Below are 54,369 nucleotides of genomic sequence, written 5' to 3'. Positions count from 1 at the left end.
CCAGTGGTTCGTCACCCTGTTGTATGGCTGTCCAACATCTTGACAGATGAAAGGAGATGCGACAAAGTTGGTCTGTCAGTGGTGCTTAGCAATGGTATGGGAAAAGAGCCCGATGCACAAGCGGCAAACCTTCCCACAGTGGCTACTGGTCCACTCGCCAGATGGAGGTTGGAGCACACTCTGCTTCCTGGCTCACCTGGGGGCCTCAGCCTGGGCTGTCTGATGGCTCTCCGCAGTGACTGCAGCAGTCTTAACCTGGCTTCTCCAGACTAAGCAATTATGGGCAGGATTTTCCCAGTTGTCAATGGGAATGCTGAATTGCTTGAGGCCTTGCTTGACCTTGTTGCTGTATCGGAGCTTTGGCCTTCCTCTGCATTGTGAGTGGTTCTTAAATTGGCTGTAGAATATAGCTTGTTAAGGAGCATTAAAACTACAACTACCTTGTCTTCACCAAGATTTTACCACATTAGCCAACATGTGCTAAGAACACGCTTTTTTTCCTACTCTAGACAAGGCCAGAGCATAACTTGAAGGGGGCATCGATTGCTCTACTCTGTGCAGGTAGAGGAGGAGGACTTGTGGCACCTTAGAGACTAACCAATTTATCTGAGCATGAGCTTTCGTGAGCTACAGCTCACTTCATCCGATGCAGTCAGTGGAAAATACAGTGGGGAGATTTATATAAACAGAGAACATGAAACAGTGGGTGTTACCATACACACTGTAACCAGAGTGATCACTTAAGGTGGGCCATTTCCAGCAGTTGACAAGAACGTCTGAGGAACAATGGGGGGGGGAATAAACATGGGGAAATAGTTTTACTTTGTGTAATGACCCATCCACTCCCAGTCTTTATTCAAGCCTAAGTTAATTGTATCCAGTTTGCAAATTAATTCCAATTCAGCAGTCTCTCGTTGGAGTCTGTTTTTGAAGGTAGGAATTCTACTGAACTTCAGAAGTTGTCCGTTGAATGGATACAGTTTTTAACAGTGCAATCAGAACTCTTGGAAACAAAAGTAGCATAAAGCATTATGAGTGGGTTGGGAGTTGCTTTTTATTTGCCTAAAGGCATCTGTCTGAGAACAATGTGCATCATGACAGTGGTGTGGCTCAAAGGATCAATTAACATCAATGTGAATCGAGTTGCATTATAACTATTAATAGGAGAGCATACAGGGTTATTGCTAGTGTTGGTTCATGAATATATAAACGTCTTCCATACCCTGAATGCTACTGATCCAAGGGGCAGCCCTGGGATCAAAAATTTCCCATTGTAAAAATCTGTAGAAATTAGCTAAATGTGCACAGCCCTAACCCCAAGCTTTATGTTAAAATTAATGTCCTCTATTTTTACAAGGGACTGGAAAGCTCAGGTAAAGAGGTACATTTGCCTTTCACCTTAAAGTCGCTGGCTCAAGCAAAGCCCAGCCCAGCCCAGGTAAACAGTTCCCAAATACAGTTCCCACCTGATGCTTATCTGGCCAATGTGAAATGAGTCTCTGCCTAGGTCTGAGGGGATCACAGATGGAACAGGAAGCAGCCATTCCTTCAGCTAAACATGCTGCTTCTTGTTATTAGGCTCACAGGTATATTTTTCAGAGTAACAGCTGTGTTAGTCTGTATTCGCAAAAAGAAAAGGAGGACTTGTGGCACCTTAGAGACTAACCAATTTATTTGAGCATGAGCTTTTGTGAGCTACAGCTCACTTCATCGGATGTATACATCGGATGCATCCAATGAAGTGAGCTGTAGCTCACAAAAGCTTATGCTCAAATAAATTGGTTAGTCTCTAAGGTGCCACAAGTACTCCTTTTCTTTTTAGGTATATTTTTCCACATGTGGGGCTCCTGGAAGAGGTGGGTTATAGGAGGGATTTGAGCAAGGCCTAGGTGTGGGCACAGTGGGAGAAAAGAGATCTTCCATTTGTTCAGCAGCAGGGTAGGCACTCCGCTGAAGTTTTGCCTGGATAAAGGCTGCAGGATTTAGCTCACCTAGCTGGGTAATTTGGGGATGAAAAGTTGGGGCTCTCCATGCAAGTGAGTTCATATTGCATTTTCAGACTAAGCTGCAGCCAACGCAGCAGTTGCTGCCACTGCACGAGCAGGGGGCAGTTGCTATGTTTGCAAGAGGAATGAAGCGAGGATGCAAATGGAAAAAAATCCTGTAACCGAGCCACCACGCTTTAAATTAAGCTCCGTCCAGGCCAAGAGGAGTATTGGGTTTCTCTTGTCATCCTCACCTCTGCCATGGTAGCTTGTAAAGCTTGCTACTCCCACAGGACAGGATGGCCTGCTGGTACTAAATACTGAATAGATCCCCACACTGCTCCCATTTCGAGCCAGAGGCTTGGAACCTGAATTGCAGGCACCGGTGGAGGGAAAAGTTCTTGTTTAAAAGTTTTCCTACTTGCCTTTTTTTTTTTTTTTTTTTTTGGTAACAGAGAGAACTGTTCTTCCTGAGGAATGAATCGCTTTAAACAGAACAGCATTCACTGCAGGGCAAGGCAGGATGCAAAGGGGAGGGAGAGAGACAGCTTTGCAGCTACTATGCCTGTGAGGAAAGCTGGTCCAGCGGTTACAGCACTAGCCTGGAATTCAGTAGCTCTGGATTCAATTCCCTGTTCTGCCACAGACTTCCTCTGTGACCTTGGGCAAGTCATTTATAGGCCTAAGGCACAGAGACGCTATCTGTAATGGGGACAATAGACAGCCTTACTCCAGGGGAGTTGCAAGGGTAAACACATTAAAGAGTGAGGGGCTCAGATCCTAGGGGGATGTAGGCCAGACAAGTGCCATAAGAACGGCCATACTGGTCCATCCAGGTCCATCCAGCCCAGTCCATCCAGCCCAGTCTTCTGACAGTGGCCTAGAGGGCATGAACCGGTAATCATCAAGCAATCTATCCCCTGTTACCTATTCCAGCTTCTGTCAAACAGGCTAGGGACACCATCCCTGCCCTTCCTGGCTAATAGCCATTGATGGATCTATCCTCCATGAACTTATCTAGTTCTTTCTGAACCCTGTTATAGCGTTGGCCTTCACAACATCCTCTGGCCAGGAGTTCCACAAGTTGACTGCACTGTGTGAAAAAACACCTCCTTTTGTTTATTTTAAACCTGCTGCCTATTAATTTCATTTGGTGACCCCTAGTTCTTGTGTTATGAGAAGGAATAAATAACACTTCCTTATTTACTTTCTCCACACCAGTCATGATTTTATACACCTCTGTCATATCCCCCCCCCCCCGCCCAGTCATTTCTTTTCCAAAGTGAAAAGTCCCAGTCTTATTAATCATTCCACATATGGCAGCTGTTCCATACCCCTAATCATTCTTCTTGTCCTTTTCTGAAGCTTTTCCAATTCCAGTATATCTTTTTTGAGATGGGGCGACCACATCTGCACGCAGTATTCAAGATGTGGGCGTATCGTGAACTCATATTGAGGCAACATGATATTTTCTGTCTTATTATCTATCTCTTTCTTAATGAGTCCCAACATTCTGTTCACTTTTTTGACTGCTACTGCTCATTGAGTGGCTGTTTTCAGAGAACTGTCCGCAGTGACTCCAAGATCTCTTTCCTGAGTGGTAACAGCTCATTTAGACCCCATCATTTTATACGTATAGTTGGAATTACGTTTTCCAATGTGCATTACTTTGCATTTATCAGCATTGAATTCCATGTGCCATTTTGTTGCCCAGCCACCCAGTTTTGTGAGATCCCTTTGTAGCTCTTCACAGTCTGCCTGGGACTTAACTAGCTTGAGTAGTTTTGTAGCATCTGCAAATTTTGCCACCTCACTGTTTACCCCTTTTTCCAGATAATTTATGAATATGTTGAATAGGACTGGGCCCAGTACAGACACCACTATTTACCTCTCTCCATTCTGAAAACTGACCATTTATTCCTACCCTTTGTTTCCTATCTTTTAACCAGTTACCAGTCCATGAGAGCACCTTCCCTCTTACCCCATGACTGCTTACTTTGCTTGCCCACCAGGCCAGTCCTGTTTCCTTTGAAATCAAACTCCAGCTCAAACCATGGCCTCCAAAGGAAGGAATGTGGTTTCTGCAAACAAGCCTTGATATACACGATAAACAGGATGCCAGCCCAGGGGCCACAACACCCATTTATACTTTGCTGTGTGGCCGAGATGAATGGGATCACTTGGGAGGGACCCTGCCTACTTCACTCCCTGACTGGTTCTCTTCATTACCCCTCGGGGGGTAGGTTCGTCCATCTGTCCGTGAAGTGCTAATTCTGGACGCTGCTCCCACCCACAGCCACGCTTCATTCAGGACAGCCGGCAGGCACCTGATAAGAACAGGGCTCAGGTGGGGCCAGCGTAAGCTGTCTGCATAAGGCAGTGGTTTGTTTCAAGCCAACACAGTGCTGAATTTGCTCCTGAACCTGCCTCCCACCTCTCACACCGCTTAGCTGCCATACAAGAATCATCAGTCAAGAGGGACAGGGGTGCCAGAAACAAACGCACTACTGGGCTTATCCAAGTATAACCGTTCTGCCACGGGGCATTGGCAGCAACCAGGGCCAGGTTCAATATCTAGGGGTTCCTTTCCAACAATACAACACAGAACCGGCTCGAGTCCCCAGCCAGTAAGCTGGGAAATTTACACACCACCCCTGGGCACCTCTGAGAGGCAATACTTCCCCATTCGCCCGCACAGAGTCTGAGTGTAGAAAAGGAACTTTTAATGAAAGGAGGGAAGTCACCCCACATTAATTAGGGAAAATGCCACAAGTAGGATTTCTAATCATAAACCAGTGAGCCGGACACCCACCCCCGAGTGCGTGGGGACAGAGTCGTCTGTCTCATGTTCTTGAGTTCTACAATCCAAAGTCCTCTGAGCGCTTGTTCGTGGCCATTCCAATCAGGTGTGCGCGAAGTGCGTGCACGGCAGCCGGAAGCTTGTACCACGAGCAGTATCCACAGGGTCAGTCTGGGCGCCCCCTGGAGTCGCGCCTTCATCGTGCCCAAAAAATCTTCCGGCTGCCGTGCACACGGTGCACACACAGCGGATTGGAATGGCCGTGAACAGCACATCTCGAAGAACAACAGTTACGAGACAGTGAATAGCCATTTTTCCCTTTTCTGTGCCCCTCGCTGCTCCCTCACCACACCCCGCTCACAGTGGTTGCCCTTGGTCAGGGAGGCCCCAGGCTTCAGAGGTGCATCTGTGTGAGGTCACCTCCCACCCTGGCGGGTGGCGGGGGAAAAAAGGCCCCTGGCTTGCTCTGCCATCTGAGCACTTGCTCTGGCTGGCCACCCCGCCAGCCACCATTCCACTTCAGTGGCCTCCCCGCTAGCCGCCGTTCCACTCCACCGGCCACTCGCTGCTTGACTGGCCACCCTGCCAGCCACTGCACTGCACACCTGTTGCTGCGGCCCGCTTCTCTACTGCGACCTCTGCAGGTTGGTCTCTTGTCGTTTCCCCCCAGTTCTTTGTGATTTTCAGCTCTCAGTCATAGGCGCCAACCTCTCGGTGGGTGCTCACGCCCTCCAGCCCTGCCCTGCCCCCATTCCAACCCCTTCCCCAAAGTCCCCGCCCCAACTCTGCCCCCTCCCAGCCCCTACTGGACTCCTTCCCCAAATCCCGGCCCCAGCCCCACCTCTTCCCTGCCTCCTCCCCTGAGGGCACCGCATTCCCGCTCCTCCCTGCTCCCTCCCACAGCTTGTTACGTCGCAAAACAGCTGTTTCGTGGCGGCAAACGCTGGGAGGAGAAGCGGGGACGGCACGCTCAGAGGAGGAGGCGGAGGTGAGGTGAGCTGGGGCGGGGTGGGGAGCTTGGGTGCCGGTGGGTGCAGAGCATGCACCAATTTTTCCCCATGGGTGCTCCAGCCCCAGAGCACCCACGGCGTCGGCGCCTATGCTCTCAGCCAGTGTCAGCTCCTAGTGGGGGAACTTCATTGCTGAAGCAAGCTGGGCAGAAATGCTGTCCCACAAGTGATTTCAGCTGTAGTGAGCACTTAGCCAAAGACGCCTGATGGAGCCCTGCTTAGCTCTGTCTTTGAACAGTGGGGAGGGGCAGGTTAAACCATGCCTGGGGCTTTGGGATAGAGCCCACACCTCCTGGCAGGGGCACCTGGTCTGCATCCAAGCCCCCTGGCTTAGCAAGTTCATTTCAGTTGCGGTTGAGCCCCACAATCAGGACAGGCTATGCACAGTTCTGCTGCCCTTTACTCCTACAATACAGATAGCAACATTTCACTACCCCTGCATTCAGTCCTAAACTGATTTGTAACCCAACAAAGTGGATCACTTTGGGCAACGCTGCTCTGCCTGCTGGATACCTAGGCAGAGTAGCCGTGTTCATGTGAAAACAGGCGGCTCCTGAGTCTTTGCCCCTCCGTGGCTTGCCGGCGGGGGAGAGCTCAGTCAGACCCTGCTTACACAAGACAGACAGACACTGACAGGAGCCATCAAGCCCCCATGCTGCCTGTTCCAACCCCTGCTGCCCAGGCCCCCTGGCCCAGCCACCGTTGGCCCTGGAGCTGTAGCTGCCATCTGCTCTGTCCCCTCAGTTGTAGCATCTCAGGACTTTGGGGAAAGAAGGTAACAGCAGGGAGGGCAGGACAGGACCCATTCCCTCTGAATCAGCTTCCCCAGTTGATGAAATCCAAGGGCCTGAACTTGGCCATCCACAGGAGTGGCACTAATCTGAATTTAAAAGGGTTGGTTCAATATTTACTGTGAGCCGTTGTCCTGTCCGCCCAAGATCATATAACGCCACTAGCCCTGCTACAGGGGTCTGGGTGTGACGTATGGGCCAGGTTCGGCCCCTCTCTTGCAGACCTGCAGCACCACCCCAGTGGGCAAAAGATCCCAAGGCTGGGCCCGCTGCTCCAGTGAGCTTAATCCCGGCGTGGGAGAGCTCTCAGCCGACACAATGCTGGTAAAGCCAGATCCCGGCGATCCACAACGTACCCACCACAGCATAGGTGGTGGAGTGCAGCTCTGCTCTGCACCCATGCGGCTCAGCATACAGTCCCTTAGGGTCTGGCCACACAACAGTGTCAGCCCAGTTAGCAGAACTCAAGTTAGCAGCCCCTGGCTGTGTTAACCTAGGGCCTGACTGTCTACAACACATCCCAGGTTATGAATTGTTGACCCCATGAATCCCAATCTGGGGCTTCAGCAGCCGCACTGCAGTACGTGGGCCCCAGTCTGGCCAACCATATCTCAGACTTCCTAGTGCCCACCCAAAATAGGGCTGCTCCAGCCCTTTTTGGTGCATGTGGGGAACACGTGACTGTCCCAAGGACAAAGAAGGTCAGCCTTTGGGATACTTTTGGTGGATTTCCAGGGCACAAAGCCAGTTGGGCTGTGTCTACATGGCAAAGCAATAGAGGCTTGAACCCCGGGCCCCAGCTTGATTCAGGCTCAGCCATGCTATCACTATGGGGTCCTGGGACCCTGGGTCCGAGCCTTGGGTGAGTGCGGGATTTGTGTAGACGGCAGGGCAGGAAGGGTTAGGCTTGTGTCTGAATTCGAACCCTAGGCTTACATTGCAGTGTATGAACATGCACTTAGTTACTACAGCCAGCCTCTAGGGTGCTCTATTTGTACAGGGGCTGTGGTGGAGACTACAGCCGGGAAATAAGTGAGATGTAAGCTGCTCCCTGGGAATCTGGCCCATGCCTTCCTAGGGACTGTGCCTGGTGTCCTCTAACCCCCAAGGTGAAACACTGTGCAGCCAAGGAGAGGGCACCAAGGTATTTGCCTTTCAGTGCAGAATGCCAACGCCCCTGCTTTTGCTGCAAAAGCTGCAGTCCTGATGGTAACAGAGTCTTCCCTGGTGTGTTTTCCATCCCTTTGAGTCCATTAACATCCAGGGCTCCCTTCCGCGCCGCCCCATCCGGGTCAGTTAGCTGTCACTGGGGTCCCACAACTTCACGACTTCCCATAACAGGCTGCCTCCAGGAGCGGGGACTCAGCGTACATGTGCAATAAAAGAATAAAAAAGTGGGCCAGCCTAAGCCGTAAATCCCCATCAGTTTTAAAGCACCAGCCCTGGGGTAATAAAGCAGGCGCCCGCACTGAGGAAGGAGTGTTAGTCACATTACAAATAAATCACGTTCTATTAGAAATAAAGTTTGGGGGGTTGAAATGGCCTGATCCATAAATTAAAGCTAAATGATTTTTACTGCCGCGGTTCCCGGGGCTAAATGAAAATCTACCAAGTCGCTCGCAAAGGGCCTCTCAGATTATCCACTGTAACGAAGCTCTACGGCCACATAATGTGGCCACGCAGCACTGAGAAAGACCGCTGCGCTGCCTGCCCCTGACCAACAGAGTTCAAGTTTTAAGTGTCGACCAAGCCTCTGTTAGCGGTGCAGAATCCAGAATGCCAGTCCACAGCTTCGATTCCATCCAGTGGGGGGCAGTAGCGAGCATAGGCACTCGCCCGCTTGGTCCGCTGCATGTAGCGCGGTTGAAAGTCACCCTCGCCAGTATAGAGGATGGAAGCCAGCTAGCTGTGCGGCCGTGTGAGGCGCTTCTAACCCACCAGGAACGAACCTACTAGGACGTTTTCCTTTCTTTTTTAACTTTGTGGCTTAGTTTGGTCATGAAACAATTAGGGGATGAACAGAGGGGGAACTGGGCTTTGAGCCAATCCTATTACCTTGCCGTGCCCCAGTTTCCCCAGCTATACAATGGGGGATAATGAGCCTTTGGAAAGCGATGGGAGAGCCTTATACTAGGGCTAGGGGGTATCTTGCAAGGCTGAGTGCAGTACAGGAGAGTACTGTTACGAGAGTTAAAACCTATGCAGTTCAGTAAACTTGGAACCTGTTCCAGCAATTAACCAGGGTTTCTTGTGGGCTCATTGGCACAATGTTTCTGTTACGAAGCGGGTGAAGGGAGGGCCAAGGTGATGGAGCTGATGCAGCTGATTTGCTGTTTCTGGCTCCAGCTCGTTATACTGTCACTGAGAACGTCACCGTAGCCGTTGTCTCCTCCCTGGGACGGGGCTCGGGTGTGATAAGTGGGCCTACACAGGGACCCTAATGGTGAGCGCACGTGTGAAAAGCGAGTGCAAGTTCAGATGATGACACTATAACCTATAATAGCAAATGCTGGTGGGCACAAACAGCCCGGGAGACAAAGCCTGAATTAGCGCAACCAAAACGGGCTCCTGCTAGAACTCCAGGGCTGTGCTACACTCATGCCTTGTAAACAAGAAAAGTGGGGAACCAGAAACCAGTGAACCATCATTGGAGTGTTGGAAACTAGGCCTAATTAGTGGACAGAATAATGCAGGGGGTGAGCTAGTCCACCCAGCACGCCTTTGCGGGGCCTTAAAGCCAGAGCCTTTGAGAGAACAGTTGGCTTCTGGAGCAACTTCGCCATCATGGCTGCCATCGCCCGCCCGGTCTCCCAGGACCCCGCCCAGACCATCTTCATCCTAATCCCGAGAGATGTCTTGAGTGGGCCAAAGAGCGGGACCCAGGTGGCACCACCTTTACCAGCACCAGGTGAATCCCAGCCACCACCTGGGATGTGAAACTTTGTCTCTTCCTCCCCCTTCCCTCCAGCAGTGTGTCCTTCTCCTTCCCCACCTCATTTCTTCTCTCTCGCCTTTTTCCTTCCGTCTAACACGAGCTTGGCTTAGCCTGCCAAGACTGTATATTCTGCAACACTCCTATAAGCCTGTGACCATGGAAAAGCCATGCCCTAAACAGCTGGTACGAGTTGGTCAGGGCTCAGAGTGCCTGAGCAGCCCATGTGCTAAGGCTGTTTTTCCAGCAGCGAGGTTGCAAGTGAGAGAGAGCACCAGAGTCACAAGCTGCAGGTTCTCTGCGCTGTTCATTTCCCCTTTTGTGTCTCGGTGTGTTTGAAAGGCAATGGGCTTGGACTTTAACAACAGCCGCAGTGACCGCTCTTATCTACCTTCTTCTCAGTTCCCCCTAAAGCCAGCTATTGCCAGTTTTATTACCACCGTAGGGCCTGTTAAACAAGGGGTTTTGTCTCTCCAGCTAAAGGGAACGGGAACACGAGATGCTGGTAAAATAAAAGCCTTCTTTTACATTGCAAATCCTTTTTCCTTCCTACTTGTATCGTCCGGAAAGGGTTAAAAGGCTGGGTCACGGTGGGTTTGCCGTAGTGCTAAGCAGGCTGGGGATCTCTGTGTCCCAAACCCCAAACCTTGTTTAACACTGGTTAATGGTGGACAGTGACGGGTTATATTAGCACCGCTAGCCCAGACGTTCCAGCTAAATTAATACAACACGCCCCAGCTGCACACTGGAGCCCAGTGGATGAGACCTGTGCTGGTCTATAGCTTGGCTCACGGAGCTATTTGTGGTTTTCCTCTACAAGCACCCACCCCGGATTTAAAGAATTTTGCTCCATTCGCACCGTTAAGTGACACCCCTGCCATGGTGTTAACCTTAGACCCCTGGCAGCACCCGGGCCATTAACCCTGTATGCGACACGTGCCGCCCTTCTGACAGTACAGGGAGGGCAAATGTTGGTCTGTGTCATAGGGAGATGCCAGGCCTGTCACCCCTTCTGCTGGGGAAATCTGCCAGTCCCCTGCCTTCCTCGGCATTCAGTGCCATGAGACTCTCCTGGTGTTAGTTTGCTGCTGTCCAAGGTTTCTTGACATATTGCCATTGCTGGACATAACTCGAGATGCTGTCGATAAAATGAGCTCTCCATAGACACCTACAGCATGACAAACTGTATTCCCTAGCTTATCGGTGTAGCTATCTTAATTACTTTTCCTCTAAGTACACAGTAAATTATGCCAAGGTCTGATGCTCTGACTTCCTCCAGGCAGGAATTTAATACAGCATCCATTATACAGGGTGATTTCTTCCTGTGCTCCCTGATGGCAACTCTGGCCCAGCTCCTCAAAGGCATTTAAGCGTCTAACTCCCCATTCAGTGCTTAACTTCTCAGAGATTATTTCCCAGAGCCCCCCATCTCCCACTGGGGGCTCCAGGCTTCAGCTGTGGGGGGCAGGAGGTCTCGGGGCTTTAGCCCCGCGGGGCTGGGAGGCCACCAGCATTCAGGGCTTCAGTCCCACAGAGCACACTGGGGCTCAGGGCACGCCAGGGCTCGGGTTTTCAGCCCCACGGGAGACGCTGGGGCTCTTGCGGGTTTGAAAATATTTCCTGGCGCTCTGCTCCGGACGACTCCAGCTGAATGATTTCAGTGGGAATTGGGCACCTGAATACCTTTGAGGCTCTGGGCCTCTCTGTATAAAGCACACTTACTTTAGTGCTGCGTGTGCATTCAACACACACACACACACCTGCTGTGAGAGTGCAGGGTCTCTTTCAATATTGCATCAAAGTAACGAGTCCCGGCACGGTGGGGCGTGTGTCTACCAGTACGTTGCATTGCTAGAATCCTCCCCATTGAGGCCTGACAAATGGGAATTAATTAAGCTCCGCAGAGTGCTTGTTAGTTAGGGAAACATTATTAGCCCTAATACACAAACAGGGAAACTGAGGCAGAAAGTGCTCTTGGCCCCAATTTTCAGCAGGGCTGGGCTGTTTTCCTTCTCCTTCGCCTCCCCGCTTAGCTTGAGGCTCCCCAAGTCATAACCTAGTGAAGTGTGTGCACAGTGGGCTTGCTACCATTTGTCATACACCCAAGGTGTGCAAGCAGGGAATCCTCAGGCTGAATTTTCTGGGGAGATTAGCACATCCTTGACTCCAACAATGGTCTCCCCCTCTAATTCCACAGGGCTGGTTGTCCTGTCCCAGATCCCTTACCCAGTACGGGGCAGATTTTGATCTCAGTTACCCGTGCAATTATGGCGTGACAGTGGAATTACTCCCAATTTATACCACTGTCTCGAAGAGGAGAATCTGGCCCTGTTTCCCGAAGGCAGGGTATTGCTGGCTGTTTGCGTGCACTCCATGCACCATGTACTGCAGCCAGACGGCAGGAGATGTTTGGGAGGGAAGGGAAAGCCATGAAATCAGCACCATTTTTGTTCCAGTTTCTTTCGCGATACCACTCCAGCCTGAAACCACATCCCTGCCCCCATGGCAGTGCTGGGGATCAGAGAGCCCAGACAGACACAGAAGCTTTTGATCCTCCCAAATCAGTCCCAAACTTGCTGGCTGTGCAACTGGCAAGATAAGAAACTAAAGGATATATAACATCCAAATAGCCTCAGAGGGGCGGATCGGACTGGCTCACACCGAGAATGGAACGGCAAGGGCAGATGTAATCATTCTGGAGATGCCACAGAAATGTAAGAAGTCTCCAGTCGCTTCCTACTCATCTTAGACACGGGGTAACTGGAAGGGAAAATTCACTTGACTCTGGTAGTAACTAACATCCCTTGCACATATAGCTCTGAACTTGCATCAAAGTGCTTTACAAAGAGGAGGCTGGGGGCGGGGGGGGGGGCACAGATCAAGCAGCTTTCCTCTCCCCTCTCTATGGACCTTCCAAGGTCTGCAGGAGGGGCGAACCCCTTGTTAGCCCTTTAGAGGGGAAAAATCGCTCCTCTAGTTACAAGCGCTCCCGAGCAATTGAGTTAGACTTTGAGTTCTCTGCCTGCAAGGAAAAGGGACAGAGACACAGGCTGTCAAGGACAGCTGCTGTAAATAGACACTAGGGATCAGCCAGTGTGAGGGGGTGGCAAGGATTAATGCCAGCTGAGAACATGGCCCTTCCTCTCTTTAAAAGAACCACGGAAGCGAAGGGATCCTGCGATGACCTGGACCAAGGTCACTGGAGCTGCCATTCCCACGTTGCTTTGCTAAGGCAAATGCTAAAATCTCTTCTAATCAAAGTCCAATCAACTAAAGGTTGGTCTCGGGCAGTGGATCAGAGCTAGGGGAGTCCAGTGACGTAGGGAGCTTCTGGCACTCTCCCCACATTGATAGGCACCGCCCGTGGGAAGAAGGGCTGGGAAGCACCGAGTCTCTCCACAGTCTTTACAGAGGTGGAAACCGAGGCACGGCGCAGTGAAGCCACTTGCCCAGCTGTGGCTGTGACAGCCAGCGTGAGCGCCACAGAAAGGGGGCAGGGGCATACAGCAGTGACAACACAGCATGAGAGAGGGGTGCAGCCCCTTAGGGCTCTCTCCTGCAAAGTGCTGTCCCTCCCACCCCCCAGTTCCCATGGAGCTGTAACTGAGAGTGCTCACCGGATTGGGCCCTTAGCATCTAAGCGACTTGGGGGGCAGGACAACGGGCCCAGCTCTGCAAGGTGCTGAATACGTCCTTTGCTCCCACTGACGCCCTCGCTCAGTAGCTCACAGGACACCAGTCTCAGTGGGGATTGTAAATCTGATCCCAAACCCACTGAAGCCAGTGTGGGGTGGGGGTGTCTTTCCATTGACTGCAATGGCCTTTGGCTCCTGGCCATGTATGTCTGTTCATGCTCCCCCCACACAAGGTTCAGTGGCAACAAATCACGTCCCTGCAGAGCTGGCAGGGCCTTGGGTTTGAGGTTTAAGCCAGAAGCCCCTCGCTTGGCTAACAGCATCTGTAGCATCACCAGCCAGTTGTTATTATTTGCAATTTTAATTCGCTGAGTCCTGATCTGGTGCAGCCTCTTTCCCTGTTTTCCACGTGCCGTACGTGCTGTTAAGAGCGAGCCTCGGTGCCATACTCTACACCCGTGAGGGCAGTAAGCAAAGCTAAAACCAGGCGGGTGCGACAGGTTAGCAGCGGGCGTGCGCTGAATTCGGCAGGCCGTTCGGCCAGTTTCAAGCCACACGGCCCTGGTTGCGTCTGGTTTGGCTCCTGTCCGGTACTGATATAAAACCAGACTGGATTGTGTCTGGTATCCCGTACAGAGGTTGTCATGCAGCAGGTGCTGACCTCACCTGCCACATGTCAAGCCATGGTGGGGGGGCAGGGCAGCACGCTCTGCAAAATGACATCCTCCGTGTGGCATGACCTCGCCTGCTCCCAGCACGCTCTGCGCCCTCTGCAAAACAGCATCCGCTGTGTGGCACACCCTCGCACGCCTCCGGCACGCTCAGCAAAAGAGCATCCTTTGTGCGGTCACGTGCGAGGTCACGCCAGCAGGGATGGAGTCACGCAGACAGGGGCAGGGACGACTCGGGGGACATTGTCCTTCTGGGGGGCTGCATCCGTGGCCTCCCTCCTGTGAGTGCTGATCAGAATCATCGCGTGGTTATCGTGGGCTCTCCTGGCTGATCGTCGTATCCACTTGCCAACTTAGAAGTAGAGTCTGCGTAGCCCGTCAGCTTCCTGGGGCAGGGCCTGTCTCTGTGTTTGTGCAGGACCTACACAACACCGATTCCAACAAGAATGAGAAGCTGGGAATGGGCGCCAGGGGATGGATCACTTGAGGATGACCTGCTCTGTTCATTCCCGCTGGGGCACCCGGCACTGGCCACTGTCAGAGGACAGGACCCTGGACTCGATGGACCTTTGGGCTGACCCGGGACGGCCGGTCTTATGCTCGTATGTCACGAGAAAATCAGCTGTTCCCTTCTGCTGTGGCTGCGAGAGCTGCTGGAGCTCTGTATAAGGCTGTGGCCATCTCGCTACTTGCTGTCTCCAGTGCTGTGTTCCCTGGTGGGGCAGGGGGCTGGCCACGTTTCCCTGTCACGTTTCCCTGTTCGGGGACATGTGGGTGTGGGGGCGATGTCCCTGTTACTGTACAGGATGCACGAGAGAACTGATCTATTCAACAATGCCTGGAGCCTTTCCGGCTGAGCTCCCTGCTGTACTGGGGTTCGCGCACCGTGAGGTCCTGATTAGCAAACGCCCATGCTTCCCTAAACCTCATCTGGGCCCCAATCCTGCATCACTGAGGTCAGCGGATGTTTCCCCGTTGACTTCAGTGGGGAAAGGAGCCGGCTCTTAGTGTAATTAATGTTGTACCTCTTATTCCATACAAACAACTGTGGGCTTACAGCTGAACCCAGATTACTGCTGTGGTGTCTGGGGATTGACTTCTAAAGCCAGATTTGCCTCTTCGGTTATTTCTTGGGGGCACAGTACATGCTCAGTGAGCCACATTCTCCTCCTGCTTATTCCAGGGTCCGGCAGGGCTCAGTTACTGACTCGCTGCAACATCTTGGATGAGTTGCTTTGCGGTGTCGTGCCTCAGTTTCCCCATCAGTATAATGGTGATTATAATCTCTACCCACCTTTGATGCCTATAGCTGAAGCACTGTATAAGCTTTAGCATTACTTCTTGCTTGTCGTTGGCCTGGAAATGTGCTCTGGACAGCAACCTTCCTAGGGAGATTTTTGGCAACTGAAGTGCCAAAGGAAAGCTAGAAGTGCTGGCAACAACGACCAAAGGACGGGGGAGAGGCTAAGGTGCGGGAAGGGGGACAGGAGCTTATCACCTCCAAACCTGTTTACCCATCCCCATGTATATCTGTTAAGCCCTTCCCTGACCCTAGTCTGGTCGCTTTCAATTTATATGGAGCTTGGGAGCATTTCCCTTCTCCTGCTTCCTCCTGGCTTAGCCACTGGGCTGTTCAGTCCCTTAGTGCTCACTTTGCAAAGCTACTCCCACAGGGCTCCTGGCTTGCCAGGGTCCTGTCACTTCTCATATCCCGCCTGGCTGCTCGGCAGAAGAGATCGAAGCTGCGGCAGCAGAGAAGATGGCTAGGTTGTGCTGAGGCCTTAGTGCCACTTTCATGGTCAGGTGGCGTTTTCTGGGCCAGATTCAGGGGAAGTTGACACAGCATCCGTGCAGTTATTGGTCTGACTCCCACGTTGCATTTGGCCCTGGCCATTTCAGTGCTGGAGGGGCCATTCTGGGACAGTTTCCCCCTGCCTGGTGCAGCGTCTGACCCACAGGCTCCCAGCGCGTGGGGGTTTCAGATGCGAGAATCCAGAGCTGCGCGAAGCTTCCCCCTCCACGGATGCCTCTTGGAAATTTGGCCCCCTGGGCTCCTACGCCTGTGAGTGTCGGGGCCACACTACCCCAGGTTTGCAATGGAGGCCAGAACCAGGCTAGATTCACCTGGTTGCATTACGCACACATTGGCACAAAGTCCAATTTCAAACTGCGGGAAGTCCCAGCAGCCCTTGGTAAGCAGATACGGCCCCGACCCTGCACGCTACTCTGCACAGACATTTCCCTGCACCCACGCCGGGCCCCGCTGAAGGTAACTGGGCTCCACCCGGGCGCAGGCTTCCACCCTTACAAACTGCATGACGGGGTGGAGGCCTCAATCTGTGGCCCGTGGTACGACGTGAGCTAAGGGCCTTTTGCTGAGCTGCTGGGTGAATGTGGTGGGCTGGTTAGCCCGGGCGTGAGCCCGTCTCGGAAGGTCAGGCTGCAGTAACACTCTCTGCCCTAGAAACACCACGCCAGGGGCAGCAATTGGATACCACTGACCCAGAAGCCTGGAGGTAAAACTCTAACCAGCTCCCAGTGCGAGAAGGGACCTGATATCCAGCTGGCACATGCCCAGACTGTCGCCCTAGGCTGCCAGCCCTGCCTCCACTTCTCCCTCCTCCATCCTCCCCCACTTGCCCTGAATTAACTTTTGCTGCTGCTGTTTGACAGGCAGCTTCTGAACCAACCCCCCTCTGTAGTGCTGATCTAAAATAAAACTATCTCCAGCCTTCCGCACTCAACTCCCAGCTCAACTCACTCCAGAGATCCACCCCAGGGGGGGACTGGCAGCCAAAAAAAGCAAAGAGCCACCGGACGGACAGACAGATGCCGTAGTGGAAGGACAACTTGCTATTTCTTCCTTCCCACCCAACTGACAGTATTGGGATCTGGATTTCCAAAGGAATCGTCCATCCCCCTGCTTTGCCTCTCTTCTGAGATCCAAGGCGGTGCTGCATTGTGCCAACTGCTTGTCAAGGTCAGTTGCAGGGAAATGCATGTCAAAAAAGGAGGCAAGTGAATCAGGTCATTGTTAAACGACTTATTTGCATGGGGCGAGCTCACCCCTTCTTGCATTGTGATTGCAACCCGTCCCTGGCACCGTGGTGGAGCTGACTGTCTTTCTGTGTCTGTGGCCGGAGGAGACTGTTAACTGCAGCTGCAGTGGATGGGACGTGAGGACGGGTTGCTTTCACTGGACATGGCGCAAGCGCTGTGTGTAAGAGCGACCGCTTGCAACAAGATTCAGCCACAGTGTAGAAGTGCCGGTAACGCAACCGTAAGCCGTGGCCATAGCGTGCGAAGTGCACATCTGCTAGCACGTCCGCGCGCCTCCCAGGTGTAGAGCGGAGCAGGGAGACAGGGAAGTGGGCACGCTTAGCTACCTGTGCATGGCTTTGTGCACTCACATACCTGCAAAGCGGGAGCTGAGCCCCACTGCAGCCAGGGACAGGCACCCGGTGCTGTCACAGAGGACTGCAGCTGCAGAGAGGGCAATCGCTGAGCTAAATTTGGAAAGGGCTCTGTGTTCTGCAGACGGAGGCTTTTTTCCACCTCGGCCTCAGACCAGCTTCGGGGGCATTGCATTCCCGTTTACGTAACTTTGCTCCATTAACCTTCTCCCGCCCGGCCCTGCTGGGATCAATACCTGGAATGCCCTTGAAAAACACCCTGTAAGTGGCACAGTCGTGCTGAGTGGGGGGCCTGATTAAAGAGATGTCCACAAGGAGGAACAAAACACCAAGCACACCCTCCAAGTGGGTTAAAACTTAGATAGTGCCAAGCAAGGCACTTAGACCATAAGAAGTGGTCTTGCACTGCAGGCTGGAAGACACACAATGGGGCCTAGTGGCTAGCGTGCCAGATTGGGACTCAAGGGATCCAGGTCCTACTCCCGGCTCTGCTGCTGGGTGCTCTTGGGCAAGTCACTTCCCCTCACTGTGCCCTAGTTTCCCTATATGCAAAGTGGGATAGTGGTGCTGACCTTCTTTGCAGGGCATGTTGAGACGTGTGGCTGACAAGTGCAATGTAAGTGCTGACCCAGTCTCATAAGAGAAAAGGCGCAGGACCCCATTGTAATGATCCAGGCCCCTGCAGCAACACTCAGTGATTGCGGGGGGCCGTCCAGCTGCCAAAACGCCATCTCCAGCTAGCAGTGGGTTCCGCATGGTTCCCAATAACCAAGCAGCACTATTCAGTTCATTGTGATCACTGCAGCCGGGGCCAAAGTCCGCCCTGGTTTATACCCATGCAACCTCATTGCATTCTCCCCGGCAGCACCCTGAAGGCAGCAGGGGACCCCGGGGGACAGAATTGGGCCCGGATCCTGTCCTGCTCGTTCATAAGGGACAAAACTGCAAGGGCCTTGCTGCAGGGCAACTAGCACTGGAAAACAGCTGCCGTGTTAGGGCGCTGAATCCTCCTGCAGGCCCAGGACTGTGCCCTCCGCTGTATTCCCCAGTACTTTCGTCTGGTTATGAACGTGCCCATCCCTTGGGAGACTGTTCCACCTCGCTGCCAGGAAGCCCAGCCTGGTATTCCAGCTGAATGCCCCCTTCCCCCAGCCAGACCCCTGATTCCCAGCCTCTCTTCATGGCAATTGTTTGGAGACTGTCAGCATGGGTCACCCCCCCGCACCCAGCTCAGTGGCGCTCTGCAGAAACCCACTGAGTGCCACGAGGCACCCCCAAAGCCAGTGGCTCCTGTCCCAGGAGCAGAGCCTAGGAGTGAGTGTAGGCGGCCTCCCATTGCTCTGGGAAGGAGGTGCTGGGGACGGATCCCAGTCTTCCAGCAGCGTCAGGCTGGCTCCCTGGCACCCCAGCCCAAACTGCACCAATTTTGCATCGTCTCCCGTCAGCATCACTTCTCTGCAGGTTCTTTGACTCCTCTTTCCTGTCCGGCCTATGACGGAGATGACCCTCTGCACCCCGCTATCCCCCGTTCATTGCCCAGGATTGCCAACTTGGTAATATTTAAAAACCGGACACTCAGCAGGAGTGCTGGAACCTCCCTGGCCCCGCCTCTCCCCCCTGAGGCCCCGCCCCTGCCCTGCCTATTCTCCTGAGGCCCCGCCCCCTTCCACTCCTCTGCCCCCTACCCCCCGTAGTTCACTGCTTTTCCTCTCCCACCCCCAACCCTCCTGCCCGGGTCCGGAGGGACTTGCCTGTGGCGTCAGGCCTGGGAGCTGGAGCCGCGCAGTGAAGGTAGGAGGCAGCCCCGGCTGAGTAGGGGCTGGAGCAGGTGATGACCTGGCGCCTCCCCTGCTCACAGTAACCGGACTTCGGGTGTCCTGTCAGTAGATCTGACCGGACATTGTCAGGTCCCCTTTTGAACCGGACACGCCGGTCGGAAACCGGGCACCAGGCCACCCTATCGTTGCCACTGGGTGCCTCCGGCTGCACACACGGAGCATCTCACAGGCTTTCATTCCTCCTCACAGCCCCGTGGGGAGGCAGGAAAATGCCATTGGCCCCATTTAACCGGTGGGCAGAGGGGCATGGAGAGGGCAGGGGCTCTCCCCACGGGGGGACGCAGGCGTCCCAGCGCTCACTGCCACAGCAGCCAGCTTCCAGGCGCCCCCTGGAATTCACAGCCCCACGCTGGGCATCCGGGCTCCCCAGGCATTGTTGGGGGGCACAGACTGGGCAGCACAGATGCCAGCGAGCTGAGCAGGGTGCTGCTGAAGCAAGCCAGCGGGAAATGCCCAGGGAATGGGTGAAGCCTAAGCACTGCTCCTCCAGGGTAGCTAAGGCTTCTAGCTCTGGGTTGGAGGGAGACACCTTGCTCCGCTTGGGCTTCTCAGCTGTAAACCCTCCTGAGCCTAAGCCAGATTGGTCCTGTCTCCCGTGGTAGAGAGCCCTGCGATAGCCCATAGCCTGGTGGGTAGGGCACTCAGTTGGGAAGCAGTCGCCCTGTTTTCCAATCCTGCTCTGCCTGATTCGGAGCCGGGACTGGAACCCAAAGCTCCCAGCTGACTGCCCAAACCACTGGGCCCTCGGGGATTCCGGGGGGGAAAGCCTTTCTCCATCTCTCCTGCTGGGGCTTCTCATTCACTATGCCTAGAGCGGGTGAGAAAGAGAAGGCAGTCCTCTTGCCTGAGGGCTAGGGCACGCCTCTGGCATGTAGGAGAGTCAGGCTCCTGTCTCTGCTCTAGACTGGGGCTCCAAACTTGAGTCGCCCAGCTCCGAGGGAGTGCGCGAACTACTGGGTACAATGCGATGTACGCACACAGCCTGCCCGCTCCCGAAATTCATTGACTGGTTCGGTGTTAGTAAGTCCCATGGCAAGACACTCCCGCGTGTCCTGGGTGTAGCGGATAACAGTGCATAGCTGATATCCACACCGCATGTTGGATGCTAGATACGGGACGTAGCTGGCATACACACTCATGGACGAGAAGCTATTGCATCCTTGGCAGTGTAGTGTGTAGTGTGTGTCACCGGCAGCATCAGTGGCAATGAACGGTGTGTAACAGGTAATGTCCTTGGTATCCTTGTCAATATACAGGCAACGTAGGGTTACCAATGACAATGTGTCATCTGCAGCAGGTCCCTGGTAGTGTCCTCTGCATTGTTAAGCAATTTAGTCTAGGGAAGGGTATTAGATTTTTTATGTGTATCTTGTCATGTTCAACAGGGTCAGATTTTTTCAGGGCTGGACTTAGAGCTTCCAGAGCCATCAAGACCTTGCAGCCCTCAAGTGGGACTCCTGTATGTTGTGTTCCCCACTCCCTATTCTGGGATCAGAGACTGGAACATTCGTATCTAAACAGCCCCCCTCCCCATGGCCGATCTACCCAGCACCTTGCTTGAAGGGCTGCGAGGGCAGGATCTCGTGGGGGAGGGGGTATGATTGCAATGTGGTTTCCAACGGCTTGGAGAGATTTAGTGACCAGCTGGTAACTGCTCTGAGTGGATTTGCTTGTCTGATAACCTGATCGCCTTCCATGCATCATTTGTCCAGACACCGCTGAGGGAGTAGCTACGGGCAGCATTGCTTGTTCAGTCAAAGCTGTCCGAGAGGCAGGACGGCGTTCGGTGATCTTGGGCAAGTTACTTCCTCTCTCTGTGCCTCAGTTGCCCATCTGTCACAGGGTACTTCCTTCCTCTTCCTTTGGCTGGCTGGTCTCCCGCTATTGTAAGCTCTGTGGGCCAGGGACTGTCTCTTGCTCACAGGGCCTACGACAATGGGACTCTGAGCTTGGTTCTGGCCGAACTGCAACTTCAAAGCGCTGTCTCTTCTTAGCGCGCCCCCCGGCTAGCCCAAGCCTGTTAGCCCGGGCTGGGAACCATGGGCTGTGTAGACGTGCCCATTAGCAGTAGTAGCTGGTGAATTTCTCCCCTGGAGGGGACTTACCCAGTTAGCAGAGTCACTCATTCAGTGACTCAACCACCTCCATTACAGCAGCCGAGTCTCACAGACTTTAAGGCCAGAATGGACCATCATGATCATCTAGTCTGACCTCCTGCACAACGCAGGCCTCAGAATCTCACCCACCCACTCCTGTAACAAACCCCTGGCCTCTGGCTGAGTTACTGAAATCCTCAAAGCATGATACAGAGACTTCAAGTTACAGAGAATCCACCATTTACTCTAGTTCAAACCAGCAAGTGACCCGTGCCCCCTGCTGCAGGGGAAAGAGAAAAGCCCCCGAGTCTCTGTCAAATTGACCCAGGAAAAATTCCTTCCCGACCCCAAATATGATAAGCAGTTGATCCCTGAGCATGTGGGCCAGACCCTGATGAGCCATAGGCAGGTGAGCCAAAAGGCTCACGGCTCAGCCAGGGAGATGTGCTTAGATGGAAGCCACTCTGGGCTATCTTGCAGGGAGATGCGGAAAATACAGATTGGCAGGGGAGCAGTTAATCCTGTGTACTCAGTAACATTAGCAGAGTGAACTTTAAAGGGGATCAGGAAGGGGACTGCATGCGTGAGCAGCGATAAAAAACAACTCTGGCGTCCCCTGATTTAATATCTGACTTGTGAAGTTTTTGCCTTTGGCGGGTTATTTTTTTTTTTTTTAATTTTACTGAATTTTTAAAAGCTGGAACCTCTCTTTGGTCCAATAAAGGCAGATCAGAAACTGCACCAAAAGCGCAGTGGCTCACTGCCTGGCCATCCCCAGATGAGGAAGCTGGCCTAAGCCGATTAGCCCCATTTTGGGAAAAAGGGATAATAGCCAAGTGCTCTGCAACACTAAGGCGCCGAATACAATGTGCCACTGACCGTCCGAGCTCCCAGCAGAAGGCGAAGGGGCGGCATCGGCAGTGATTGACTGGAAGGGGATTTTGCAGTGGTGAGGAGCAATAGAGACGTGATATCATATTGGACAATGAGGTGACTCCCATCCCCTGGGATATTTAAAACCAGACTGGCCCGAGCGCTGTAAAGAGCAACGCTGCTCTGTCAGAAAGAGCGAACACATGACCAAATAGCCCCTCTGATTTCTCTGGTCACGTGGTCTGCTGGAGACAGCGTGAAATTAGATGGACCATTCTTGTGTTGAGTCTAGCAGCTCCTATGTTCGAAAAATAAAGGCAGGCTGGAATCACAGGGCTGAGGAAATTCCCCTTCTTGTTCAGAAAGGATAGTAGAAGGATAAGCCAGCCCAGGGGTGGTAGGTAAAGGAGCCCGTCACCTGGTAGAACACTGCAGACAAAAGACGACAAAATGGATCCAATCCTCCAGTTTCAAGTCATTCACATGTAATGAGATCCCACACACCGTGTGGGTGTGAGTAGCTCTAGACACCAAACTTTTCCTTTCCTTTTTTTCTCTGCCAGATCTGGAGACCCTTGGCTGTTGGGGTGGTAACCCACCAACATGGGTATTAAAGCAGTGTTACCGAGTTACGAGCTGGGGTTCTACGCTCTGATCTTGACATGTGCTGTGGTGTACAGTGGGAATGGGATCTTTGACGCATCTAGAGGTAATTTCCCTAATCAAAGCTCGCCAGGTGTGGGTATGTAAGTGGTAGGTGTATTCCAACCCGGTATTCTTACAACCCAGAATTCAGAAGAAGCCAATTTCCACGCATTTGGAATATGCTTTCTTATGATCATAAGTATAAAGCTCTTGGACTTGATTCTCTGCTGAGAATGACCTTGGGAGTCACGTACATCTGAGCAAAGTAGGTGTGAAATGCTGCCCAATCCGAGTGGAACTGTTCCACACTCACTGGGCACAGGTGTGAATGGCAACGTCAGGAGCAAAGCAGTGGCAAAGCCCCTATGTCAATGTCCTAGACAGGCCGATACATTATCTTCAAGGGCTCTGATAATCAGTAATGCAACCCATCTTTTTATGTAACACCAGACAACGGCACCGCTGACAGCTAGATCCCCCTCCCCCTATGAAAGCTCCCAATTCTTCCTATCTACAGTGTATCATCTCATGATGGTTCCTCAAACAGGGCAGGGGCAGGATGTTGGAGAAATCCCTGGTTGAAGGCTCTTTGGTCTTTGCTCCTTTCCTCTGGTACCTTTAGCAGTGCAAACAAACCTCTTAGGGACGATCCGTCTGGCTTGAGTCTGAAGCACATTGGCGGGCTTCAGCTAAACCCTAAATCCACACAGTTAACTGGGCATAGCTGTGACTGAGACTAATACTGCACCAATGGACCAAAGAGCAATCCAATCAACCGACGGAGAACCTGCCCCCTAAGCCCATTGAAATCAATGAAGCTCTTCCTATTGACTTCAGTGGGCTTTGGATCAGGCCTGCAGGTTTCTGAAGAGTGGATCCACGCCCAAATCCCAAGGGAGTCAGAGGTGCTCAGCACCTCCCAGGATTGGACCCTTATGGGCTGGCTGTAGGGGTAACAGAGAACCTGTCTGGGAGCCCCCAGAAGTACCCCGCCCTAAGTGCACAGGGGGTGACTCGGAAGAGCTGGAGTGATGGAGGAGATGGCTCCTTGGGTTGAGTGGGATTTTTCAGAGGGGAAGAAGAGCTGTAGCTACACCACTCCCGTTCATTTCCACAGAAGCCATGCGGTAAATCCCCACCCCCGGTCACTTCTGAAAACCTCAAGGGCCTTATCTCCTCTCTGTTGCTCTTTCTCCTCCCATCTACCAGAAGGAGGCAAGTAAGCCAGGGAAAACCCCTCCCCTGCTTACCCCGATGCTCGTCCCCTGTGCTGACCAATCACGGGGAAGATTCAGGCCCTGATTCAGCAACGCCCTGGAGTGGTTTCTCCCCGGGTAACACCTGTTCTTTTGCAGATAATATGAACAGAAAAGCCTTTCGGCAGGGCATAAAGCCGGGCTGGCATTACTTCGGCAGGAAAATGGTAAGCAACCCAACAGCGGGCACGCTAAGGCGTTGGTTGCTTAAAGTACCACCACCAAGGCTGCCAGCTACAAAAAAGAGCCCTGACTTTTCCGCCGCTCAGGTCTCTTTGCACAGTCCGCGTGAACCTTTCTGCTGCATGTCGAAACGACCGTGTCGTCCATTAAATGTTCACTCACTGAGGAATGTATTAGTTACGCAACACTGAAAGCATGCACGGCGTTTACGTGCACCTATAGACACAAGTGATCCCAGCAGAGCCCGTACAGGATTGATAGAGCTAAGCTAACCTGCTTTGAAATCCACAGACAGTAGAAAGGTCACGAAAATAACTTGAACTGTGGGCGTGATCCCCTGAGGTGCCAAGCACCCTCGACTCCTGTTGAAGTCAATGGAAGCAGAGGGCCTCCAGCACCGAGAAGGAGCAGGCTGTATTCGTGCTCTCTGACAGAGAAGGACATTTGTGGGAGCTGAAGTCTTGCGGGGAGGAGGGTTACTAAGCAGGAAGTCAGAGATTAGGGGGCCTTGGAGCGATTGCAGTAGCCCTTCCGTGGCTTGTCCGTGCTGACGTGGCTCTGTTCCGGCAGGACGCAGCTGACTTTGAATGGGCGATGTGGTTCACCTCATTCAGGAACATCATCATCTTTGCCCTTTCGGGGCACATCCTGTTTGCCAAGATCTGCTCCATGGTGGCTCCTCAGGTGAGCAAGGGCCACTGCCCAGACACGGATTTAAAAGCACCAGGGGCGCGCATGGTATCCCCGCGGGGCAAACGCAGATCCCTTTCCTTGCTCAGCTGGTGATGGCGTCATTTAAGATTCCAATCAACACTGTTCACAGGGCATATTCCTTGGACCTAGGGGGGCTGCAAATGCCTCATGATCTGACCCGCCCTTGTGGGGCTCAGGGCTTGTCTACCCTCGAAACGCGACAGCTGCGATGCATTAGCGCTTCCGTGTAGACACTACCTACGCTGACGGGAGGGGTTCTCCGGAGAGAAAATAGCTAAGTCGACGGAAGAATTCTTCTGTCAACCTAGCACTGTCTGCACAGGGAATTAGGTCGGCTTAAATGACGCCGCTCAGGGGTGTGGATTTTTCACACCCCATCAGTGATGTAGTTACACCAACCTAATTTTCTAGTTTAGACCAGGCCTAAGACAAAAGAATACAGCTGGGCCAAAAGGAATCCACAGTCACGAGAGTCTGGTGGAAGCTAAATACTTGGACCTTTGAACAATATCATAAAAATCATCTGTGTATACTGAGAATTTGATGGGAGAGGGGGCTCACCCAATGAATGGCCTTCCAAGTGTGTCCCATTAAAAGCCTTTCAGGGCAGGGACTGTCTGTCACTTAGGCACTACCATAATAAAACTAACTAACAATTGCTGTGGGTGATCAGGCCATGAGTGGCTGTGACTGAGAGAGATGCTGAAGGACTTTTTGGTTCTCGTCCTTGCAGACAAAGTTGCTTTTTTCCAATCATACTTTTTGGGGATGGTTTTCTACCTCTTTGTCCGTCATTCATTTAATCAGGGCAGATGCATAAAAGCAGGATCATTGCTCATTACTTACTACAGCTGCTTGTGGGGTGGAGTGAGGAAATGTTTCATTAAAATTGTTTTCCTTTTCAAAAAAGTGCCACAAAAAATCCACAAATCTGAGATCTCCTGGCTCAGTTATTGCAGCTCAGAGAGCAGGGACAGTCCAGGGGTTAGCGTACTAGCCTGCGACTCAGGAGACCTTGGGCAAGTCAGTTAGGGCCAAATTTTTAAAGGTGTTTTGGTGCCTAGCTCCCATTGATTGCAACACAGGTTAGGTGTCTAAATACCTTTACAACCTGGGCTTTCGTGTCTCTGTGGCTCCGTTCCCCACCTGGGAAGTGGGGATAACAGCACTTCCCCACCTCACTGGGGTACTGTGGGGATAAAAGAAAAGGAGGACTTGTGGCACCCTAGAGACTAACCAATTTATTTGAGCAGAAGCTTTTGTGAGCTACAGCATCCTCGTGAGCTACAGCATCCGATGAAGTGAGCTGTAGCTCACGAAAGCTTCTGCTCAAATAAATTGGTTAGTCTCTAAGGTGCCACAAGTCCTCCTTTTCTTTTTGCGGATACAGACTAACACGGCTGCTACCCTGAAACCTGTGGGGATTAAAGACATTAAAGATTGTGAGGGGCCGGGGTGAGAGGAGGCAGATAAGTATCTGAAAGAGAAACTTATGGGTTGAAATCCTGGCCCCACTGAAGTCAGTGTGAGTGTCACTGTTGTCAGTGCGGCGAAGATAGCCCCTATCTAGGAATGATGTCTCATGCCAGGAAAAAGCCCCAGATGGTGCAAAACTGAAAAGAACATGGGGGTCCTGCTGGATAATCAGCTGAACACGAGCTCCCAGGGTGACGTGGTTCTAAGAGGACTAACGCGAACAAGGAGAGGGGCAGAAAACTCCCCCGTCTTGGCTGAATGTAGGAAAAAAAACAACAACACATACACTGATCTGCTCTAGTGAAGATAAAACTGTTCCTGCTCCCCCCTGGTATCCGTCTGGCACCCCCACGGTGCAGTGGGCGGCAGGGTTCTGTTGACCGTGGGTGCTGGGTGTTAGACTCCCCGAGGAGAGGCCTGAAGCACGTTCTCTTTTCTCACAGCACAGATCTGTGGTGTACATGCTCTACGGGATGTTGGCCGTGCTGGGCGCCATGGGACGCGCCTACCTGATGATTGTCCTCTCTCACTGTGTGGTGCTCTACACTGTCGCGCTGGCTAAGAAGAGGTGGCTATGCTTTGTGGCCGGGCTTTGCAGCCTGGCCTCTTTCAGGCTGGAGCCTTTCAGCACATGGCAGGTACGCGTATAGCCGGTTTCTTTCCAGCGCGCAGCTCTGTTTTGTTCCCAGTGCCGGGGTCGTGCCCTGGCCAAACACCAGCGTATTTGGGCCTGTGATTTGATAGCTTGGGTCAGACTAAAACATTTGAGGAAGAGCCACAGGTATGGAGCATGCTAGCCTCTAGTGGTTACAGCAGGAATCAGGACGCCTGGATTCTATTCCTGGCCCTGCCACTGATGTACTAGGGGCCTCAGGCAGGTCACTTAGCCTGTCTGTGCCTCAGCATCCCCAGAGATTGTAATTGTTTCAATTTAGCAATGTACTTAAGCACCTGAGCAGTCCCACTGAAGTAATGACAGCCCCAGCGCAGGCTTGGTGCATAGGGTTCCGGACGGGGACTCAGGCTCTGCATCGAGTTAGCTGGGTGACTCTGAGTGCATCATTTCCCCTCCCTGAGCCTCAGTTTCTCCATCTTTTAAAATGGTATTGAACGCATTAGTAAAGTGCTTCAGGATCTATGGCTGAAATGCTCTATGGAGGAGCTGGATATTATTACTAAATTACTGGTAGGCGTATTCCTTAATGAGCTTGCTGACTCAGGACCAGTAATACTTCTCTGCCTTACAGGGGTATTATAAGGCTTAAAACCAAAGTCCTGCCTACCCATGGTCCATCAGGGCTTGATTTTCAGAGGTGCTGAGCACCTGCAATTCCCGTTAGAGAAAATAGGAGCTCTGGGTTCTCAGCGCTTCTGCACGCCAAGCCATTTCCCGTAGCACATTTTGCAGTCGTAAAGGTGATAGTCTGAGTTTCCAGTCCCACCGCTGGTAATTACTTTATCAATCTAAATGCCCCTTTGCAATTTTGCAGCTGCAATTTTCCATTCAGGCCATCTGTATAGACTGGTCACATTCCACCCCAGAGGTGGCTGTAGGTCAGCGCTGTGTGAAGTCATCCTTATGTGTGATATTCTATAAGAGTGACATTCACACCTGTCCCAAAGGTCAGCACAAAAGCTACACACTGCTTCAGTGCTATATTGAGTTCTTATGTTCACCATTGGCCTGTACTAGACTCCTGCATAATGGTGAATTTCAGCGTAAAGATTTTGCGATCCTTCTGGTTGTAAGAGCCAGACCATTCAAGCTAGAAATAAGGGGCAGTTTTTTCAATAGTGAAGGTAACTGACCACTGGAACGACTTACCTAGGGAGGTGATGGGTTCTCCATCCCTTCAAGTCTTTCCATCAAGACTGGGTGTCTCTTCAAAAGATACGCTATAGCTCCAATGGAAATTATGGGCTTGAGGCAGAAATTAGTGTGTGAGGTTCAAGGGCTCATGTTACGCAGGAGGTTAGACTAGATAATCATAATTGTGCTTTTCTGGTCTTAAAAATCTATGCAGCTAGGCTCTCAGAAAATAAGGCACCATTCATAGAAAAACATATCTGAAGCAAGACTAGGTAGTAGGAGATGCCCACTGCGGCCAGTTGCACAGAAGACAACCTTTTCAGCCGAATGACGTAGTAACTATTCTTTTTGATTTAGAATGGATTTGTAACAAGAACTTTTGATCTTCAAGATGTTCTGTTTTATGGAGGAAGCGGCTTTACCATCATGCGCTGCATGAGCTTTGCGCTGGAGAACTCCGAGAGGAAGGAAGGGATTTACTCCATCATTGACCTGCTGAAATACAATTTCTACCTCCCGTTTTTTTTCTTCGGACCCATCATGACCTTTGATCGATTCCACTCTCAGGTACTAGCTTTGTGGGTTTTCCTCCTTACACCTTACAGGGCAGATTTTAAAAGGGACCCTCAGCCCAGCCTCCCACTTCAAACCTGTAGGGCACAAGTCAGGTAGCTTGACACAGTGCTTAAGTTATCACAGAACCATGGAAGATCAGGGTTGGAAGAGACCTCAGGAGGTCATATAGTCCAACCCCCTGCTCAAAGCAGGACGAAAAAGGTGCCAGGGCTCAAGCAATTTTTTTACATTCTGATGCAGCAAGCCCAGAGGTGCCAAGCCTATGAATTGCCAAGCCTAGAGGTGCCAGGGCTCAGCCCTGGCACAAATTAAGCAGTGGCTAGACATGAGGTTGACGTCAGTTGCACCTGCTATTAGATAATGGAATAAAATTCCAGATGCAAAACAAGAAGCTGTTTCTAAAACTCAGCACCACTGGGTCAAGTTTTCAGCTGAGCTGTTTCTACCAAAAATATATGAAGAAGTGTGTTCATGTGGTGAAATCATTGGACGAGGATCTTGGTTCAATTCCTGGCTTCGCCACAGACTCACTGTGCAACTTTGGACTTAATTTCTCTGTCTCTCAGTTTCCCATCTTCAAAATGGGGGTGATAATTCTTCTTTACTTCCTAGGGGTGTTGCAAGAATAAATTCATTGTTTGTGAGGAGCTGAGGTACTATGGGGGCCAGATGACAACCTAGATGACAGACAGAAGTTGCACCTGCAAAGTACTCAGAGGTGTGCAGATAGTTAGCTGCCCCTACAAATTCCCATTTGTACATGCAGTTATCCCCACGTGCACATGGTCACACATTCTGCAGCTGCCACGTGGGCCCCAATGTGGACTAGACACATTATATGTTTCTATCCCTCTGTGTGTCACATCTTTGTGTCTGTCCATCCTCCCACAATGTGTGCATGCAACACTGCCCTCTACTGGATGGAACGTCAGACCTGCGTAGGCAGTCTAAGACACATGATCACGTCGCCCTCTAGCTGCTGCAACCGACAGACACCATAAGCCTTCATACAAGACAGAATTTCAGTCTAGAGAGACAAGGAAGGTGAGGGAATTTTTATTGGACCAACTTCTGTTGGTGAGAGAGACAAGCTTTTGAGCTACACAGAGCTACATTTTATATAGGCCTGATTTTCAGAGGTGCTGAGTGCCTGTAACCTCACTGAAGTTAATGGGAGATGTAGATATTCTAAGGCGCAGAAAAATCAAGCCATTTATATATAAATCAATTTCAAACGGACAAAAGAATTTTTATAATGGGAAGTGGCTTGGCAACTAAATATACAAGCTTCTCCTGCTCCTCCTATCCTACTCCTGTGTCTGTATATACGTACATATGTGTGTATCTATATACACACTAACGCACATACATATATTACATGTTGGTGCAACAAAGAACGTATGTTTGCAAGGAGAACTTCCAAATGTGTGCAATCATCCAGTCATCCTAGTCATTGGCTGATACCCAACTGTCTGTTCAAAAAGGAGAAACAGAACCCACAACTCGGTAGGACACCAAATAAGATGGAAACGTTAAGCCTTGGAACAAGCATATGCTTTTTCCTTTTTTGAGGGGGGCCTTGAAACCTGAAAGAGATGCACTCCCAGTGCAGGAACCCAGCTGACATCTGTGCAGTGTGAGATATTTAAATGCAAAGCCACATAGCAGCACTGTGCTCACTGTCACCCCCCACATCACAGCCAGTTCTTTTTTTCCCCCCTATTTCTCCCCACAAAAAGGCTGGGAAAAAAATCCACTCCCCAACACAGCCAAGAATGCTGGCAGATCATGTACTATTAATCAGTCCCCCTTTAATTTTCTTTTAAAGGAAGACTGTCGACTGGAGGTCTAAAATTCAGGGTCTGAACCCAAAAACATTTGATAAAACCTAACGGAAATAGAAATCTTTTAATTAATTCAAAAAAATTTCAGTGAAAACATGGGGCTGGTAAATGCTTCCCTGCAGGGATGGAAACTCAAACGTGGCCGCATTGGTGCTGAGGCAGAAGAGCTAGAAAGTAAAAAGAAAAGGAGTACTTGTGGCACCTTAGAGACTAACCAATTTATTTGAGCATAAGCTTTCGTGAGCTACAGCTCACTTCATCGGATGCATACTGTGGAAACTGCAGAAGACATTATATACACAGAGACCATGAAACAATACCTCCTCCCACCCCACTCTCCTGCTGGTAATAGCTTATCTAAAGTGATCACTCTCCTTACAATGTGTATAATAATCAAGTTGGGCCATTACCAGCAGGAGAGTGGGGTGGGAGGAGGTATTGTTTCATGGTCTCTGTGTATATAATGTCTTCTGCAGTTTCCACAGTATGCATTCGCTGAAGTGAGCTGTAGCTCACGAAAGCTTATGCTCAAATAAATTGGTTAGTCTCTAAGGTGCCACAAGTCCTCCTTTTCTTTTTGCGAATACAGACTAACACGGCTGTTACTCTGAAACCTAGAAAGTGAAACCAACTAGTGTATCCTCATTGCCTAAGTGGAGTGACGTTCATACCATAAAACAGAATAAATGGCTAAACAAACTCTTCCCTTTTATCACCCTGTACTGTATTAGAGATGCAGGCAAAAATGTCTTTTGCATCTTGACAGTGTCTCTTTAGTTTTGAAGACTAAACCAGAATGCCGATCTTGCCGATTCAACATGGCACTGCATAGTGACGACATTGTCACTGGACTCGTGTGTTCAGGCCACGTTGTTTACAGACAGCCTTATGCTTCATCACGTAAGTGGCCAAATCTCAGCCACCTAGCTGTTTTCTCAGTCTGCACCACTTCCTGTGAAGTGCTGAGTGCCCTGGTAACATAATTAGGTGTTGTAGCTCACTCTAGGGGGTGACCCACCATTGAGGAGAACAGCCTGATGTTGCTGCCAGCTAACAGAGCTACATTTTGTCTCCAAAGGTAGAGATCTGCGTTTTGATGCATAAGGTTCTGGGTTCAAACCCTGTCGATGAGAGGTTTCGTTGCACCCTCATCTGCTAATGAAGTCAATAGGAACTGAGGATGCTCAGTTTGCATCTTACAGGGCTGAGCCTTATCTGTCTCCAATAAGTGACACACAGTGCAGTAAATAACTTCTCCAAGTTAATTCTAGTGTTCCTCCCAAAGCGTATGCTCAACCCACCTGACATCTACGGTCCGTTCTTTCTCACTTCCACGCAAAGCAGATATGACACCGACTGCCAGATCCAAGGCCAACCTCACACATCCACGAATTACTATCCCTGGGGAACTCCCAGTCAAACACCATTTGCAACCTGCACAGCTGCTGCCACATAAGTTCTCCTGTGCAAGATTGAAAATGTGATATGATGTGACGTCGACACAGGGGACACAGGGAAGAAAGGAGAGCAGCAGAATACGGACCCTGGACTTCAGAAAAGCAGACTTTGACTCCCTCAGGGAACAGATGGGTAGGATCCCCTGGGAGAATAACATGAGGGGGAAAGGAGTCCAGGAGAGCTGGCTGTATTTTAAAGAATCCTTATTGAGGTTACAGGGACAAACCATCCCGATGTGTAGAAAGAATAGTAAATATGGCAGGTGACCAGCTTGGCTTAACAGTGAAATCCTTGCTGATCTTAAAAACAAAAAAGAAGCTTACAAGAAGTGGAAGATTGGACAAATGACCAGGGAAGAGTATAAAAATATTGCTCAGGCATGCAGGAGTGAAATCAGGAAGACCAAATCACACCTGGAGTTACAGCTAGCAAGAGATGTTAAGAGTAACAAGAAGGGTTTCTTCAGGTATGTTAGCAACAAGAAGAAAGTCAGGGAAAGTGTGGGCCCCTTACTGAATGAGGGAGGCAACCTAGTGACAGAGGATGTGGAAAAAGCTAATGTACTCAATGCTTTTTTTGCCTCTGTCTTCACGAACAAGGTCAGCTCCCAGACTCCTGCACTGGGCAGCACAGCATGGGGAGGAGGTGACCAGCCCTCTGTGGAGAAAGAAGTGGTTCGGGACTATTTAGAAAAGCTGACCGAGCACAAGTCCATGGGGCCGGATGCGCTGCATCTGAGAGTGCTAAAGGAGTTGGCAGATGTGATTGCAGAGCCATTGGCCATTATCTTTGAAAACTCATGGCGATCTGGGGAAGTCCCGGGTGACTAGAAAAAGGCTAATGTAGTGCCCATCTTTAAAAAAGGGAAGGAGGAGGATCCTGGGAACTATAGGCCAGTCAGCCTCACCTCAGTTCCTGGAAAAATCATGGAGCAAGTCCTCAAGGAATCAATTCTGAAGCACTTAGAGGAGAGGAAATGATCAGAAACAGTCAGCATGGATTCACCAAGGGCAAGTCATGCCTGACTAATCTAATTTCCTTCTATGACGAGATAACTGGCTCTGTAGATGAGGGGAAAGCAGTGGACATGTTATTCCTTGACTTTAGCAAAGCTTTTGACACAGTCTCCCACAGTATTCTTGCCAGCAAGTTAAAGAAGTATGGGCTGGATGAATGCACTATAAGGTGGGTAGAAAGCTGGCTAGATTGTCAGGCTCAACGGGTAGTGATAAATGGCTCCATGTCTAGTTGGCAGCCGGTATCAAGTGGAGTGCCCCAAGGGTCGGTCCTGGGGCCGGTTTTGTTCAATATCTTCATAAATGATCTGGAGGATGGTGTGGATTGCACTCTCAGCAAGTTTGCAGATGACACTAAACTGGGAGGAGAGGTAGATACGCTGGAGGGTAGGGATAGGATACAGAGGGCCCTAGACAAATTAAAGGACTGGGCCAAAAGAAACCTGATGAGGTTCAACAAGGACAAGTGCAGAGTCCTGCACTTAGGACAGAAGAATCCCATGCACCGCTACAGACTAGGGACCGAATGGCTAGGCAGCAGTTCTGCGGAAAAGGACCTAGGGGTTACAGTGGACGAGAAGCTGGATATGAGTCAACAGTGTGCCCTTGTTGCCAAGAAGGCCAATGGCATTTTGGGATGTATAAGTAGGGGCATTGCCAGCAGATCAAGGGACGTGATTGTCCCCCTCTATTCGACATTGGTGAGGCCTCATCTGGAGTACTGTGTCCAGTTTTGGGCCCCACACTACAAGAAGGATGTGGAAAAACTGGAAAACGTCCAGCGGAGAGCAACAAAAATGATTAGGGGGCTGGAACACATGACTTATGAGGAGAGGCTGAGGGAACTGGGATTGTTTAGTCTGCGGAAGAGAAGAATGAGGGGGGATTTGATAGCTGCTTTCAACTACCTGAAAGGGGGTTCCAAAGAGGATGGATCTAGACTGTTCTCAGTGGTAGCAGATGACAGAACAAGGAGTAATGGTCTCAAGTTGCAGTGTGGGAGGTTTAGGTTGGATATTAGGAAAAACTTTTTCACTAGGAGGATGGTGAAACACCGGAATGCGTTACCTAGGGAGGTGGTGGAATCTCCTTCCTTAGAAGTTTTTAAGGTCAGGCTTGACAAAGCCATGGCTGGGATAATTTAGTTGGGGATTAGGCCTGCTTTGAGCAGGGGGTTGGACTAGATGACCTCCTGAGGCCCTTTCCAAACCTTATATTCTATGATTCTATGACCACATCCTGCGCTCGTTTTCACTGGGGTAAATCCAGAATTGGCTGACTGATACCAGTGGAATTACTCCATCTGTGCAGTGGTGTCACGGAGAGCAGAAATTGGCCCGACATTCCATGTGAGGCTGTAATTAAGCCTTTTAATTATTCAGTGCCACCAAATCTCATGACCCCTACATTTTTAGATTTACCCCACACCCATGCTGGCCTATGTCAGTGCCGTTTTGTTTCATCCCCTGCAGACTGGTTCACAGACTCAAAAAACCCAAAGGAACCATCAAGATCATCTAGTCCAACCTCCTGCATAGCAAAAGGCATAGAATTTCACCCAGTGCTTCCTGCACGGAGCCCAGCAGCTTCCTTTTATTTAAGGAGGAAGTGGTCCTTCACCCTGGATCAAGTGCTCAGATCTACCTCTTTTCAGAGCAGCCTCCTCTGAGTTCATGTTGCTTCTCCCCAAGGCCCCTCGCCAATGGTATTGCCTTTAAAAACAAAAAAAAGGAGGGATTATTAGAGAAAATAAAGGGAAATTCACAAGCATACAGCAAACATACAGCAGGAGATAAACACAGCTGCAGTAGCACATGACTGCAGAAGGCATAGCTAGTTAGATCCTATATAACCTATATACCTATATATATATATATATATATAAATAAATAACCTATATACATGCCTAACAAGCTAGGTCAGCATATCTTCCACAAAAACAATGAGGAGTCTTGTGGCGCCTTAAAGACTAACAAATTTATTAGAGCATAGGTGCCACAAGACTCCTCGTTGTTTTTGCTGAAACAGACTAACACGGCTACCCCCTCTGAATATCTTCCACAGACTCTCCAGCTGCACCTGCAAGACCTCCGTGCTAAATGGACATGTGACAGATTCTTCTGCCCTTATCCTTAGGAGGCTGGCTGAAAATCTGGCCCTGAAGGTCCTTATTACATTTTGAACTTGCCGTGGCAAGTTACACACTTTATTATAGCGTTAATGATAGCAGGTCGTTGAGGGCTATTTTGGGGAGGCAATGCGAGCTCATGTTTGGAGCCAGGAACACAGTGTCAGGACTCCGGGGCTCACTTCTGGCCAGGAGCGGCCCCAGCTGTTTGGCCGGCCAAGGTGAAAACTTTTTTGGCACCCCTACTCTCCCACCCCTTGCAGTAGCAGAGAAAAACAAAAACAAAATGCAGCTGGCCAGTTAGAGGGGAGCAAAAAAAGACAAGTGGTATAGCTGTTCACCGCCCGCCCTCCCCCCAGAAGCTGGCACCCAGGCCAACTGCCCTGCTTGCCCACCCTTAGAACCAGCCCTGCTCCTGACTCTGCCGCTAACTGGCTCTATGACTTCTGAGGAGTCACTTAGCCTCTCTGGTTCTCAGTTTATCCACCTGTAAATTGGGTGTACTGGTCATACCAATTAACTCAGGCCTGGTCTACACTGGAAAATTAGGTCGGCATAACTACATCGCTTGGGGTGTGAAAAATCCACCCCCTGAGGGGTGTAGTTAAGCCAACCTAAGTCCCTGTGTAGACAAAGCTAGGCCAATGGACGAATTCTTCCGTCAACCTAGCTACCGCCTCTCAGGGAGGTGGATTGCCTGCTCCGATGGGAGAATTCCTCCTGTGGGCAAACTCTGTCCTGTCTACACTGAAGCATTACAGTGGTGCAGCTGTGCTGCTAAAGCATTGTAAGCGTAGACAAGCTCTCAGCCTAGATAGTCTAACGGTCCCTTCAAGCCTTTAAATCTAGGAACTTTCAGGGATGCTCTAAGGCTGAATTGACTAATGTTTATAAAGTGCATTAACTGCAATGGATTTTTCCCTGAATAAAAACTGAGTATGGGCCTCAGGACTTGACCCATTAATACATCAGCAACTTGCATCTCTAAAATCCTCCCATCTGCCCAACCACCCCCTTTCCCCCCCATTATCCAAACTTGGGCCGGGCTTTGATGTGCATTGTTGCATTGAGTTGTCCATTTAGATGCCACACCTCCCCAGCTCCATTCAGATGAATGAGACTGCATGGGGCAATATTCAGGGCCTAGCTTGCCCACAGACACAAAGCCTGCTTTTCCACAGCCCTGGCAAACTCTGCTGTAGGCCCTGATGCACTAAAAGCTGCCAAGGCCTGACCTCATCGCAGCTTGTCAGAGCTGAACTTTCCTCTCCCTTATGGCCTACTGCTCAACACTTCCCCTCCAGGCAATACCAAGCCCTCCAGAATCTCCCAGACGACACGTTTTGATGCTGCCGAAAACACAAGACGTCTCCTCCCACCCCAGCCGCCATTTCCCCTTTCAGAAACGATTGGCTGCACAATGGCGCCATCTATGGGATGCAGGATGCTGAAATATCGTTGGTACTAACAAATAATAATATAATAACGATTGCATAATACCCAAAGATGGGATGGGTGCATCAGAAAAATCAAAGAAAGACTCGGTTCCTTCCCCCAAAGAGCTGGCAGGGTAAGGATGGGTGTAGACCAGGGAATTTTAATTTCCCATGGGTGTTATCACTACTACACCTGCAGCAGTGGTAGGATTGTGCTTTACTACGTGTCTGTACCGTGCCTTTTTGACCGGGCGTGCCGGCTGAAAACCAGATGCCTGGCAACCGTAGCAGGAACCACGGTGGGGAGATGGATAGAAGGGAAAAGGGGCAGGAGCCAGGGTTGGGGGGATTGGATAGGAGCAGAAGAGGGGAGCAGCTGCTTGGATGGGAAGCAGTGGGTGGACACCAATGGAGAGAGGGACGGAACCAGGGGATGGGGGGTTGAATAGGTGCAGAGAGGGAAGTGGGCAGGAGCTCGGTGGGAGAGGGGAAGTAGAACAGGTACAGAGGGGGAGGGAGCAGCTAGGAGTAAAAGTGGAGGAGGAGGGACAGTTAGGAGCAGAGGGGGAGAGGGCAGGAGGCACCGGGGATGGATAGGAGCCTGGATGGGAGGAAGATAGGAGAAGAGGCATACAGGGACAGGTCAGTTTGCTTGTTCAACAGCTTAGAAAATTGCATACAAAACACCTAAACTAAGGTTAAGGTTGCAAAGTCAAGTACTGAAAAGCTAGAAAATACCAAATACCTTTGTATGTATCTGTAATGAGTCAATCTTTAATTACATGATCACTTGCCCACCAGACCCTGCCCAGGAAATTCTATCCAGTTGAATACCACCCTGGAGAATTGGATTCTACCCCTGCCTCAGTGTCAACTGTTGTTGTGGCAGTCTCTAGAGGTCCCAGCTTTCTGCTAACCGGTCTCCCTCTATCCATCTCAAATTAGCTCAGTCCATCAGCCCTTAATCTCCAGGGCTTGCAGTCTTCCTTTGTCTCCCTGTCAGGTTCTCAGAGGCAGCCTGGGGTTAAGCCGTTGCCCATCTCCTATCCCAGGCCTTTAAGCTGTTAAAAGTCTGGTTGACCGCCCACAGTGGGGCAGGCAGAGTGCCTGCCCAGCTCCATGTGGCTCCTGGGAAGCAGCTGGCACCTCCCTCTGGCTGCTAAGCATAGGGGTGACCACGGGGGCTCTGTGCTCTGTGCACGGCCCCCCGCCCCAAGCGCCAGCTCCGCAGCTTCCTTTGGCTGGGAACAGAGCCGCCTGGTCGCACCTCTGCCTAGGAGCCAGACAGACATGCCGGCCACTTCCCAGGAGCCCCCTGAGGCCAGTGCTGCCCGGAGCCTGCACCCCAAACCCTCTCCCGCCGCCACAGCCCCCTACCCCAGCCCTGAGATACCTCCCACACCAAAACTCCCTCCCAGAGCCTGCATCCTGCACCCTATTCCACACCCCAACCCCCTGCCCCAGTCCTGAGCCTCCTCCCACACCCAAACTCCAGTCTGGAGCCCCCTCCTGCACTCCAAACCCCTCGGCCCCAGCCCAGAGCCCCCTCCTGTACCCCAAACCCCTCATCCCCGGCCCCACCCCAGAGCCCACACCCCCAGTCGGAGCCCTCACCCCCTCCCGCACCCCAACCCCCCCCGCCCCAGTCCTGATCCTCCTCCCGCACTCTAAACCCCACGGCCCCAGCCCGGAGCACCTTCCTGAGGCAAAGGCCATGCTCCTGTCAAATTTCTAGAGCCTGCTCCAAAGCTGGGGGGCGCTAGAGCTTCTCAAATGAAAGATCGCCAGAAATTTTTTAACCCCGGGTAAAACGACGTACTTCCAATCCCCCCCAGCCTCATTTTGAGAAACTGCTGAGCCATGTGAGCCGACACTTTCCGGAAGTCACTCAGCCTGAGGCCGACGCCCTGTGTGGCAAATTTCAGCCCAAAGCAAGTGAAAACAGGGTCTTTGTCAGTCACTGGCACTGGTACCATCTCCACGCTGATAATCTATTGAAAGGGCTTATATGGCCACAGTTAACATGACCTCTGCTGGCCTCACACTCTTTAATGCGCTGTCACAGCACCCCTGAGAGGCAGGGCAGGGCTACTATTCCCATTGTACGGAGGGGGAAACTGAGGCACAGAGCGGCTAAGTGAGTTGTCCAAGGTCAGACTGGAAGTTTGTGGTGGCTCAGGGACTCAACCCCAGTCTGCTACCTCCTACACTGGAGTCCTAACCGCTGCACCAGCCTTCCTCTCAGCTAGGCTCTGCACTGTCCCTGAGCGCAAATAGAAGGCAGCTGACCTTCATCCCGCAGTGGGATGAATCACCTGGAAGGATGTTGCGTGCGGTATCCATGGGAACGCTGAGTCAGGAGTTCCATCCAGCCCAACGCCCAGCCCGCGACACTGCGTAGGGATGGCTTTGGAAACAGAGATAAGCAGAGGCCCTTGTGATTCGCTGAAGCCCCTTGTATTGCGTCACAGATGTTTCCTCTTAGACCTCAATGTCCCAGAACCCGTTGTTAGAGGGGAGAAATGACAGCTGCCTGGGATAACCAGCCAGTAACAGCTGATCCCCGCCGGATTAAACTCCAGTGCCTTCTCAGGTCCTATGCTTGGAAGCCTCTTCATTTCCTGACAGCCTGGCTGCTTGCAGGCCGATATCAAAGGCAGAGTGAGAGTAACATACTCAAGCGATGCTGGCCAATGCTTTAATCCTTGGAAATCATCTGTTTCTGTCGATTGGGCTATTACAGCTGCCGCCAAAGTGCTTTCCGAGAACTCCTGCCCCATGGGGAATGAAGAAATCGTAGTGAATATAAGCAGATTTCTTATTCAGCAGCAATTTTACGGAGCTGCTGAGGGCCAAGGCATAATCCTAAACACTTGTCATGATCATTATTATATTCCAATATTCAAGGGAGGCTGCAGGGACTGGGAGGAATAGCACCGACTGTTACTGCAGAGCACACCAGTGAGCCCCCGAAATCAGAGAGGGGAAAGAGCAGCCCCAACTGATGCAGGATTCTCCCCTGCTCTGGATTCCGGAGGGCCTTGTCCAGTGTGCTGACGGGGCTTCCAGCCCTTCCCTTCCTTTATTACAACACTCGCTGCACGACAGTGAAACTGCTGTCAGGGAACATGCACATGGTGCAATGGCCATTCTAAAAAGCCCACTGAAGCAGAGGGTCAGAGTGAAGTCACCCTGTCCCAGCAGGAGGACCAGCCAGGACTGTGCTTGCCAGAGCAGCTTGGGGTACAGAAGTATCAGAGGGGTAGCTGTGTTAGTCTGTATCCACAAAAACAACGAGGAGTCCGGTGGCATCTTAAAGACTAACAGATTTATTTGGGCATAAGCTTTCGTGGGTAGAAAACCCCACTTCTTCAGATGCATGGAGTGAAAATTACAGACACAGGCATAAATATACTGGCACGTGAAGAGAAGGGAGTTAACTTACAAGTGGAGAACCAGTGGTGACACGGCCAATTCAGTCAGGGTGGATGTGGTCCACTCCCAATAACTGATGAGGAGGAGGGAAAGTTGCTTTTGTAGGGAGCCAGCCACTCCCAGTCCCTATTCAAGCCCAAATTAATGGTGTTAAATTTGCAAATGAATTGTAGCTCTGCAGCTTTATCAAGCATTCTTAAAACTATAGTACCCACCTGGGGAAGTGAGGAAACAGATTGACAGAGCGAGACGGGTACCCAGAAGTTACCTACTACAGGACAGGCCCAACAAGGAAAATAACACAACACCACTGGCCATCACGTACGGCTGCCAGCTCAAATCTCTCCAGCACATCATCAACGATCTACAACCTATTCTGGAAAACAATCCCTCACTCTCCCAGACCTTGGGAGACAGGCCAGTCCTCGCTTACAGACAGCCCCCCAACCTGAAGCAAATACTCACCAGCAACCACACACCACACAACAGAACCACTAACCCAGGAACCTATCCCTGTAATAAACCCCATTGCCTACTCTGTCCCCATGTCTACTCTAGCGACACCATCATAGGACCCAACCATATCAGCCACACCATCAGTGGCTCATTCACCTGCACATCTACTAATGTGATATACGCCATCATGTGCCAGCAATGCCCCTCTGCCATGTACATTGGCCAAACCGGACAGTCCCTACGTAAAAGAATAAATGGACACAAATCGGACATCAGGAATGGTAACATACAAAAGCCAGAGGGAGAACACTTCACTCTCCCTGGACATTCTATAACAGATTTAAAAGTAGCCATCCTGCAACCAAAAAACTTCAAAAACAGACTTCAAAGAGGAACTGCAGAGCTACAATTCATTTGCAAACTTAACACCATTAATTTGGGCTTGAACAGGGACTGGAAGTTGCTGGCTCACTACAAAAGCAACTTTCCCTCTCCTGGAATTGACACCTCCTCAACAATTATTGGGAGTAGACCATATCCACCCTGATTGAATTGACCCTGTCAACACTGGTTCTCCACTTGTAAGGTAACTCCCTTCTCTTCATGTGCCAGTATATTTATGCCTGCATCTGTAATTTTCACTCCATGCATCTGAAGAAGTGGGGTCTTTGCCCACGAAAGCTTATGCTCAAATAAATGTGTTAGTCTTTAAGGTGCCACCAGACTCCTCGCTGTTTTCTTGCACACAGACCACTGTGTACCCCCTGCACTGTCATGCCCAACCAGCTAGCCTGTGTAGGGAGCACATGTAGGGGAGCTCGGAGGCTGCTTTCTCCCTGCTGCCTTGCCTTGAGCTCATGCTCAAATAAATTGGTTAGTCTCTAAGGTGCCACAAGTCCTCCTTTTCTTTTTGCGAATACAGACTAACACGGCTGTTACTCTGAAATCTATCTAACAGGTAACATGTAGCATATGATCATTCTCCCTTCCTTTGCAACCTTAGCCAATAAGATCTTGGGATTATTTGACCAACTGGTTGCAAGGAGAGAGAAATGACAAAGCCATGTTCCTTCTCAGTATATTTCCTGCCTTGTCACCATGCTCTTTTGAGTGTAAGAATCATTACTGTGACTGGCCCTTGCAATGGGCATGCAGGGCTGTGTGTGTCCCTTGCCTCATTCCTACCCATGCAGAGAGTCTTCCACAATCTAGGTCTGAGGTTAAGCTTTAACCAATCCCTTTAAGCACTTAGTCCCCCTCAAATAGTTCTCCGTGTTGTGGCATTTCCCTCGAGATCACCAGTTCATCCCCTTTTTCCAGATCACTGACGAAATAAAAAACTCAAGACCGTCCTTACAGTGAATGATGTATTGTTTCCATTTCGTTGTGTTTGTGCCATGGGAGTGCACTGCCCTCGTCAGAACTGAACGACGCAGTCCCTGCCCAGAAGAGCGTATCAGCAGCTCTGTTGCTGTTTCTCACACACCAGCAAGGCCGTAGCCTACAAATGACCCGCTCTGTCCAAAAGGAGTCATTCCCTCTGTGCTTGGATTTGCCCTCGCCATAGTCGTCAGAGCTCAGCCGCACCCATTGCCAATGCAGACAGGCAAAACTGCTATTTTGCATCAATGGACTGCTTGACAGTGGGGTTAAACTGCATTAGTATCAACTTTTAGCAGGTTACCCTGTGGAAACTCGGCATTTGCATTGGTGCAGATGCACCAACAGCGGCCACCGATGGCTCAAACTGGGGCAAAACCCCAGTGTAGACAAGGCTTCAGGCAGGCTGGGGAAATTCTACTAGAGATGGCCAAAGGTGGCTGTTTTACTCTCAGCACATTCTCTGGGTAGCATAGCAAATGCGTCCCTTTCAATTCAACCCTTCCCATGCTCGTCTTCCCAACAGGTAAGCACCAGCGAGCTGAGACGCAAAGACAATGAGATGTGGAACATTCGCGTCCATGCTTTTCTCCACCTGGGAGCGATCGTCGCTGTGGATGTGTTTTTCCACTTCTTCTACATCTTGACCCTTCCTGCGGACGTGAAGTTCGTGACTCGGCTCTCGGACTGGGCTTTAGGTGGGTGACCCAGAGAACCACCTTTCATTCCTGGCCCTTAGTTGCTTATTGGCCGTCTCTGATTTTAGCAGGTTTAGGAACATCTCGAGTCTGAAATGTTAACTAATATTTTTATTCAGGTGCCTAAGTAATGTCATGTAATAAGGGAAGATAAATCAAGGCCAAAATGGTTAACCGTGGATGCTTGAAGTTGGGCAGCTAAATCATTATTTAGGCAGCTAAAGTAAAAAGGCCCTGGTATGCAGAAGTGCTGAGCACCCAGCAGCTCCCATTGATCTCAGTGAGAAACGTGGGAGCTCAGGACCTCTGAAAATCAGCCCCAAGGTGTCTCGAACGGTGCACCCGGTAACCCAGAATTAGTGGCCACGTATGAACGTTTTGGCCAGGGTGCGCCTGGGCCAAAGTTCTAAGACAACAAGAGACACTGTCAAAGTATCCCACTGTCGTGTTCAACAACGGCTTCCCCACTGTTTATCGTGACTCTGTATTCGCGGGGCCAGAGTCTGAGATTCTGGTCTCAGCCCCGCCAGCTTGAGCACGAGGCCACCAGAGGGTAAAACGCAGAGGACTTCAGTGGAGTGGCTCCAGATCCGCACTGATGTGACCGGGAGCAGAATCGGGCCTGTTATGTGGGTGTGTGGACACAGGCTGAGGTGTCACAGGAGGCAGAGCCTTGACTCAAGCGCCACGGGCAACAACCAGATAAAGAGAAAACTTGCCCCTGGCTGAGCCTGGAGGTACATTTCTGGTGGAAGGTGCACTTGCCATGGTGCTTTCTGAGACCAGAATGTGGCCAAAGCTCAGCCTCTGAACTTACGGGAAGGTTTGAGAATGGAATAAAAACAAACTTTGGTTTGTTTTAAAGTGTGATGCCTGTGTTAACCGCTGATACCGGTGCTGAGATGGCTGGCAGGTGCTATTATAACCATTCTCCTCGATGGATCATATGCAGGAACCAAATCCAGGAGTTTTAGATATAAAAGCACAAGCCTCTACTGCTTGAGTTGAAAAGACCAGGTCTGCTAGCTCAGAGGAAATAGCAGAGTCCTAAGCCTATTATTAATTATTATTATTAACGTATTATTGCAGTGACTAGGAACCGCAGTCACGGACCAGGACCCCGTGGTGCTAGGTGCCATACAAATTCACAACAAAAAGACAATCCCTGCTCAAAAGAGCTCACAATCCAAGTTACTTCTATATGAGGTCTGGACCCCAGAGGAAAAGAGAGCCACCTTGTCTTAACTAGAGCGGGTTAAATGCATATTCTGTCAGAATTTGCAGGTGCATCTAAATAAAAAGACTTTGTGAAATTGGGTCAGTTTCACCGGAATTTTGGTTTGGAAGAAAACTGGGGGGGAGGGGGAGGAGTTCTGACACTATGAAAACGTCCCATTTTGATATGTTCCAAACGAAACATTTCAACTTTTTGGTTTGAAACCACTTTTCATTTCAATTTTTTTTATTTTGTAGGGTATCATAGTAGAAAATAAAAAGGGCAGTCTTGAAACACGTTTCAAATGACGCAAAATGGTTTTTGTTCTGAATTTTCCTTTCCAGAGAATTTCAAAAACTCTGGGGGTCTGTTCTTATTAAGCACAAAGCCAGATTTCAAAATCACAAAATCCTTCGCTAAACAGAACTTCTGTCTTCTGCAGAGCTCTCATGTTAATATTAGATCATGCTACTGTTTGCCTGCCTCTCACTGGGCAGTTCTCTTTACTCCTTTTTTTGCTATGTACCATACAGCCGGCCTGGCCTACTCTAACTTGGTGTATGACTGGGTGAAAGCTGCTGTGATGTTTGGAATTATCAACACCATTGCTAGGTTGGATCACCTGGACCCGCCGCAGCCCCCGAAATGCATCACCATGCTCTACGTCTTTGCAGAAACGTGAGTGCATCTAAAATGTTAATGGACCCAGGCAGCAGGAGACTCATCCAGTCAGTCCAAAGGAAATATACTGAGAAGGAACATGGCTTTGTCATTTCTCTCTCCTTGCAACCAGTTGGTCAAATAATCCCAAGATCTCATTGGCTAAGGTCGCAAAGGAAGGGAGAATGATCATATGCTACATGTTACCTGTTAGATAGATTTCAGAGTAACAGCCGTGTTAGTCTGTATTCGCAAAAAGAAAAGGAGGACTTGTGGCACCTTAGAGACTAACCAATTTATTTGAGCATGAGCTTTCGTGAGCTACAGTATGCATCCGATGAAGTGAGCTGTAGCTCACGAAAGCTCATGCTCAAATAAATTGGTTAGTCTCTAAGGTGCCACAAATACTCCTTTTCTTTTAGTTAGATAGATGTGGCCGTAGGCCCAGATCCTCAGCTGGTGTCAACAGTCATTTCTCTGCTCAAGTCTGTGGAGTTAGACTGATTTACACAAGCTGAGGATCTGGCCCATTACCCCTGCCTACTGATACCAGTAAACACATAGGATGGAGAGAAATTATTGAGTGCTGTCCAGGGGGATGTAAGCAGGAGTAATGGGATGGACAGAAGAGAAGGGACATGTAGGCTGAATATCAGAGAGAACTTCCCGACAAGGAGATGTATTATCGTGTGGAACAGCTTCCAAAGGGAAGAGGTGGAAGTCCCATTACCTATGACATTTTAAAAACTAGACAATAGGAAAAGCAGAAAACTGTCCTTCCCCGAGAGGTACATTCAGCCAGTGAACTACGAAACCTTTCCCACCTCCGGCTTCAATGGTGGATCCGTCAGGATAACGTCGGATTGTTCCCAACTATTCATAGTGTTACAGTGGTGTGAAAGGAGAATTACCCCCCTTTTCTGGCCCACTTCAAAATGTAGCTTACATCACTATTTATATCACTGAAGTCAGTGGCCCAGAGATGGCTCTGGAAGAGGCATCTGCTTACGCCCAGGTCCCAGTGTGGCCCATTCACTTCAGTGGCGTTTGCAGAGAAGTAACTGCAAAATCAGATGCTTCGGTGAAACATTTGCATCAGAGACTGTTAAAGTTAACACTGGTATTCTGCGCCTGGCAGACAAACTGGTTAATCGGGAGTAAGTTCAATGGCATTACACCAGTGTAAAATGGGTGCAAGTGAGAGCAGATGTCTTTGAATGAAGATGTAATATAATGCAATTGTTAACGCTTCCCATGTTAACGTTTTTCTCTCATTTCACCTATCTGTATTTTAGGCACTTCGACAGAGGGATTAACGACTGGCTATGCAAGTAAGTCTTCTTTGGAGGTCTGTCATCTCCACTGGGGTTTGGGGCCTTCTCTTCCATGGTCTGACTGACTCCCTGAATAGCAATGTAACTGGCTCTCAACGGCAGAAGGATGTTAAGCATTATTCACTCTGGTCACAGAGAATCCTAAAGCATCTCAGTTCTCATCTCTTTGCTGATCAGCTCCCTAAGCTGTGATCCAGGCAGTCTTTTTAAAGACTGGTTTTTAAAAAAGTTTTTAAAAAAGAGCTGAGCCAATTGGTTTGGAGACAATAAGAACCAACACGAACCACCACCCAGAACTTGTCGCAAACCTTTTTGCTGAACAATTCTATCCCGGCTCGCCTCCAATCTGATTCTCTCTCACTCCACCAAATCCAGCCCCACCCCAAATCTCTGGTTACCTCATTCTGACCATATCCCAAGGCTTATGCTGCATCCATGTCTTCCTCAGCCTTTCAGCTGTTTTCAGTAACAATAACACGCTAGTGACTGTGCGAGGAGTGTCAGTGGTCTGTGATTAAATGTTTGTGCACCAGGGAGCCTGGTAAATGGTTCATACATGGCGAGGTGGTAGGGTTGCAAACTTTGTAATATTTAAAAACTGGACACTCCAGCAGGAGTGCCGGAACCTTCCCCACCCTGAATTGTCCCCCTGAGGCCCCGTCCCAGCCCCGCCTCGTCCCCCCCAAGACCCCGCAAACATCTCCTCCTATTCCCCTGTCCCCCGTCGCTCGTTGCTATTCCCCTCTCTCCCCTGCTGGGGTTGGAAGGGATTCATCTGCAGAGCCGGGGCTGGGAACTGCAGCCGCCCAATGCAGGTAGGAGGCGGCCCCGGCTGAGTAGGGGCTGGCGTGGGTAATGACCCGGCACCTCCCCACCACCCCCTCCCACATTAACTGGACTTTGTGTGTCCAGTCAGTAGATCTGACTGGACACTATCAGGTTCCCTTTTCAACCCACCTTTCTGGTCAAAAACCAAGCACGTGGCCTCCCCTAGGAAGAGGTGTCACAATAACTGTATATCGTAAAACCCATATCCTTGCGAGAGAAGAGCGAGAGGGGCTTTGTAGTGGCTTGTACTACGGTGATACGATACATACTCATTGCTAGAGGTTTCCCAGACACCGTCCTGTCAGCCCCCCAAGTAACACTGCCCCGGCCCCTCCTGCTGCAGAATCCCATCCCCAGGGCAAACCCCCATGAAAAGACTTAGTGATTCCCTACTGGCTCTCCTCCCAGTTGCCCCACAGCAGGGTGTAACCCTCGCAGTGCCAGACGGCAGCCACCCCCAGCTCCCCACCATTTACTCCCCAGCAGATGTAACTCTTTCATTGCCAGGGCACCCCTACAAATTCTTCCTCCTCCCGTACAATCCCCAGGAGACAAAATGCCTGCAGAAGACAGTCCTGGAGTAACTTGGTTGGAAGCCAACGCTCTCCATAGAGTAACGCAGGGAGGAATTCTCTGTTCAAGCTGCAGAGCTGCTGCTCTAGCCCAGGGGCTGGAGTGAAAACAACAACAATGAGCTCTTACACAGCACTTTCCATCCCTGGCTCCCAAAGCACAAAGGAGGGCCAGGACCACCACCCCCATTTTACAGATGGGGAAACTGAGGCACAGAGGGGTGACAAGACTTGCCCAAGGCAAAAGCACCAAGTTTAAGTTTTCCCCACCAGTGATCCACCCCCCCTTGCTCTGCCCCAAGCCCCCACTCCCACTCCGCCTCGGCCCCCAAGGCCCCACCCTCATTCCGCCACTGCCTGCCCCCACTCTGCCTCCTCCCCAAGGTCCCTGCCCACCAGCTGCTTGCTGCTCTCCACCCTTCCCCAAGCCCCTCCCTGGGCCGCCAGACAGCTGTGGCTGGTGGGTGCTGAGCAGCCACTATTTTTCCCCCTTGGGGGCTCCAACCCCGGAGCACCCCCAGTGTCGGCGCCTATGGCCCAAGGTCATCCAACAGACCAGTAGCTGAACCAGGAATACAATGCAGATCTCCACTAAACAATACTGATCCTATTGACCCCTAGGTATGTGTACGATCACCTTGGAGAGAACCACGATGCTGTTGTGAAGGAGCTTCGGGCCACCATCTGCACCTTCGCTGTCACCACCCTGTGGCTGGGCCCCTGCGAGATCGTTTACATCTGGTCTGTCTGCAACTGCTTTGGACTCAACTTCGAGCTCTGGGTGCAGAAGTGTTTCCAGATGGAGCCCTTTGGCAGCCTGGAGGTAAGAAACTCAATGGCAACCTGCCGTCAAGTGGGTTGGATCATCTGGTTTGGGGTGACAGATGGATAAGAACACGTGTGACTTCAGGGGAGCTGTACCAGTTTACACCCGGGGCCCAAAACGCTGGCTTCATACAACATTTTAGATTTCCGATCAAATGGGGAGCTGTAACTGAGGATCTGCAACACTGCCGCACTCCCTGGCAGTCTGCCACGGTACTGCTGTCGTCCCTGCCTCGGTTTCCCTTAGTTTGTTCAGGGATGGAACCTATATCCAGCAGACTGCGTCTGTAACCCCAGTTCTCCGGCTGGGTTACTTGCGTCTCTCCCATTTCAGGACTGAAAGGAGTCTGGCCCCACCCAAAGTCCTTCCCGTCTCTTTAATGGACCTTCTCTCAGTAGTCCCAGGAGTTTGGGCTTTCGGCCTGGGGCCTCTCTTCTTATCCCCTCTTTTGGGGGCTGCCCCCTTTACTGGTGTCTTCCCTTCTTTCTTCAACAGGGCAGGAATGAAGTAAGTTAAAGCAGGAACACAAAGGCAAAGTTGAGAATTCCTGTTATTGTTGCCATCCCTGGTCAGGGTTCTCAGCAGTCTCTACTCTGTGTGGGGCTAGGAGGAGGACCCAGGGCTGCCCTCTCCTCTAGGTCCCAGCCCAAGGACCCTGGGTGATGCAGTCCGGGACTTGTTTACATAAATCTTCTACTGCTTCCCTGGGCTGCTTCCTACCTCATGGCCTTGACGGTTGCTCCTGCCTGATAATCTTTTCAAATCCCTTCTGGCAGAGAACTGGTTTTCCTGGGCAGCTTCCTCCTGTCTGACCCCATGGAGCCCCTACCCTGGGGCTTTCTGGATCTCCAGCCCCCTGTTCTGGCTGGGCTGCAGCCTTTGATCCCCCCTGTCTGTAGCTGATCCATAGGTGCAGCTGGGGAGGTGACCACTCCCTTTTTTAACCCTTTATGGTATGTCTACATGAGCATCCCATCGTGGGGGTCAACAGACTCAGGCTCGCGCTACCGTGCTAAAAACAGCTGTGTAAATGCTGTCTCTCAGTCTAGAGCTCAGAGTCTGACACCCACCCCCTCCTTAGGCTTCAGAGCCCAAGCCACAATGTCTACACAGCTGATTTTCGCGCAGTAGAGCCAGCCTGAGGCTGTCGTCCCGGGCTAGGTGTCTTGCTGCCATGAGCTATGTAGACGTAGCCTTAGTGTCCGTTCTCTCGTAGGGTCTATATACCGCAACACAGGAACATTCCCCATCTTTGGCTGGGAAGGGGTGACAGCCCCATCCCTCCCACCGAAAGCCCTTTGGGTACTTCAGATCACCCTCATTTTGGTTTTGAAAGGCTGGTAGAGCTGAAGGGATCACCGCTAGGGCAGGGAGGGCAGCTCAGTCCATGGCCATAGAGTCCATGGCCTTTCTGCTGGGATTACCAACAAGGAGCAGCCTTCGTGCTCCAAGTCCTTCACCTTCATGAGCAGCCACATGCACAGACAAAATCCAAATTCCCTCCCCCCAGAGCCTGATCCAAAGCCCACCTGAGCTGCTGCGGTGCTTCAGGGGAGAGTTATTCCAGCCACAGAACTGGAGCTTCCCCTAGGGGAAAATGGAGAGGGCGTCGAGGGACCCAGAACTACAACCCCTGAAGCACCCACAGCGACTCAGGTGGAAGTAAAGTTAATGCCCAGCAGAAACAAAACATTGAATGTGTCCGCATGGAATTTTTCCAGAACCCTTTTTCATTCTGCACTTTTTTTTTTTTTTGACATTTCAACTTTTTATCCCGATCTGGGATGAAAACAAACATCGAAATATTGGAATTTCCTGCAGGTCTGAAATGCCATTTTTTGCTCCGTTCTAAAGACCAGTGACCCCCATCTAAATCTGGGAGCTAGTGGCCAGTAGGAGGGTGCTGCTGGGAAAGATGCAAGAAATCACATCACGGAAACATTTCTGTTGTTTTTACCAAACCTAAACCATTGGCCCTGACACCAACGCGCTTCAAAGAAACACTTCAGAGCTAACCATCCCCTTGCTTCTTCAAATTGAACTTGTACCCAGATTATAACCCACAAAGCCAGAGAAATCTTAATGCCCAAAGCACCATACTTCTCAGCTCCAAGGGTCCTGGGATTTCTAGTTCTCTTTGAAGATTGCTGTAAAAACCACTTCCCGTCTCCAGTCACAGCAGCGGCACTGATGATTATGTGCAAGTGACTATCACATTCTGCTATTGTCATGGGGCTTTAGGTTTTTCTAAATCTTAACAGCTTCCAGCCAGTGCTAATAACAATCATGGCAAAGGATCGTGCCCATAGCAGCGTGCCTCAAAGCAGCCTCCTATTACTAAGGTGCACAGGAGAGGCAAAAAATCCCTCCCATCATCTAGTACGCACTTTGCAAACATTGGGTCATTCCCTTGTCTACCTGAGTGGGACTCAGTGCAGGACCGGAGGAAAAGTTTTAACACATCCTTGTGCTCCCCCAGTCCTGGGATCCGTGGCTGCGAACGGAGCCTAAACGCTGTTGCATTCTACACATGACTGCCCATGGCCCCAGGAAACCATTCCAGCAACTGGAGATCAGCCACATGTAGCAACATCCCAGCCATGCCCCCCTCTGCAGGCCAGGCTCCCTCTCTGGAGACCAGGAGAGATGGTGGCAAAGCAGCCCTGTCCCACCGAAGGAATCGCAGAACAACGTAGCTATAGTATGGAGAGAACCTGGACTGTCTGCCTGCCTGATGACGGGAGATGCTGAATTCTTCCCCTCCCATCAGCCTCCCTGTCCTGATAAGCCTACAGTCTAACTCAGGACACGACCCAGGGGTATAATCCAGGCTAGGACAGGTGTGGGGGTCACTGAAATGGGGAGGGTTTGCTTGGCAAGGTGGCTATGAGAGGTGGAGAGAGCTCCACGGCCCAGGCAGCCACAGGAGAGGAAGGAGAGAGGGGCAAAGGCAGCCGTGAGGCAGGGGGAAGGGCGTAAGGAAAATGAGAGTGACCACGTCAGCCATGGGCACGAGCCAGCATGAAGCACAATGAAATTTACTTAGGGTCTCTGCTCTCTTGGCCAGACTCGGCTGCCCCAGCTCCATCCTGGCTCCATCCCGTCCGGAGCACCAAACGCCATTGCAGGCTGGTGCTCGCAGAATGGAAGGTGGTGGCCTCGGGCTGGCTCAGCTCACGCATTAGCCTGGTTGCCCCACGCTACCGTCCATTAGCGAGGGGGATCCTCACTCTGCTATGGGCACTTTACACAGAGCAGATCTTTGTGGGCAGCTGGCCCAGTCCCAAGTAGGGCTGCCAATTTTGGTTGGGCATATTCCTGGAGATTGACTCACATGACATCATCTTTAATTCAAGGTTAATCTTTAATTCCTGGAGACTCCAGGCCGATCCTGGAGGGTTAGCAGCCCTAGTCCCGGGAGTCCCTCCTGGAAGGTGCTGAGTGCCCCCAGCTCCCACAGACTTCACGGCTCAACACCTGGCAGAATTGGGAGCCTGAGTGCCAAATGGAGGGAGACAACGAATGGGCCAGAGAGAGGAGCGACAAGACTAGAAAGGAAGGCTGGTTCAGGTTGTTTGCACCTGGGTTCGATTCCCTGCTCTACCACAGATTCCCTGTATGATCTTGGGCCCACTGAACTCAGTGGGAGTGAGGCCTTAGTCTCTGCACACCTCAGTTCCCCATCTGTATAATGGGGGTAATAGCACGATTGTACCTCACGGGGATGCTCTGAGGCTAAAGATGGCCTGGTGTTCGGATACCACAGTCGTGGAACCTGAGATAGAAAGACGGGCTCTCAGAGAGCACAGCTAAGAAAAATCCCACTCCCCTTAGCAGGCAGCGCTCTCCCCTTACACTCCTATCCCTCTGTTTCACCGGGCAGGCCAACATGTCAGAGCCGATGTCTCGGCGGATTAGAGGGATCTTCGGGGCTGCAAACTTCTGGGCCATTGTCCTCTACAACGTCCTTGCCCTCAACAGCCTGGACTTCACACTGCTGGTTGCCAAGAGAATCCTCCTGACAGGTAAAGCCCTTCTGGTCTCCCTCAGATGAAGAAGCCCTTTTCCTTTGCGTACAGGAGTCATTATACCAAACTCAAACCAACGACCCCCCCAGTCTGGCACCCTGATTTAACAGGAGGAGCGTTAGCGTATATGCTTCTTGGGGTAAGGACCATCATTTCTTGCCATGTTTCTACAGGGCCTAGCACACTGCGGCTCTGACCATGGTTTAGACCTGTCAATGCTATTGCAACATAAATAATAATAACAGGGATTTATTTCCCCACTTCCTCCTTCTTCCATTACAGCTACTATTCCCATGAATTTGGCAGACACACGCTCTCTTGATTTAGTTAGGGATTGGTCCTGCTTTGAGCAGGGGGTTGGACTAGGTACCTCCTGAGGTCCCTTCCAACCCTGATCTTCTATGATTCCTCACCAGCCTTGTATTTCTAACAGCTTCTTAGGCACCTGTATTGGATCCCTTCTGTTATTAAATCCCATTCATTCTCCCACCCCTAATAACTTACCCTGACGGCGTATTTCTCACCGAGAGGTGGCAGCAGCATGTTGAAACAGCCTGGGCTATAAGCAGCTGACTGAGTGGTGTCCCGTCCCCTTCCAGGCTCCCCCACGGGACTGACCGGGGCTCAGGAGGGGGATAACGTGTGACCTGGGGGGTTCAGAACATCAGAAGTTTCTGATGGCTGAGTTCATTGTCGGAGCTAGTCGTATTACTCATTGAGAGGTCCTGTTTTAACAGGCACAGGGCCTAGATCTCTCTTTCTCTGCTATGGAAACAGTTGTGGCTTCTAACGCTGCCAGACCCATGCCCAGTGGAATTATGGCCCTGTACTAGAAGCTCTCCCGTCGGCATAATTACTCTCCACCTCAACGAGAGGCAGAAGCGATGTTGGCAGGGAGCGTGTCCCACCAACATAGCATGGTGTGAACAGAGCTTTAAGTTGATGTACCTTACGGTGCTCAGGGAGGGTGGCTTTTTCACACCCCTGAGCGACGTAACTTACATCAACTTACGCAGTCGTGCAGACAAGCCCTAAGTGGGACGAAGGAGTCTGTCTGAGCTTGGGGAGCTGAGAAAGTATTTCCACAGGATTCAAAGCTGGGAGGGCCTCATGGTTTATAGAAGACCGTGCTACTTTGGCAGATCTGGGCCCACCCCTGGAGAACTCCGCCCCAATGGATGAGTGCAGATAGGGTCAGATCCAAAGCCCAGGGAAGTCGATGGAAAGAGTGCCATGGATTGCCATGGGCTGTGGATCATGCACAGACATGATTCCCCATGTTTATCACCTCTCAGGACCTGCCCCGCACCGAGCAAGGATGCTGAGTTGCATTCAGACTAGCTTTGGAGAAGAACCTCACCCTTTTCATTAGCGCCCAAGTCAAGCTGACTGTCTGTCCCTCTGGCTCGCAGGTTTCCCCCTGAGCACCTTGTCCATCTGGTTCGTCACCTACTGTGGAGTGCAGCTGATCAAGGAGAGGGAGCGCCTCCTGGCAATAGAAGAGGAGAAACGAGACAAAGAAAAGGCAGCATAGAGATGAGAAGAGGATTGGCCCAGACACCTCAGTGGCAGCATCACTTCCTCCCAGCCATCCAGACCAAGACCCCTGCAAATGGGGCTCTCCAGCATTATTTGCAATCAAGCGACTGTATCTTACCCATGTACAAACCACCTGTAATAAAAACCTAGCTTAAATAAAGATTTTCCATAAGACTTTAATAGGCTTTTAATATGCTCCGATCAGATGGCAGGCTAAGTTATTTTAGATTCATTTAATAGATGCTAAGACCTTTATGGTCATCTGGTCTGACCTCCTGCATAACACAGGCAGTAAGGTTTCACCCACTGATCCCAGCATCTCGAGCCCATAACTTCTAGTGGAGCTAAAGCATTCGGTCCTGCTGCAAGACACAACACCAGGTGTTTCAGAAGAAAGCATTTCCCCTGTCATGCACCGGGTAATTGTTCTTCCCATAGGAAGGGAAGGATTCCTTCCTGTTCCCAAGAAGAGAGGGTCATCTTATACCCTGAAGCATGCAGTTTGGTTACTGTTTTCTTATCCTATCTAACTATAGCTTCCTAGTATGGATCTGAAAATTACCCAGCCCTTCACTAATGCATTCTGGGTGCTATGCATATGTTTCAATCGAATCTCTGTATAACAACAGAGGCCAACATAACATCTATATAAAAAACCCCAAAATCTTAAAGCACCAAAATGATTAGGACTGGAGAAAATGCTTGATAGTGACAGAGTTAGAGAGCTCAGCCTTCAGCTTGCCAGAAATAAAACAGACTTGATTACGGTATATAAGTATCTTCAAGGGAAGAAAATTGTTAGGGGGCTTAT

At 50.8% G+C, this 54,369-nt stretch overlaps 1 protein-coding gene across 1 annotated transcript; it reads left to right on the top strand.

Moving 5' to 3' along the window:
• The first annotated feature begins 16,728 nt into the window (after positions 1 to 16,728).
• Positions 16,729 to 53,680, top strand: HHATL (hedgehog acyltransferase like). The gene is made up of 12 exons (XM_084618933.1): positions 16,729 to 16,804; positions 22,608 to 22,753; positions 24,045 to 24,112; positions 24,699 to 24,812; positions 26,762 to 26,956; positions 28,486 to 28,695; positions 42,384 to 42,555; positions 44,305 to 44,449; positions 45,727 to 45,762; positions 47,787 to 47,988; positions 51,875 to 52,016; positions 53,432 to 53,680. The coding sequence occupies exons 2-12, from the start codon at positions 22,648 to 22,650 to the stop codon at positions 53,551 to 53,553; spliced, it is 1,512 nt and encodes a 503-aa protein (XP_084475059.1). The 5' UTR covers positions 16,729 to 16,804; positions 22,608 to 22,647; the 3' UTR covers positions 53,554 to 53,680.
• Positions 53,681 to 54,369: the final 689 nt, after the last annotated feature.

The sequence above is a fragment of the Lepidochelys olivacea genome (genome assembly GCF_965140295.1).
Source record: "Lepidochelys olivacea isolate rLepOli2 genome assembly, chromosome: 2".
Classification (NCBI taxonomy): Eukaryota; Metazoa; Chordata; order Testudines; family Cheloniidae; genus Lepidochelys; species Lepidochelys olivacea.
The sequence above is the reverse complement of the archived record's forward strand: the minus strand, read 5'-3'. Positions and strand labels throughout refer to the sequence as shown.

Coding starts and splice junctions, on each gene's coding strand:
- HHATL (XM_084618933.1), top strand. CDS start 22,648: ATGGGTATTAAAGCAGTGTTACCGAGTTACGAGCTGGGGTTCTACGCT. Junction 24,813..26,761: donor GCTCCATGGTGGCTCCTCAG/GTGAGCAAGGGC, acceptor CTTTTCTCACAG/CACAGATCTGTGGTGTACAT. Junction 28,696..42,383: donor TTGATCGATTCCACTCTCAG/GTACTAGCTTTG, acceptor TCTTCCCAACAG/GTAAGCACCAGCGAGCTGAG.